Source organism: Humulus lupulus, chromosome 9 (genome assembly GCF_963169125.1).
Source record: "Humulus lupulus chromosome 9, drHumLupu1.1, whole genome shotgun sequence".
In the NCBI taxonomy this organism is placed as follows: domain Eukaryota; kingdom Viridiplantae; phylum Streptophyta; class Magnoliopsida; order Rosales; family Cannabaceae; genus Humulus; species Humulus lupulus.
Window position 1 is genome coordinate 37,491,032 of NC_084801.1, and position 72,089 is coordinate 37,563,120.

General features: G+C 41.0%; 1 protein-coding gene across 1 annotated transcript; it reads left to right on the forward strand.

Annotated features, from left to right (window-relative positions):
• Nucleotides 1-14,301: 14,301 nt before the first annotated feature.
• LOC133801077 (wall-associated receptor kinase 2-like) lies at nucleotides 14,302-53,419 on the forward strand. Its single transcript, XM_062239216.1, has 3 exons — nucleotides 14,302-15,251; nucleotides 16,049-16,228; nucleotides 52,068-53,419. Exons 1-3 carry the CDS (start codon nucleotides 14,648-14,650, stop codon nucleotides 53,204-53,206), a joined length of 1,923 nt encoding a protein of 640 aa, XP_062095200.1. The 5' UTR covers nucleotides 14,302-14,647; the 3' UTR covers nucleotides 53,207-53,419.
• The last annotated feature ends 18,670 nt before the right edge of the window (nucleotides 53,420-72,089 follow it).

Sequence of the window (72,089 nt, forward strand, 5' to 3'; positions counted from 1 at the left end):
TAAAATGTTTGAAAAATTGAAAACTTAATCTGCATGTTTTCTGATCTGTTATGAGGGCACTGAATGCCAAATATATTTTTGTTCACTTATTTATGCAGGTTATGATTTTTGAGTTTTATTCAAATGCAGCTGTTATGCTGCCCAATTTTCTAAAATATAAAGGGAATATGTTTCTTTCTTTTCATGTTTACTTGCATTTGGTTATATCGATGAGAGCCATAGTGATCATGATTTGTGCATGTTGTTGTTTCACGACCTAGTCTCTGTGTCATCAGAGGTAGATCAGGTGTCCACTCACCTGTAGGTGTAAAGACCTAGCATCTGTATACATGAAAGTGTTCTGAGCCTCCCCTTGTGGTGGTTATCAGGTCTGGCTACCCAGTTTAGGATGTCGTTTTTTTTATGGTGGGTAATACGAACTAGAAATCTAGTGGACAGTGTGATGTGCACTTTTAGCTATGCTCTTATGATTATTTGTGGTTTCTCTCTATTTTGGTTTATACATGATGATGTATGTTTTCTTTTCAATAGCTAACCATGCAGGGGTTTTATTAAACTTTTGGGTCCTATGTTGTTGACCCTGATTTTGTCCAACTGACACGGAGTCAAATTTGCTTGATGTGGAAAAACACGTTGGAAAGAATGTGATGACGAAATGATAAAGAACACAAAGGTTTATAGTGGTTCGGCCCCAGAATCTGGTAATAACCTACGTCCACTTGAATTGTTATTGATATAGGACTCAAAGGAGTGATCAAAGAACTAGGGTTCAATGAGTTTCAACAACCTCTGAGGAATAATACAATGTATCTAATAGGATAACTCTAATCTCTAGTGATCTGAAAGCAAGAAAGAAGAAGAAGATCCCTTTCCCTTGAGCCCTCATTCTCTATTTATAGGCTCAAGGAGGATTTACATTAATTTGTTATAGATATTATTTCCTAAATAATTGGATACTCAGGAAATCATGGGAGATAATCTCGGATACTATCATAACTGCTTAAGATCTTTTCCGCGTATATCATTCGTACGACCAGGATGGTCGTATGAAGAGATCGAACGTCGTGATACTAGATGTCTTTCTGGTTGATAGTCGAGCACGAATTCTGCCAGATGTTAGCCACGTGTACTAAATGTTTGCCATGTCATCCATGCTTGTTTTTTGGATAACATTTGCCCCCCAAGTTTGTTTAATGCGACCAGCAATAAAGAAACTTTAGGGAAGCAACCGTTCATATCCCCACGATGCCTGTCAAAATCCCCGTGCGTTTTTTAAATCGTGACATAATTATGTCTAATCAAGCCCTTTCAGTTTTCAAGAAACAAATTGACGGCTTATACACTTCCCCACGTTTCGAGAATTAAAAAATAATGATTGTTACTTTTTAGCCATACCCCGGTCTCCATAAATACCTCCTTTTTCTTCTCAAAAAGGTTTTTCTTATCGTCTTTGTTAAGAACTTCAAGAACTTTGCATTCAGAGCTTCGAAACCAGACAGTCGCCTAGCTGAGGATTTTCCTGACTCGAACTTTTTTCATTCTCTTTCGAACTTCCATCTTCGCTCAAGTAATCACTGTCTTTCTAAATTTTTCATTATGCCATGCACGCCGTTTCTATGCTCTGTGATTTCTGTGTTCTCGGATAGGGTTTCATGAGGATTTTTTCTTTTTCATAAACCTTCCATTGCTAAGTAATAGGGTGTCTTTATGCTTTGTATAGGTTAGGACTTAGTTTGATAGTAAGGATCATAGGCTTAGGGCGCAAGATCGACGTAAAAATTCAATCTTTAAGCGAGGTGAAAAACTGGGTATTTTCCCGCCCTTTAGGAGTCGAAACAGTTCTTTTTCAGAAAGCAATTTTTTTCTCCCTTCCTGATCTGTTTTTTAAACTGTTAATGCCGAACTTAGCGTAGGAGTAGGATGCTGCTGGTTTTTTAGACGCGAGCAACGTTATCCCAATCTTCCACACTACTTCGCAAATTGTGTCTTATCTCCTCCATTGTCTGTTTTCAGTTCTTATGCAAGACCCTTGGGGGGGAGAAAGACCTATCGAAGATGACCTCTTGGCCCAACTCCTAAAAGGCGAAGAGAACCCATCTACTTTGATACCAGAGATCCCCTTTTCTCGCCCTAGCTCAAATCGTCCTCCAGTCCCCAACCAAAGAATGGCTCGAACCAAAACAAAAGCTCGAAAAAGGAATAACCCTAACTCTTCAAGCCAGCCTTCTACTGATGCCCCCTCGACCAGTGGTTGAGGCGAATTTGCTCCAGAGACCAATGTCCAAAGGCGTGCCCGCCCCTGCCATGTTGACCAGCCAGACGTGGCGTGGCACGTCGTTCCTCAAAGTACTGTGACACTGCGGATGATTGCCAACTATTTAAGCAGATACAATCTGACGGGTGTGACCTTAGTCAAACCATCTATCGACCAGCGCGCCAACCTGCCAAGCGGGGCCTACAGCTCCTGGTCGAGGTTCCACATTGAGGCAGGTGCCACCCTGCCTCTCCACTCATTTTTTCAGGGGGTGGCTAATTACTTCAGAGTAGCCCCCTTTCAAATCACCCCGAACGGATATAGAATGCTGGCCGCACTCTATATCCTTTATAAGCTAAAAAAATGGCCAGTACCTTCCCCCCACGAGGTCAATTTTCTTTTTGACCTTAAGTCCAACCCCAACCAAGATGGTACGAGGTTTTTTCACTTCTGCCATCAAGAATCTGGACGCACTTTTTTGTCTGACACCACCCATATTTCTAATGTGGGGAAGTATCACCACGAATACTTCCTCACTCCTGACCTTACTGCGGACAACTTGGCTTTCACCCGAGGAGGTAAATTTTTTTTTTACGCGAGTAGCTTCTTTACTTAGTGTCTTTCTGTCATAATATCTTGCCATCCGTCATGTTCCAGGCCTGTGGCTACGTCCAATCCCTACTCCAGGAATGGAGTCAAGGGCAACACTCTTAGCCAGCATGCCAATGTTGATAAGAGTGTAAAAAACTTAGTTAACGAGGCCAACCTTAGACTGGTCAGCCTTTGGGGCTCTCAATCTGCGACGAACGAACCTTCGGTGGGCGATGCCCAAGCCAACGTGGTACACGAACAGGAACCCGAGCAGCAACCTCAGGCGCCTCCTCGGAGGCGGCCAACTGGGGTTACGATCAGGGAACCTGCCGTCCCCCCCCCGAGCAGAGGAACCTTCAGTCCCCAAGGGCAAGGGAAAACAAAAGGCTGTCGAGCCTACCAAACTTTCTGACGATTCTTCGGATGCAAACAGTACACTAATCTTGCTTTTAAATAATTTTCTAATTCCCTCTCATCTATTTGATGGGGACGGAAACTTTAGGAATGCTCCCTCTTTAAACTCAGATTTCTTCCAGGAACTAGGTAGTTCAGTAAATATTGCTACGACCAGTAGTTGTAGCTCGGGTACTTTGCTCGTAATCCTTTTACTTTTATCTCTGTTCCCCCTACGACCACTTAATCTCACTACTCGAATTGTTTCCCTTTGTGCAGGTATGGACTCTGGAGACGTCTTTGCTCATTACGAGGCCGCCGCTGCCTCTTCTGTCCCAAAGAAGGATAGCAAGAGAGCTCGAGGGGAAAGCAGCAAGACCCCCTCGAAGAAGGCTTGAACAGAAGATACTCCAACCGCTATCCCTTCTAAGGAAAACATGACACCTCCACCCCCCACCGAACAGTCTATGCCCACGCATGTGAATCCACAGCCCTCCTCTAGGGCCGCTGATAAGGAGACTTTGGACAACCTGTCCGAAGGCTCCCTGTCCAGCCTCATGGTCGGGTCGGCTAGGGAGAGAATATACAAGCACACGAAGCACAGACGCAGCCAGGCCGCCATCAATGAAACTACCTCAATGGAGGTCGACCAAATCATCAACAGAGGGTTGAATGAGATAGTCAGCGTAAGTCATCTTCCTCTACTTCATCATTTATGTTTGACTTCTTTTCCTTACTTTCTCATTTTTTGTCTTCAGGGTCTGCTGTCTTTAACTGCTAGCTGGCGCCGTGTTGGGGCGTTGGTTTCCCGGGGACAGAACTTCGACCCCCGGCTTGCTCAGGCTAAGCATGCACTTGAGGTTGAGAAAAACAAGCTGCTCGAGGAGAATAAGGAGCTGTCCAAGCTGAATGAACAACTGTGCGAGGACCAAGCCACTTTCACCCAGGAGCTTCAGGATAGCCAAGGGGCCTTGAAGAGAGCCAACGAGGAGCGGCATAAATGGAGGGAAATTTCTGTACTTAATACCCAAGAGTGTAAACAGCTCAAACTTGATCTGACCGCCAGCAGGGATGAGGCGAAGAAGCTTGAAGAGCGGTTGCGGGAGCTCGAGGGGCGAGTGCAGGAGGTTGAGGAGGAAGGGGTCGCAAACTTGAAGAAGTACAAGGAGGCCACCCTCCTCTGCTTTTACGACTTCTGGAAGCACAACCGGGAGGTCAACTTCAACTATCTTTCCGAGCGGTTGAAGAGAACTTTGATGGCGCAGTGCGCCACCTGGTTGGAGGCAGAGGAGAAGGCTAAGGCTAAGGCTCCTGTTGCCAATGCTGAAGCTGGTCCTCCTGCCGACCAGGGCACTCCCCCAAATCCTCAAGACCCTCCTGCCCAGTAAATTTTTTTATTTCATTTTACTTTTATGGCCCATGGGTTTGTTTGTAAAAACAATTTATTTTTATTGCTGCAAGGGCAGCTTTTTTACTTATAACTGAACAATTGCATCCGAGCAATAATGCTCGCAGTGTAAAAGCTTTTTACTTTTAATAGAACAATTACATTCGAGCAATACTGCTCGCGGTGTAAAAGATTGCTTTTTTGATATTATAATGTTTCTTTTATTATAATATATGTTCGCATGACCAAACTTAGCATAGTACTTTGGTTTGATTTATCAAAACATAAAATTTGAAAAATACTCTAAGTACTGTAGCATGCTTTCACTCATTTTTTTCATGTGTTTACATACTCTTTGGTATGCTTTGCTATCGATGTACCTTATGGGCCCCCCAAGTGATCGAGGAGCCTTAGGTCCTTGATCACTTGCCTTGACCACGACCTGTGCGAACACTACTGCTTGATAGTAAACATAACACAATACAGCAAAAAAACACACGTAATGAACAAATACATGTAAAAATAAATTTACAAAGGTTGGCAAGAATGACTGGCTGCGCACAGTCCCTTATAATCTCGTATTAAAAATGGACTAAACATGTCTTTACGAGTGATCTTAGAAAGATCTTACACTTATAAGCGATTAGCCATACAATGTGGCTAACCCTTTTTCTAAACTTGTAAAAAGTAAAAATTAATACAAGCCAGTCCTTTAAAAAGGACTGTTTATTGGTAGTACTTGCGCAGGTGTTCACTGTTCCAATAGTGTGGAACGAGATCTCCATTTAAGCGTGCAAGTTTGTAGGTGCCCGGATGAAGGACTTCTTCAATCTGGTAAGGTCCTTCCAGTTTGGTCTTAGTACTCCAGCAGTGGGGTCGCGGGTATTTAAGAAAACTCGTCGTAGCACCAGGTCACCGACGTTGAATTTCCTTTCTTTCACTTTTGAGTTAAAATACTGGACGACCTTTTGCTGGTACATAGGGACTCGGAGTTGGGCTCGTTCTCGTATTTCCTCAATTGAGTCTAGGGACTCCATCATTAGTTAGCCATTCTGGCACTGGTCGTATGTAATGCGTCGATGTGAGGGGGGAACTAATTCGACAGGTAACATGGCTTCATATCCGTAGGCTAAGGAAAACGGGGTATGACCTGTCGCTGTTCGATGAGAAGTTCTATACAACCAGAGGACTTCAGGCAGCTGTTCTGGCCATGCTCCTTTAGCGTCTTCAAGCCTTTTCTTCAGGGTGTCCTTAAGCGTTTTATTCACTGCTTCGACCTGCTCGTTTGCTTATGGATGCACGACTGAAGAAAAGCTTTTGATAATCCCGTGCCTTTCGCAGAAGTCTGTGAATAAGTCACTGTCAAATTGGGTGCCGTTGTCTGAGACGATTTTTTGAGGCAAACCATATCGGCAAACAATGTTCTTGGTGACAAAATCAAGAACTTTCTTGGTCGTTATGGTAGCGAGTGGTTCAGCTTCAGCCCATTTGGTGAAGTAGTCGACTGCTACAACTGCGTACTTCATTCCGCCTTTTCCCGTTGGCAGGGACCCAATCAAGTCTATTCCCCATACTGGAAAAGGCCAAGGACTCTGCAACTGTTTTAATTCGTTTGGAGCTGCGTGTGGGATTTTTGAAAATCTCTGACACTTATCGCACTTTCGCACAAACTCCATTGAATCTTCGTTCATAGTTTGCCAGAAATAGCCCTGCCTTAGGATCTTTTTTGCCAGACTTTGCCCCCCAGCGTGATCCCCGCAGAAGCCTTCATGTACTTCTCTCATTAGCTCCTTAGCTTTCTCTGGTGTAATGCATCTGAGCAGTGGCATGGAATATCCCCTTCGGTATAGAACACCATCGACCAGTATATACCTAGTAGCTTGCCTTTGAAGAGTTCTGGCCTTGTTTCTATCTGCTGGTAGTACACCATTTGTCAGATACTCCAAGTAAGGCGCCATCCATGTATCTTCCATTCGGATTTCCATACTGGTTTCATTTGCTCGTATGCTTGGCTTGCTCAATCTTTCTACTGGCACAATATTCAAAGTGTCAGCATCTTTCAAGCTCGCGAGTTCGGCTAAGGCATCCGCGTTCGAATTCTGATCCCGCGGTATTTGCTGGAGGGTAAACTTCTGAAATTGGGCCAACAAGTCTTTAGTTTTGTTCAAGTAGGCCACCATCTTTAGGCCTTGTGCTTGATATTCCCCTAAAACTTGATTCACTACCAGCTGTGAATCACTGTAAATATCCAGCACCTTTATACTCATGTCTTTTGCCATTCTTAATCCAGCGAGGACTGCTTCGTATTCAACTTCATTATTTGATGTGGTGAAGTCGAACCTAATGGCGCAGTGAAATCGATGCCCTTCTGGCGTTATCAAGATCACTCCGGCTCCCGCATGAGATTCGTTTGATGACTCATCTGTGAGTAACTTCCACGAAGGAGCTTCATCTTGGGGCTCAGGCACACTAGGCTTTTCGCAATGCTCGCTGTCTGGGAGTTCGGTGAATTCTGCAATAAGATCAGCCAAGACTTGTCCCTTTACTGCTGCTCACGGTGAATATGTGATATCGAACTGCCCCAGTTCGACTGCCCATTTTAATAAACGCCCAGCCGCCTCTGGTTTTTGGAGGACTTGCCGAAGGGACTGGTCAGTTAAGACTGTAATGGGATGGGCTTGGAAGTAAGGACGTAGCCTTCTTAAGGCCAAGATTAAACAGTATGCTGACCTCTCGATGGGAGGATACCTCAGTTCTGCTCCGATTAGCCTCTTGCTTACATAGTAAATCGCTTTTTGTACGCCTTCTTCCTCTCGTACTAGTACCGCACTAGCAGTAACTTCAGTGATCGCCAGGTAAAAGAACAAAGTTTCTCCTTCGATAGGTTTTGATAAAATAGGAGGCTGTGCCATATGGGCTTTCAAGGCCTGAAAAGCTTACTCGCAGTCTCCTGTCCATTTAAATTTCTTGTTGCCCCTACGTAGATTGAAGAAAGGGACGCACTTATCCGTTGACTTTGAAATAATTCTACTCAGGGCTGTAATCCTCCCAGTTAAAATTTGTACATCTTTGAACTTCTCTGGAAATTTCATGTCGATCAGGGCTTTTATCTTGTCGGGGTTGGCCTCGATTCCTCTTGAATCAACAATGAACCCCAAAAACTTGCCTGATCCAACTCCGAAGGAACATTTGAGAGGATTTAGTTTCATCTGGTACTTGTTCAATACATTGAAACACTCTTGCAAATCCTTCACATGTCCTTCTGCCTTTTTCGACTTTACCAGCATGTCGTCCATGTATACCTCCATGTGTACTCCGATCAATTATTTAAACATATGGTTAACTAACCGCTGGTAAGTCGCACCTGCGTTTTTCAGTCCGAAGGGCATTACTTTATAACAGTATAATCCCATATCAGTCCGAAAGCTGGTGTGATCCTCGTCAGGGGGATGCATGCTGATCTGATTGTAGCCAGAGTATGCATCCATGAAAGAGAGGATCTCGTGTCCTGCAGTAGCATCGACCAACTGGTCGATCCTTGGGAGCAAGAAGCAATCCTTCAGGCAGGCTTTATTGAGATCTGTAAAATCCACACAGGTTCGCCATTTTCCGTTAGGCTTGGGAACCAGTACTAGATTAGAGACCCACGATGGATAAAACACCACCCTGATGAACCCATTCTCCTTTAATCTCTCAACTTCTTCTTTTAAGGCTCTCGGCCGATCCTTATCGAGCAGCCTTCTTTTCTGTTGCACGGGTGGAAAACTCTTGTCTATGTCCAGGACATGGCTGATAACTGTAGGATCTTTCCCAGCCATGTCTTTGTGTGACCAGGCAAAGACTTCCTGGTTTTTCAGCAAAAACTCCATCAGTGCATGCTTCATAGTTGGTTCTAAGTTTTTTCCGACCTTCACGACTCTGGTCAGATCTTTCTCGTCAAGTTGGACCTCTTCCAGGTCCTCGACGGGTCCAACGTTTTCTTCAAAATCCCCAAAGCGAGGATCTAAATCTCTATCCTCACTTTGGGCAACACCCTATTTGGTGACTTCATCACCGGATTGGGCTTGTGTATCAATTACTATCTATAACCTATCTGGGGGAGTGCTCTTTGACGTTCCCTTCCTCGCCTTCGTGACTGAGGCGTTGTAGCACTCCCTAGCTTCTCACTGGTTTCCCAACACGCATCCTACCCCTGCGTCTGTCGAGAATTTCATGGATAAGTGCCACATAGAGGTGACGACCCGTAGATCAACCAGTATAAGTCTCCCAATGATGGCATTGTACGCCGAAGGACAATCGACTACTATGAAAGTAGGGAGTAATGTCCTGGTAGCAGGCGCTGTACTTGCTGTCACTGGTAGTCTGATTGACCCTGCGGGGGCGAGTCCCTCACCAGAGAAGCCGTATATTGTTTGGTTGCAGGGCTCCAGGTCCTTAACGGACAACTTCATGCGTTCCAGCGAAGACTTATACAAGATGTTCACCGAACTTCCTGTATCAACTAGCACTCTCTTCACCATCATGTTGGCCATCTGAATATCCACGACCAGCGGATTGGAATGTGGGAACCGGACATGTTGGGCATCGTTATCAGAGAAGGTTATTTCGCCCTCTTCTGACCGAGCCTTTTTTGGCACGCGGTCATCCACAGTCATCATCTCGATGTCCTGGTCGTGGCGCAGAGTCTGAGCATATCGTTCTCTGGCCTTTCCGCTATTTCCCGCGAGGTGCGGGCCTCCACAGATGGTTAACAATGTGCCAGTCACGGGGTTAGGCTGCAAAGGTGGCGAGCGTTGGCGTGTGGGCGCTTGCTCGTTGCCACCTGGAGCTTCTCGTTGGGAATTTCCCGAGGCCCATATATATCTTCTTAAGTGTCCTTGTATAATAAGGAACTCGATCTCATCCTTCAGCTAGTTGCATTCGTTGGTATCATGTTCATAGCCGTTATGATAACGACAGAACTTGGTAGTGTCTCTTCTCGAAATATCTTTTCGAATGGGAGCGGGTTTTTTGTAAGGCACACTGGAACTCGTGGCCTGAGAAACCTCTCCTCGAGACTCAACTAGGGAAGTATAGTTAGTGAACCGAGGTTCATAATAGTTACCCTTGGATCGTTTATTGTCAGAGGTGGAAGGCTCATTGTGTGGCCGTTTCCCCCCATTCTTGCCATTGCCATTGCCGTTCTCGTTGCCATTGGGCTTGGACCCATTGGCGGCTTTGGCGGGCTCAGCAGTCCCCTTGTCCTTGCCTGGGGGCTTTCCTTCGTTGGCGATGGCGTCTTCGAGCTTAATGTAGCGATCAGCCCGATCTAAGAATTCCTGGGTAGTTGTAACCCCATATTTTCGGAGGCTTTCCCAGAGAGGCGTGCGGCGTTTAACCCCTGCAGTTATGGCCATCATTTTGCCTTCGTCTCCCACTATTTTTACTCCAGCAACTGCTCGCATAAAGCGCTGGACGTAGTCCTTCAGTGGTTCTCCATCTTGCTGGCGTATCTCAACCAGCTGGTTTTCCTCAGTCGGGTGCACACGACCCGCGTAGAACTGTCCGTAAAACTCCTTTATGAACATTTCCCAGGAAACTATACTTGCACGAGGGAATTTAAAAAACCACTCCTGTGCGGCATCAGAAAGTGTTGCAGGGAAGATCCTGCACCGAGCGTCTTCGAACACTTTTTGAATGTCCATTTGTATCTCAAACTTGTTGGCGTGAGATACCGGGTCACCATACCCATCAATGTTTGGAAGCGTAGGCATTTTAAACTTGCTAGGAGTTTCTGCCATAGCTATCCTCTGGATGAAAGGAGTGCCTTTCCTCCTATCGTGGTCAATGTAAGACGTTCTTCCCTCGACCAGCTACTGTACTGCCTGGTTGGGGGCATCTATCTGGGCCTGCACAGCGCCAGGGATCGCCGTGGCCTCTGGTGCTGAGGGGACGTACTCGCCGTGCCGCTTGCGGCGATCGTTGAGTACATCTCTTAAGTCCTCATCTCTCCTCCGCTGCTCGCTAGCTCCGAGCCGGTTGAAGACACTATTCTGTCTGGGCTGCCCCCCAGCGTCCCGTCTGTCAGGTTGGTCATCCTGAGGTGGCTGGCTCCTGCCTCCACCTCTTTCTTCATTCCTCTGACCGGCATTCCCTCTGCCTGAGTCGGCCTCATTATAACCATGGCCATCTCTGAATCTTGATTGGCTATGGTGGGATCGACTGTTCCCTCGATTGCCTTCCTGGGCTGGAACCTCCCGAGCATTAGAGGGTGGTCTGCGTTGGTCATTAGGTCCCCATGCATTATCATGTTGTGGGGGGCCTCGGACCACAGAGCCTAACTCTGAGTTCCTCCTGTTACCAGGAGGATGCTGTCCTCTGCTCGGAAGATTAGGCTCGTCTCCCCTATGGCGTCTAGGACTGCGAGGCTGCTGCCCGGTCCTATTCTGCCTCTGCTGCGGGGGATTGCCGCGACCAGTTTGGGATGGAGGCTGTGCTTCAGGGTCCCTTAGCGGGACATCATCTTGAGGTGCCGGTGGCTGCTCGGGCCTTTGTGGGCTCGAGGGTTGGATAGGCGGGCTAGGATTGGGACCCCTCTGGGGTGACCCATCCGTGGGTTGATCAGGCTGCGAGGCAGGTGCAGCCTGATTCCTAGCCAATTGTAAGGCTTCCTCGAGGGCTGCCATGGCCTCCCTCTAGCGACGGTCCATCTCCGCCTGCCTTTCACTCAGCTCCAGGCGCTGCCGCTCAATTTTCTTGTTGCTGCCGTGCCATGATTTCAGCAGCACTTTCTTGGCCGGCCCTCAGATTGGCCAGCTCCCCCTGCAATACCCTAGGGTACTTTTCAGTGTCGCGTCATCCATTTCTTCCTCATCAAATTCCAAATGTGGCTCATCCTCAGCCACGTTGGGAGGAGGAGGAGGCGGGTTAGATGGTGCAGCGCCGGCCGCCTGTCCAGTTTTCCTGGTAGTTTTTGCCATTGGTCTTCTCAACGATGCTGTATCAAGCTCTCAATGAAAGCACCAGAATGTTGACCCTGATTTTGGCCAACTGACACGGAGTCAAATTTGCTTGATGTGGAAAAACACGTTGGAAAGAATGTGATGACGAAATGATAAAGAACACAAGGGTTTATAGTGGTTCGGCCCCAGAATCTGGTAATAACCTACGTCCACTTGAATTGTTATTGATATAGGACTCAAAGGAGTGATCAAAGAACTAGGTTTCAATGAGTTTCAACAACCTCTGAGGAATGATACAATGTATCTAATAGGATAACTCTAATCTCTAGTGATCTGAAAGCAAGAAAGAAGAAGAAGATCCCTTTCCCTTGAGCCCTCATTCTCTATTTATAGGCTCAAGGAGGATTTGCATTAATTTGTTACATATATTATTTCCTAAATAATCGGATACTCAGGAAATCATGGGAGATAATCTCGGATACTATCATAACTGCTTAAGATCTTTTCCGCGTATATCATTCGTACGACCAGGATGGTCGTATGAAGAGATCGAACGTCGTGATACTAGATGTCTTTCTGGTCGATAGTCGAGCACGAATTATGCCAAATGTTAGCCACGTGTACTAAATGTTTGCCATGTCATCCATGCTTGTTTTTTGGATAACATATGTTATTAGTCATTTTCCTACTGGCTTTCTAAGCTCACCCCCTAAATCTCTCCCATTCCAGGAGCCTAGTGACGCGAATGTGGATAAGGTGAATTATTGGTGAACCCAATGTGTTTGGTGCCATAGTCCTATCTTTTAAACATTATGTATGTATTTAATTTGGAACCTAATGGTCTGTATATCTAAATTAGCTATGTAATAGTTAGGAATGAGTAATGGTGGATGCTAAGTATTATTTTGGGGGTGTTTTATGCCTTATTAAATTTAACAATTTGGTGACTACATAACTGTGGGGATATTATTGTTCTATGTATAATGATAAATGATCATACTTTTATCACTAATGTTTTTATATATAATTATAAGAGTTATTCCACTGTTTTGACTTATAATTATAGTACTATCTAGTATAAACTAAATGATCATTTATAAAGACAACTTTCCACCGAGGGTCAAAGTTTGACCTTTAACCACCCAAGTTATGGATATTACAAATCTGCCACAGCCTAGGGCTCGGGTCGTGACAGAGATAGACAGTTAGAGCAAGTTTATTTTGTATTCCTCTGTTTATGCTAAATGATGGTTTATGAATTTGGATAAAGAAAATGGTGATAATTTGTTGTAGTTTAGAATATTTGATGAAAAGTAGTAGTGGCTAGAGTAAGTATGATGAGTTAGAATATTGTAGTTAAAGTTGTTGAATGAACAAGTGAAGAAATTTGAGTTTGTGTTTTAGAGAGTAGAGTATAGTAGAAAATAATAAAGCTTTATTGATGTTCGGCTGTTTGTAGTTAGATCATTTTGCTACCCATGAAGGGGTACTTATAGTGGCTAGCTCACTTTAAATTTGTGGCTAGAATTACTTGATCTAGATCATTCTTTTACTAGAAGGAATATTAACCACACAAATTTACTTGTTTATCAAGCATAAATAGAAAATTCTAGACTTAAGTTTTCTAGAAATGCTTATAGAAAATTCTAGAGTAAGCTTATTCTACAAATATTTAGAAAGTTCTAGAGTAAAATATTCTAAAAATGTGTAGCATATTCTAGAGTATTCAAAAAACGTGTAACAACTTCTAATACTAAATATTCTTTCTTAGAATGCCTTTCTTAAATGGGCGTTTGCAAAACAAGACTTGTTTGACATTGTTTTCTGTTTTTAGAAATGAGAAGATAATTTTTTTTTTTTTGTAGTTTTCAAAAAACAACAGGTGTTTGGTTAATGTTTTCTAAAAATAAGTTTTAAGTTTTATTTATAAAAAATATTAAATAAAAAATTAATAAATATATTTACAAAGAGAAAAATCTTTTAAAAGTTTGTCATAAATAATGAGATAAAGTAATGTGAGAAAAAATAATGAAAAATAAGGAGAGAGAAAATAAGAAGAGAAATTTTGTGGAAGAAAAATTGAGAAGAGAGAAATTGATGCAAAAAAAAATGAGAGAGAAAATGGTGAGATAAAAAAAATAAGACGAGTGTAAATGAGCATATAGGAAGTGATGAGAGAGAAAATAATAAGATAACAAGAGATGAGAGAAATTTTTTTGAGATAATAAAAGATGAGAGAGAAAATAAAGAGATCAAAAGTGATGAGAGAGAAGATAATGTTAGAGAAAGTAATGAGATAAAAAATGAGTAGAGATAAATTAATGAGAGAAAAAGTAATATGAGATAATAATAATTAAAAAAGTTACGTTACAAAAATATTAACAAAAAAATTTGAAAATAACTAAAATCAATTTTAGGTTGTTGTCAAATTTTTTTGATTTTTGTAATTTTGTTTTTAAAAATTATTTTTGGAAAACAATGTTAATTTTCTAGGTATGGAGCGAAACATAGTCCTAGTCTCATTTCTTTCGTTTTCATTTTTTATTACCTCTAACCTAAAGAAAAGGCTTAAATTATATACGTGGAGTAGAATGGCTTAGGTTATATATTTGAAGTAGAATAATAGTCAATGATAAAGACTGATTAGCGAACTAGAATAGACCAGGTGAATTAGAATAATAAAAATTGACTTCGACTTTTCGTTCCCCTCTATTCCAAAAATTTATCATGCTATATACCTTTTCTTGTTCTCACCTAGCCCAAAGCGGAGTAGAGACAATTCTATTAACATTTATTTTCATTCAGTCTTTTGTTTTGAGATAATTTATGGGGTTAAGAAAGATGTTAACCCAATTCGCAATGAAGATAGCTATTGCCATCATCATCATAGCGTTTTGCAGCAATAGCCAAACTCCTAGCAGCTGCCTTGACCGGTGTGGTGATGTTGAAATACCGTTCCCGTTCGGCAGTGGCGAAAATTGTTACTTGGAACCCAAGTATTTGATCACATGCAACGGTTCCACAGCACACCTCACTGGCTCCTCTATCATCGTCAAAAACATATCCCTTTGAGATGGTGAGATGGGTATTATGCAGTTCGTGGCCAGAGATTGTTACAGTGAGAAAGGGGTGCCAGAGCTCATCAACCCTTCTAACTCCCTCTGGTTGTCCGATTTCACTATCTCTGCCACCAAAAACAAGTTCATCGCATTAGGTTGCGACACTTACGCCACCATCGTCGCCTACCGCGGCAACAGAAAGTACACAACTGGCTGCATATCGTCGTGTGACCAAATCGACGAGAACCAGTTGCGCAAGTCTTGCACGGGCGTGGTCGGGTGTTGTGAAACCCCCATAACAAGTGGACTAAAAAACTTCACTGTTTGGTTGTCTAGTTTCTACAATCATTCTTATGTTTGGGATTTCAATCCATGTAGCTACGCCTTTGTGGTGGATGAATCCAAGTTCAATTTTTCAAGTTTCCAAGAATTGAGGACTACTGAACGGCTTCCTTTGGTTCTTGATTGGTCCATTGGCGTTGCTCCTTGCCGTGAAGCTGAGAAGCTAGAGAATTACACTTGCAAAGGGAATAGCAAGTGTGTCAACTCAAATAATGGGATTGGCTATCTTTGCCAGTGCTTGGAAGGTTACCATGGAAATCCTTACCTCCCAGATGGTTGCCAAGGTATAAATCACAATTCAAAGCTACTTACTGTTCACACACGCACGCACGCATACATTCTTTCTCTTTCCCCTATCTCTTTATATTTATAGAAAAATCTTCTTCTATGTTCAAAAAAATGATAAAAAATAAAAATAGACTTTCAAAAAATACCTTAATCAACATATGTAAGGATCTAAAATTGCATAAAAGAAAAACTTAAGAAACTTAGGACTTCGATTTAAAGTTTGATTAGAATTTAAGGTTTACTATAGTGTCTTAGTAAAGTAATTATTTCAAGATGAGTAGAGCGTGCTTATTTAAAATTTTATATCATATTAGGATTTGGCTGTATTTATTAAAAGATAAGATATAATTGCCAGGATTTCTTTATAAAAGAGATCTTAAATATTACATTTAACATTTTGGATTATTTTTGTCGTTTTCTCGTTTGATTAAATTTAGATATATAAGTAGTTTTGTAAAAAATTTAAGATGGATGGTTGGATTTAAATAAAATATAAAAGAAAGTTATTTTATTTTGAGAATTTTTTTATCAGATATATTATGAGAAAAATGAATTAAGCTTATTAACTTATATTAATTTAAAAAATAATAAAACTCCCTCCTCTTCCCATTTAAGTTAGTTTTTTTTATTGAAATTTGAGTTAATTTCTTAAAACTACCAAAATGATCTATTTAGCTCCGAAATAAATCTGTTTGCTTTCTTATCTTATATAAATATAAAAAAAAATATATAATGACGTTAATTGAAGAAAAAATTGTTTCGATCATTTTTTTTATCAAAACTATATATTCAGATATTGACGAATGCAAGAGTATGATAAATCCCTGTAACAATGGAGAATGTCGAAATGTACGTGGAAGTTGGATATGCGAATGTCCGAAAGGGTTTTTGCTTAATGCTACTAGGACGGGTTGCGACGAAGACTTCGAACAATCTCACAACAAGAGGACTCTAATTCTATATGCTGCACTTGGTATGTATAAATATTATCATTCATTTTCATTACTCGATTTTACTTTCAATCATCACAAGGCCTTGTTTTGGGAATTGAAATAAGGGGTCAATTATTTTTTTGGGTTACTTGGAGCCCACGAGGCCTCAATTATGCCACCCACCCCCTCCAACTTAAAAAGCGACATTAGCCCATTTCCCTATCAGCCACACCTAGAACTGTAAATGTGGGCCGGCCCACATTTTCGTGCCTCCGATAAATTCGTGCCAGGCCGGGGCTGACCCATTTTTGAAAGAGTAGGCCCAGCACGGCCTATTTCGTGTCGTGCCGTGCTCGTGCCGTGTCGGGCCGGCCCACTTTCTATATTCGGGCCCAAATTTGGGCCCACTTTTTTTTGCTAAAAAATGTGAGGATGGAGAATTGAACCCTTCACCTCCTCTTTAACCATCAATAGACTTACCACCAAACCAAATACATTTCTTTGTTTAAATTATAATTTTAGATATTTTTATATACTTTTTAACAATATTTTACACAAAATTATATCAAAGATAATTATTAGAATTTTAATACCTACTAATAAATGCTAAAAATTTAACTAAGAAATCTTAAAATAAATTAATATAATTATAAAAATATAAAATTGAGAAAAATAAGACATATTATCATTTTAATTTATTAATTATTGACAAATAAAAATTTATTATGATTATTAATGTCAAAATATCGGGTTTTTTATCGTGTCGTGCTTTCGGGCTAGTTTGTTCGTGCTTTCGTGTCGTGCCTTTGGGCTTGTCGTGCCGTGCCTGGCCCAAGCCCATATTTTTTCGTGCTGTACCTGGCCCAAGCCCATATTTTTTCGTGCCGTGTCGTGCTCGTGCCTCTCGGGCTCGTGCCGGTTTCGTGCCGTGCTCAAAAGCCCGGCCCGTATTTACAGCTCTAGCCACACCCACATGGATTTCTGGAGAGGTCACATAGGACATGGGTCTTATGATGCACTCGCCCATGGCCCAACTGGGCCTTATGCACTCTAGGCTGATGTTTTCCAAATAGATTTTTACATGAGCAATGGGAAAATATTTCATTTAGTTAAAATATAACAATTTTTTGCTTAACGTATGGAAAAATAAAATAAACATACTTTAAAAATATGAGACAATTTTACAATTTAATATGGAATTTTATGCAACTTTGGGGCTAGCTCATATAAAAAAAAATGAAATTTTATAAAATATTAATATGTTTATATAGATGATCAATTTAGGTATCTTTCAAACAAATAATTCTTCATGAGTAATGATATGTGCACACCAAGCATTACATATGGTGACGTGATTGTTTTTTCAACCAAATATATTTATTTAAAATGAGACATATTATTTATTACCAATCCTATTTATTTAAGATGTGCACATATTATTACTCATTTGTCATTGTAGTTCATCCAAAGACCTCCCCATTTTTAACAAAAAGATTCCAAAGTCAAAAGCAATCCCTCACAACTGTCGACCTCTCCACCGTCATCCCAAATCTAATTTCAAAACACCCTAACCTTAGAAATTGCGAACTCCATGGCTAGCAAAGCCTGGAGTTTGCGAACTCCTTTGCTTCACTCGCCAAACGAGAAAGTTACCGACTCTACTAGTCACGGTAGGATCTGCAATTTCATAATCTAGATGCATGCTTCCTATAATAGTAAACAAAACTCTTTACAGGAAAACTATGAATATGAAAATTATGAATAGATTACTTACGAGATCTGCAGCAGAACAATGAACTCCCCCATTTCTATTCTCTAACCTTTTGTCCAATAAATTGCCAGGTATTGTGAAGAAGAGAAACCATTGCCTTCACAGTCTTTCTTGTCTATCTTTGATCAAGCCTAAACTATTATGGGATGACTCTCAACTCATGAGATATAATACAAGGGGAAGAGAGAGAGAGATTGTTGGGCGAGCAAGAATAGGATAGAGCGTCTAGGGTTTCCTTTTGATTCACTTACCAAAATAAAGCAATTAACTGCTTCAATTGCTTAACCCTTGCCATCACACTCTATGTATAGGCAAACCCTAGGGAACTAACTGAATCACTTATCCACAGTTAAATTAATATAGTAATTATTAAATAAAAGCAATCCCTAGCCGTCCTATCTGTAATGCCCTACCACCTTAGAGCCGTTACTAAGTGAGTTTAAAATGCGCATTCAACTTGCTAACCAAGAATTTAGCTCAAAAGTGTAACTAAACTGTATTAAAATCACACAATTTGAAAATGTAATCATTCATTGAAAATTATAAGTGTTTTACATTAGGGATCCCAAAAAGAAAATACTATTTACAAATATTTACAACTAAAAGTGTGTTTAAAGTCGACTAAACGACAAAAATGAGATTTAGTACAAAGCCACTCCCCAAAATACCCCTGGCCGTGGCAGCCAGGCAGACCAGACATGTACGCGTCGCCTCACGCTCTCCGTACTCAAGGTTGGCCAATTTTCCCCTTGCCCCTACCTGCACCACAGAGCACCCATGAGCCGAAGCCCAGCAAGAAAACCCCATACAAATAGATAACATATGCATATAAATCACTCAGCATATACACATGCCATCAATAGGCTATAAACATATGGCCAAGCCGTCCTAGGTGTTTCACCAGGCCCTGGGTTCGCGGTCCACACCGTAAGGATATCCTAGGTATCCTTTAGGGTCTTACCCTGGCAACTCGCACTCCGTGTGCTAAACGCTGCTCCCGGCCCATTGCTACTCTCGGCCTTTGCCGTTCTCGCCCTTGCCGTTCTCGGCCTTTACCATTCTCGGCTCTTGCCGATCATTCACATATTTGCATACATAGCATAATTGATCAAACACTTAAACATGCATTAACATAATCAATGGGATGTGCCTGCACATAATCATATAGGGCCATGCCCTGCAACACAACTATGGGGCCTCGCCCTGCTCTATGGGTACAACGGTTTTCTTACCTGTGTCCCGAGCTTCTGGAGCACCGAAATCACGAACACGGTCCTCTAACCCGAGCCTCGCCGAAAACCTAGTCACAACACATACATAACACAATAATTACTGACCAATTATAACCATCTCCCGGAACCAATCCCGTGCTCTCAGGACCTCCCGGTTCCCCACACAAGGTAACAGAAGCGTCCCCCGAGCCCCCTGGGCAAAAGCCTAAAAACTGAAAATTTCCCCTGCCTAGAAATGGCCTAGCGCCGCGACACTAACCCATAAGGGCCACGACGCCCTGAATGGTGCCCTTCCCCTGATGCATCCTAGCACCGCGGCACGGAAGAACAAGGCCGCGATGCCCATACGCGAACCCAGAAATCCGGGTTTTTCCCAGCATTTTTCCCGAGCCAAATAACTCCCAAATCAATACCAAAGCATACCTAAGTCTCAAATTCAATCCAAAACCCCATATAGACAATCTAACAACTCAGAAACATCAACAACAAGTCTAGCACACATTCAAACCCATGATTCATAAATTGGTTTAAAACTTTATAAAACTTAAACCATAACAGAGCTTAACCTCATAAATGCATGGAATTCTTACCTCAATTAAGAATTCGACCTTGAGCTTCCTCCAATTCCAACTCCAAGCTAAGCCCCTTTTGATTACCAAGTTGAATTCTCACACTAACCAGCCACAAATCCAGCTTTCAGCTTCCATTCTCAAACTCTCAAAGTCAAGCTTGGAAACTTAAAGAAAACAGAGATGAATTTCTTACCTCTGAGCTCAACACACCCTTGAGCTAACTCCCCTAGTCACAGCAGCCAAAATCCTTCAACTTCCTAGTCCAAAATCCTCAAGACTCAGCAAGCTCTCAATCATCAAGGAGAGGGGAAGAGGAAACCGCATGGGAGAGAGGGAGAGCTGAGAAGTTCTGTTCTTTTTTCTTTCCTTTTCCTTTCTAAAACGTTCTAAAATTTCCCAGTTCTTATCTCATCATAACCAGCTGCCAAAAAGACCCAATCGCCCCTTAAGTTACCCTAAGTCCTCATATGCCACCAAGGGCGATTTAGTCTTTTAACACATCCCGCTAAATCCTCAAGTATGCCTAAACATCCTCGTTTTAATCCCAACATGTCTAAACTATTACTATCACTAACTGCTACTCAATAATTCCCAAACACTTTATAATATTCCCAAAATACCCTCCTCCTGAGCCGGGTATTTGACCCCGTTGTGACTTCCTAGCTAAACAACTCCCTAGGACCGTCTTGGAACGTGCATCACAAATATATCACCATTATATCACAATTATCACATATATCACATTTATGCCCTCAACGGGCTAAAATTACAAATATACCCCTAACAACCAAACGGGGCCCACATGCATATTTAATCGCCTAAACATGCACTTCTAATCCCATATTCATTAAATTCACATATATTAATACAATATAACAATTATTGCCCTCCTGGCATGCTAATCAAGGCCTCAAGACTTATTAGCAAATTTGGGTCACTACAACTATCCCCTCCTTACAGAAATTTCATCCTCGAAATTACCTGAACAACTCGGGATACTGCTCCCGCATATCTGATTCAAGTTCCCATGTCGCATCTTCAACTTTGCTGTTCCTCCACAACATTTTCACCAAGGCGATGGTCTTGCTCCGCAAAACTTTATCCTTCCGGTCAAGAATCTGAACCGGCTTCTCCTCATAAGATAAATCTTGGTCCAGCTCCAAATTCTCATAACTCAATACATGCGTCGAATCTGATACATACTTCCGAAGCATGGATACGTGAAAGACATCATGAACCCTTGATAAGGATGGAGGCATCACCAATCTGTAGGCTACCTCTCCAACCCGTTCCAGAATCTCGAAGGGCCCAACAAACCTAGGGCTCAGCTTGCCCCGAACACCAAACCGTCTCACTCCCCTCAAAGGTGAAATCCTAAGAAACACATGGTAACCAACCTGAAATTCCACGCTCATGCGTTTCAGGTTTGAGTAACTCTTTTGGCGACTCTGGGAGGCGAGCACTTGAGCTCTAATCTTTTCTATCGCCTCCTTGGTCCTCTGGACCATCTCAGGACCCAAATAACTCATCTCTCCCGTCTCATCCCAATGGATAGGTGACCTGCACTTCCTTCCATAAAGCATCTCATACGAAGCCACTCCGATAGTTGCCTGATAACTGTTGTTGTATGAAAACTCGATCAAAGGGAGATACTTACTCCAAGATCCCCCAAAATCTAGTACACAGGCTCGTAGCATGTCCTCCAATATTTGAATCGTCCTCTCAGGCTGTCCATCTGTCTGAGGATGATAAGCGGTACTAAACCGTAACTGCGTGCCCATAGCCTTCTGTAGACTCTCCCAAAACTTGAAGGTGAAGGTGGGGTCCCTGTCGGATACTATCGACCTCGGAGCCCCATGAAGTCGAACAATTTCCTTCATATATAACTCAGCATACTGCTCCACAGTATAAGTCGTCCTAACCGGTAGAAAGTGGGCGGACTTGGTATACCTATCCACAATCACCCACACCGTGTCATGCTGTCCCACGGTCTTCAGCAAACCAACCACGAAGTCCATGGTAATGTCCTCCCACTTCCACTGTGGAATCCTTAGAGGCTGCAGCAACCCTGCTGGCCTCTGATGTTCAGCCTTGACCTGCTAACACGTTAAGCACTTGGCCACATAATCCACCACATCCCTCTTCATGCCCGACCACCAATATAAAGCTCTCAGATCTTGGTACATCTTCATCGTACACGGATGCATGGAATAGGTGGTATGCGATTTATCTAAAATTTCCCGTTGGATATCAGAATCCATCGGAATACAAATATGACCCTTGTACTTCAGTAACCTCATCTCTGTGATAGAAAAGTTCTTAGCCGCTCCGACTAAGACATTCTCTCCGTGACCTCTCAACTGGGAATCTTTCCCTTGTGCCTCCTTGATCCTCTCAAGGAGTGTAGACTGAAGAGTGATGTTGGCTAATCGACCAACCACCAGCTCTATACCAGCTTGGGTCATCTCGTCCGCTAACTTATCAGATATCTGACTCGAACTGAACAACTATCCTGGGTCTTTTTGACTCAATGCATCAGCAACTACATTAGCCTTCCTAGGATGGTATAGGATATCACAGTCATAATCCTTAACCAACTCCAGCCACCGTCTCTGGCGCATATTCAGATCCTTCCAAGTAAAGAAGTACTTCAAAATTTTATGGTCGGTGTATATCTCGCACTTCTCACCATATAAATAACGTCTCCAAATATTAAATGCGAATACCACCGCTGCCAACTCCAAATCATGTGTGGGATATATTTGCTCATACTCCTTTAACTGTCTCGATGCATAGGCTATCACCTTACCAGCTTGCATCAGCACACACCCCAAACCCTGTCTGGAAGCATCACAATAGACCACGAACTTCTCATTATTTGTCGGCAAACTCAACACTGGCGTGGTGATCATTCGTTGCTTCAACTCTTTAAAACTGTTCTCACATCTATCTGTCCAAACATACTTTTTCTTCTTCTTTGTCAATTCTGTCAATGGCGTACCTATCTTGGAGAACCCTTCAACAAACCGCCGATAATACCCCGCCAATCCCAGGAAACTCCTCACTTTAGGAGCACTGCTCGGTCTAGGCCAATCTCTCACTACCTCAATCTTACTTGGATCAACTAGAATCCCTTCCTTACTAACGATATGGCCCAGAAACGTAACTTGTGGTAACCAGAACTCGCACTTGCTGAACTTAGCATATAACCTATGCTCCCTTAACCGCTGCAATACCAGACGTAGATGTTGCTCATGCTCTGCCTTTGACTGAGAGTACACCAGAATGTCATCGATGAACACAATCACAAACTTGTCCAAATAGTCCTTGAAAACCCTATTCATCATATCCATAAAAGTTGCTGGAGCATTGGTTAATCCAAAGGACATAACCAGGAATTCATAGTGTCCATACCTCATGCGGAAAGAAGTCTTTGGTATGTCCACTTCTTTGATCCTTAACTGATGTTAACCTGACTGGAGATTAATCTTGGAAAACACCGTACTTCCCTGTAGCTGATCAAATAAGTTGTCGATCCTAGGCAGTGGATACTTGTTCTTAATAGTTAACTTGTCCAGCTCCCTGTAATCAATACACATCCTAAGAGATCCATCCTTCTTCTTGACGAACAACACTGGAGCACCCCATGGCGAGTAACTCGGTCTGATGAACCCCAAGTCCAATAACTCCTGTAACTGAATCTTCAACTCTTTCAACTCTGCCGGAGCCATTCTGTAAGGTGTCCTAGATACTGGCTCCGCCCCTAGTTCCAATTCGATAACAAACTCAACCTCCCGCTGCGGCGGCAACCCTGGCAGATCTACTGGGAATAAATCTGGAAACTCACATACCAATATGGTCTCTACCGGTCCAACCGACACAACCTTGGAGGTATCCACAACACTTGCTAGGAATCCTATGCAACCTTCCTGCATCAGGTCTCTAGCCTTCAGCGCTGAAATCATAGGTACCCGCGGTCCACTAGCTGTTCCCACAAATATAAAGGGCTCCCCTTCTGGTTCAAAAGTCACCATCCTGCGCTTGTAGTCAATCGTCGCCCCATACTTTGATAACCAATCCATCCCTAGGATCATATTAAAGTCATCCATCGCAAGCTCCATCAGATCAACAGACGATTCCCTACCATCTACCTCTACTGGTAAAGCTCTAATCCATCTCCTAGAGACTACCAGTTCCTCAGTTGGAAACAAAGTCTGAAAACCCATAGCATAAAAAGCACTAGGTCTACACAGTTGATCTATCACTCTAGCATCACAAATGAATGGGTAGCTCCCGAATAAATCATGCAGTATACAAAGAACCAGCACTAGAAATCTGACCTTTCACAACTGAGGGGCTAGCCTCTGCCTCAGTCTGAGTCAAAGTAAACACTCTGGCAGGAGCGAGACTGTCACCCTGCTTCGGCTCCTCCTTCCTGACTTGTGGGCAGTCCTTCTTTAAATGATTGGCACTCCCACAGACAAAGCAGGCTCTGATCCTGCACTCACCCTGGTGTCATCGTCTGCACCGAGGACACACTAGAAAGCTCCTCCAGTTGTCACTTCCGCCTTGACGACCACTAAAAGCACCCCGTGCCCTCCTATCAGAACTGAGAGGAACAAAGGAATCTGGAGCCTTCCTTTTCTGCTCACTGGGTCCATTACCCCGACTGGATCCAATAAAAGGAGGCGCCGTCCTCCTGGCATTGTGCCTAACAGCGCTCTCTCTCCAAATTTGGTCCTCGCCCCCCTCAGTTGTAAGGGCCTTATCCACAACCTGAGCATAGGTGGTAGTCCCTGGATCCAAAGTAATCTTTACATCACGGGTGATCATAACGTTCTACCCCCGTACAAATCTATCTCTCCTTGTCGCGTCAGTCAGCACTAAATCTGGCGCAAACTTTGCCAATCGGTCAAATTTCAGAGCATACTCTGTCATGGTCAACCGGTTCTGAGTCAGGTTGATGAACTCGTCAACCTTTGCAGCTCGGACTGCTACACTGTAATATTTCTCGTTGAAGATGCTCTTGAATTCTTCCCAGGACATGACTGCCACATTCTTTCTCTGAACCACTACATGCCACCAGATATGGGCATCCTCTCTAAACATGTAACTGGCATAGGAAACTCTCTCGTTCCCCTCAACCCTCATGAAATCCAGGATAGAGGAAACCATATTCATCCACTGCTCTGCCCGCAGTGGGTCTGATCCACCCTCGAAGGTGGAAGGATCCTGCTTCCTGAACCTTTCATACAAAGGTTCTCACCTGTTCTCCATTACAGGTTGAACCGGCACTGGCGCAACCATTTGCTGAACTGGAAACCTAGTGATCTGTGGAGGGGCTTGTTGCCTCAACTGTCAGAGCTCTTCTTCTGTTCGTTGCAGCCTTGCTTCCATTTCGGCAAACATCTGTTGCCAATTCTGTGGGGTAGGTGGAGGGTCCTGACCCTGGTTATCATCCTCGGCCCGACTGCCGCGAAGTCTAGATGATTGACAAGGCATCTCAACAAATATGCCTGCAATCAAAGACGTTGCCCATCAGGCATGACAACAACATCCAAAACCACCTCCCAATCACATCAGTCAACCATGAGCAACAATCCACATAACACGTAGATAACATATCACACACAACATGCCATGCCCTGACGTCTTGCATACATCAACTCATTCATCATGCTCTATATGAAATAAACAGGCAAACGGGGCACTTAAGCATATACTCAAACATATAAGTCAATTATTACCAACCAATCCTGAGTCGAGCTTGTCACTAACAGCGAGCGTACATGTTTGGTCAATCTCCAGGAACCATAAACCTTGGCTCACTCTGATACCAAGTTGTAACGCCCTACCACCTTAGAGCCGTTACTAAGTGAGTTTAAAATGTGCATTCAACTTGCTAACCAAGAATTTATCTCAAAAGTGTAACTAAACTGTATTAAAATCACACAATTTGAAAATGTAATCATTCATTGAAAATTATAAGTGTTTTACATTAGGGATCCCAAAAAGAAAATACTGTTTACAAATATTTACAACTCAAAATGTGTTTAAAGTCGACTTAACGACGAAATGAGATTTAGTACAAAGCAACTCCCAAAAATACCCCTGGCCGTGGTGGCTAGGCAGACCAGACATGTACGCGTCGCCTCACGCTCTTCGTACTCAAGGTTGGCCAATTTTCCCCTTGCCCTACCTGCACCACAGAGCACCCGTGAGCCGAATCCCAGCAAGAAAACCCCATACAAATAGATAACATATGCATATAAATCACTCAACATATACACAGGCCATCAATAGGCTATACACATACGGCCATGCCGTCCCAGGTGCTTTACCAGGCCCTGGGTTCGCGGTCCACACTGTAAGGATATCCTAGGTATCCTTTAGGGTCTTACCCTGGCAACTCGCACTCCATGTGCTAAACGTTGATCCCGGCTCCTTGCCGCTCTCGGCTTTCGCTGTTCTGAGCCCTTGCCGTTCTCGGCCTTCACCGTTCCCGGCTCTTGCCCATCATTCACATAATTGCATACATAGCATAATTAATCAAACACTTAAACATGCATTAACATAATCAATGGGTTGTGCCTACACATAATCATATAGGGCCATGCCCTGCAACACAACTATGGGGCCTCACCCTGCTCTATGGGTACAATGGTTTTCTTACCTGTGTCCCGAGCTTCTGGAGCACCGAAATCACGAGCACAGTCCTCTAACCCGAGCCTCACCGAAAACCTAGCCACAACACATACATAACACAATAATTACTAACCAATTATAACCATCTCCCGGAACCAATCCCGTGCTCTCGGGACCTCCCGATTCCCCACACAAGGTAACAGAAGCGTCCCCCGAGCCCCTTGGACAAAATCCTAAAAACTGAAAATTTCCCCTGCCCAGAAATGGCCTAGCGCCACGACACTAACCCATAAGGGCCATGGCGCCCTGAATGGTGCCCTTCCCCTGATGCATCCTAGCGCCGCGATACAGAAGAACAGGGCCGCGACGCCCATACGCGAACCCAGAAATCTGGGTTTTTTCCCAGCATTTTTCCCGAGCCAAAACACTCCCAAATCAATACCAAAGCATACCTAAGTCTCAAATTCAATCCAAAACCCCATATTGACCATCTAACAACTCTAAAACATCAACAACAAGCCTAGACACACATTGAAACCCATGATTCAAAAATTGGTTTAAAACTTTATAAAACTTAAACCATAAAGCTTAACCTCTGAAATGCATGGAATTCTTACCTCAATTAAGAATTTGACCTTGAGTGTAACGCCCTGGTTACCCTAGAACAGTTACGGTGAACGGTGAGTCAGAAATTTGACCCGCTACCCGAGTCCTTTGGTTAAAAACCTGCATCTAAGTGTTATTAACAGGTTAAGGTGAAAAACCAATAAAAAGGAAAGGATATATTTTATTAAATACATAAAACTGTTCATGGGCCCATCAAAACGTTTACAAGTTATTTACAACTCAAAATGGTCACTACTATTTCAAATTTACAAACCCGCCGACCTAAGCGGAAAAAATAGGGTAAACCCCCTAGTTCCTCTGAGAACTCCTTGGCCGTGGTGGTCAAGGGGCCGCATATGTACACATCACCACCTAAGCTCTCCACTCAAGGCTGGGTGAGCTTTTTTTTCCCTTTACCTGCACCACATAGCACCCATGAGCCAAGGCCCAACAAGAAAACACAGTATAGCATATAAACTTAATCAAATGATTATTATTATAATCACACAGGCTTATAGCTCTTAAACAGATGAGTGAATTTCACTTGAGGTTTTGGTAAACCATAATGAGTGACTGACAAGCAAGTCACTAATTTAAGCAGACGAGTGACTGCTGGGTAAGTCACTAACTTAAATAGATGAGTGACTGCTGGGTAAGTCACTAGCTTAAACAGAAGAGTGACTGATAGGTAAATCTCTAACTTAACAGATGAGTGACTGATGGGTAAGTCACACAAGTGCTTTTAGTTTTCATCGAACTTGAGGTCAGTCCGGCATTAACACTCATCTGAGTCATTTAATGAAGATGTCGATTAGATCTAATCTTTATTGGCTTGCGTTGAATATGCTAAGGCCGTCTTGACTTATAAGTCAGCGCTGTGTGACTAGTGCCCAGTACCACTGCCGAACTTGACTAATAAGTCCCAGCTTCACAGTTGATAATGACACCTTTGCCAAATCTGACTAATTAGTCAGTACCGTGCACAAATGAGCAAGATTTGTTAAGTATTCAACAATCAATTCATGTCCACATTTACACAATCAACATGCCTCAAGAATAACCATGCATGTCACATATGGGGTGCAGTTTTCTTACCTCTGATTCGAGCGAGAAATAGAACAAGAACGACCCTTGAGAACGATCAGGCTTTTAGTGCTTTAGCGGTCACCTAGTCATAACCAAATATGGGACACCATCAATAAAATGATAAACAAGGGTTCCCAAACCAAGATCTAGTCTCCGAAACATCAATCCCCACTAATCTGGGTAGTAGGAACAATCCCGAGGCCCAAAACCAAGTTCCCGGGGCCAAAACACTCAAACGGGCTCAAACCTGTCCAAGGGCTGCGACCCTAACACAATGGGCTGCGAACCCCAGCCACTCCAGGAGCAAGGGCTGCGACGCCCAACAAAGGCAAAATTTCTCCACCTGCTTCTTCGAGCTAGGGCCGCGACACCCAAGAACAGGGCCGCGACCCCCAACCCAGAGCCATCCCCAAACATGTTTTTCATCATTCCAAACCCTCCAAAAACATACCTAAACACTTCCAAATCATCAAATCAAAGTTCCCAAGCTTCCCAATGATCCAAAACCATCAAATCCCAAGGCTCAAACGAACCAACAACTCAACGATTCACGAAAGCCAATTCGAAGCTTAGAAACTCTAAAAACTCAAAACTTAAAGCTTAGATTACCTTTGATTGGGTTGTTTCTCGTCAAATCCTTCGGTCAAGAAGCTTCTAATCTTTCCTAGGATCGCTATGCCTCAATCCTCGCTTGATTCCGACTCCTAGAACTCGAGATTTCTTCAAAAATGCTTCGAACGGTAAAAATGAACTAACGGGAAAGAACGAGAGGTTTTCTAACGTACGTTATATCTGACAACCTACTTCAAGCTTAAGTAACCTCAAATAAAACCTAGTGCTCGGGGTCTCGAAAACACCCCTGGGGACATTGTAGTCAAAACTTCCAGAATTTCCTCCTGATCTCAATAACTCCCAATTTATCATCAAATAACATTCTCATAACTCAATATCCCAATAAAAGACCCTCGTTATGACAAAACTGCTAATCCATAATATAAGAACATCTCATGCCGAATAGCTCGAATATATCTCCATAATAATGGAATCTGATTCACAAATCACAATATGCACAAAAATACACAAATATGCCCTCAACGGGCCAAATTACTAAAACATCATAATATTCAAATGTGGACCCACATGCATGCATATAACATCATATTATAATATAATTCACATAAACATGAATATTATCATTTAATGACATAATTAAATAGTTATGGCCCTCCCGGCCTACTAATCCAGCCATTAAACCACATTAGGGATTTTGGGGCATTACATTGAGCTTCCTCCAATTCCAACTTCAAGTTAAGCCCCTTCTGATTACCAAGCTGAATTCTCACACTAACCAGCCACAAATCCAGCTTTCAGCTTCCATTCTCAACTCTCAAAGTCAAGCTTGGAAACTTAAAGAAAACAAAGATGAATTTCTTACCTCTGAGCTCAACACACCCTTGAGCTAACTTTCCTAGTCACAGCAGCCAAAATCCTTCAACTTCCTAGTCCAAAATCCTCAATACTCAGCAAGCTCTCAATCATCAAGGAGAGGGGAAGAGGAAACCGCATGGGAGAGAGGGAGAGCTGAGAAGTTCTGTTCTTTTTTCTTTCCTTTTCCTTTCTAAGGCGTTCTAAAATTTCCCAGTCCTTATTTCATCATAGCCAGCTGCCAAAAAGACCCAATTGCCCCTTAAGTTACCCTAAGTCCTCATATGCCACCAAGGGCGATTTAGTCTTTTAACACATCCCTCTAAATCCTCGAGTATGCCTAAAAATCCTCGTTTTAATCCCGACATGTCTAAACTATTACTATCATTAACTGCTACTCAATAATTCCTGAACACTTTATAATATTCCCAAAATACCCCTAAGCTCCTCCCGAGCCGAGTATTTGACTCCGTTGTGACTTCCTAGCTAAACAACTCCCTGGGACCGTCTCGGAATGTGCATCACAAATATATCACCATTATATCACAATTATCACATATATCGCATTTATGCCCTCAACAGGCTAAGATTACAAATATGCCCCTAACAACCAAACGGGGCCCACATGCATATTTAATCGCCTAAACATGCACTTCTAATCACATATTCATTAAATTCACATATATTAATACAATATAACAAGTATTGCCCTCCTGGCACGCTAATCAATGCCCCAACCCTTATTAGCAAATTTGGGTCGCTACACTACCTATAATGGAGGCTAGATCAGTACTTTTCCAAATTTAAATTTTCAATTATTCAAATATTTAAGTTCAAATGTTTATTTAATTAATTAAATCATTATTCAAATTAACTATTTATGATTTGACCATTGATTTAATATTATTTATTTATATTAACATCAATTTGTCAATATTAATATCTGCCCTAAAGAATAGAAAATCTCTCTTTTACCAAAATTCTTAAATCATGTAAATATCAATAAATTTACCTAGTCAACTTGATATTCATAATTGATTATTAAATCAATTGTTTGAGATTATTAGACTTGATTTAATCAGAGATGATGTGGAGACCATTGATCCATGAATACAAGCCACAATAAGTTCTCTAGAGTATATTTATTAAATAAATCATCTCACAATTTATTAATTCCGAATGACACCACAATAAACGCATAATTGAACTCTTGATTCATAGAACGTATTTCCCATAATGCATATACCCTATCCATTGTTATAATCATTACCATCTATCAATCCTCTATCGATGACTTACTAATGAGCAATGTAAATTTACCGTTTTACCCTTCATTTGTTTTATTATCAACTCTAACTAAGTCCATTGTAAATGATAAATTTATGAACTTAATCACAGATATGAGTGCTAAATCATTTAGCCATTTGGACTAAGCTATTAAGTAAATTATCTTTTCCCTCCTTACACAGAAGCTTATAGATTTCATATTTGTGATGGATACTCTCATTCAATTATTCTATTGAATCTCCAAGATATAAGTATAGGCTATGTCGTAGGGACAAGCTTAACGAACAATTCAAAAGACTCGGATAATATAATTAGTAGAAATGTAATCACTTAGAATTTAGATCGACTTGACCCATGATCAATGCTGTGATACTCATTAGATTCGATAATAATAATACTTATTAATTATCTATCAGTAATCAATGTCGGCCCTAATTCGTTGTAACAAGATACATCCAATCTTATTTACTTGGTCATGGTCTTGGATAAGACATTACACCATTGTATAAATAGATCATATCGTTGATTACCAAATCAATAAAATCATGCACACTAATTTGATCATTTCATTTTTTAAATCTTTTTAAACATCAAAAATATTATTAAAAAGATACTAAAAACTATAATATTTAACTGAATAAAATTTGTAATATTTTTTTAGAGTAAAAATATAGATTTATATTAAGTAATACAATATTTAAAAATAATTTTTATTTTACTTATAAAATTTTCATATATTGATAATATCAAAGTCAATTATTTTTAGTTTAAAATATATGGTAGTTAACTTTTCATATACATACATTTATCGTAAATAAATAAGTTAAAATTTTTCAATAAATAGGCCTAAATATATAGTACATTAGAAAAAAAAAAATCTAAAACTACGCTAAAAAAATATTCAATGCAATAATTTTTCCCAAAAAAGAGGTCTTTATATTTATTTCTAATAATGTCCTTAAAATATATAAAAACTTGAATAGCAACTATAACTATAAGGTTTTTTTTTTTTTTTTTTTAAGGAAAAACTTGGCCTCGCTAAAACATTTCAAGAGCAAAACCCAGCGTGAAAAATCTTAGGAAAGGAAAAATAGTGCCAAGGAGATATCATTGATAGCAGGCATTACCTGAATAATACTATCAATACAATGGGGATGGTCACACCACCATACATGATGAGAGTCTAAAGAAAGTGCCAATTTTGCTAAAGAGTGAGCTACTCCATTGACACGTCTGGGACAATGACAAAAAGTAATGTCGTAAAATTCATTTCAAATTATAATGATATCTCTAACAATGCAACATAAATAGGAGTTGTAAGATCGCTTGTATTGGATTGCTTGAACAACATGAAGATAGTTCCACAATGACATTCATATAATTCAAACTTCTACATAATTGAAGGCTCTTCAAAACTGCCAAAGCTTTAGCAATTGGAGGGCTGTAAGAGGTGTGAGTCCAAGTAGCTGAGAAAATAGAGGTATTAAGGTGGTCTCTCAGGGCCATTCTAAAACCAACCTTCCCCACATTATTGTTTATCGCAACATATGTATTAAGTTTAAGCTTAGTGGCAGGCGGGGGGCTCCAGCTCTGGGTGATTTGGTTACTATAGGGAGATAGCATGGCCTGAGCAGAGTTAGCATTAGTATATCTTTGGAGGAAATCAAGAGCCCATGAAATTATCATCACTTCTTGTAGCAGTTTGTCCTCATTAACAAATTTATTTCAGCGAAATCCTCCAAATGATGGTCGTCACTTTCTCAAACTCCCCTTTAGAGATACAGGTCGACAGGCCAACAAGGAAACCATAGAAATCAATATAGTGTTTATGAGGAAAACTGACCATAGTGTTGACTTCCTTTATGATGGTTTGCAATGTCGAGCAGTCCCAAAGGGCATGGAGAGTGGTCTTTGGGCCTTTCAAGCATAAATGACATATATCTTCCAAATGCATCCCATGGTGTTGAAGATTGGACATGGAAGGTATCCAATTGTGGGACAATTTCCAAAGATAAAGTTTGAATTTTGGATGGAGGCAAAGGGACCAAAGTTTTTTCAACCAAGATGAAGGGCCATTAGAAGTTTCCGCTTGTCCCAAACATTTATCCATGACTGCAAACCAATATCTGCTACGAATTGAATAACACCTTGAGTCCTCATGAAGCCAAACTAGACAATCCTTGTCATTGGGTGGACCCCGAGGAATAGTTAGAATGGCCTCCGCCTCTTCTTTAATGAAAGATTGAGTAATTAGAGGAACATTCCAATCGCCCATTGGAAGCATGAGTGATTCTACTGTAGATGAAGGTGGTAGGACTCTTGGGGAGATGGCATAGTATTGCAATATCCTCCCCACTTCCAACTTGCCATCTAGAACCACTTTTAAACATGTCTCGACCGCAAATGATATTTCTCCAAATGTAAGATGAACTGTTATGGTTCTTAGCATTGAAGAAGTTATTGATGGGGTGGTGGAGACCTTTCATAACTTGAGCCACAAGAGAATCTGGATAAGAATAAAGATGCTAAGCTTGTTTCACAAGGAGGGCTTGGTTGAATAAAGAAAGCCCTCAAAACCCAAGACAATCTATATTTTTGTGCCAACACATTTTCTCCCAAGTACACCAATGCATTTTCCTTTTAGTGGCATCACCTCCCCACAAAAATCTAGCACATAACATGTGAATTTCCTTTATGAGAGAGGAAGAGAGCATGAATAAGTTCATGAAGTATGTTGAAATTGACTGGATAACTACCTTCAAAAGAATCTCTTCCCCCCCACAGAGAAGAATTTACCTTTCCAACTGAAGAGCTTTTACCATATACGGTCTTGTAAAGAATGAAAGAGACATTTCTTCATTTTTCCTGGAAAACAAAGGAAGCCCCATATATTTTTCGTGACGCTCGACCACATTTACTTCTAAAATAGAGGCCAAAGATGCTCTATCTGCCACTGAAATTTAAGAGCTAAAGCAAATTGCTGATTTTGAAAAATTCACCAATTGACATGAAGTTGCATTGTACTGGTTGAGGATATCTTTAAATCGGCCACAGGCAGTAGCAGATGCTTTAAAGAAAAATAGACTGTCATTAACAAAAAATAAATGAGAAATGGGCAGGCCTAATCTACCACATTGAATACCTGGTAGTAGCCCTGCATCACAATCACGTCTAACAAGGGCCGAGAAGCCTTCAGCACACAAAAGAAACAACAAAGGGGAGAGAGGATCTCCTTGTCTAAGGCCACGCACCAGAAAAATATTTCCCACAATTTCACCATTTAAAATGATAGAGTAATTAATAGAAGAGATACAAGCATATACTTTGTGAATCCACGATTCATGAAACCCCAATTGCTTCATTACATCACAAATAAATGACCATTCTACACTATCATAGGCCTTAGACATATCAAGTTGTAACGCTATAGCCCCTTGTTTACCTGATCAACATTGTTTTAAGGCATTGGCGCACTCAAAGCCAATCATAGCATTATCTGTGATGAGACGCCCTGGGAGGAAAGCACTTTGTTCTTCAGATATGACATTGCCAAGGATCTCCCTCATTCGATTAGTCATAGCTTTTGCAATGATTTTGTAGATAACATTACAAATGCTTATAGGCCAAAAATCTGTTGCACTAGATGGGTTATCAACTTTAGGAATGAGAGCAATTAGTGTTGAGTTAATTCTTTTGAGACAACTGTCACCATTGAGGAAGGAAAGACGGACCCCACAAACATCCATGCCCACTACATCCCATAATTTTTGAAAGAATCCCACATTCAAGTCATCTCTGCCAGGACTAGTATTAGGACTCATTTGAAATATGGCATGTTTAACTTCCTCTTGAGTGAAAGGTCCAGTAAGCTACTCATTCATAGAAGGCGAAACCCAATTAGGAATGGTATTAAGGACTCGGTCTGAAGAGTTATTGGATGATATACTAGAGGAAAACAATACCTTGAAATAGTCTTGTAGGATGGTTGAAACGATTTCTTAACCCTTGAGTTAGACACCAAAAGCATCCTTTAGGCTACCAATGAAATTTTTCATTATGTGACTCGAAGCACTCTGGTGGAAGAAAGTTATATTTCTATCGCCGAGTTTAAGCCAATTGTGTTTGGACCTTGAAGCCCAGTATTTTTCCTGCTTGTACAATAGAACATCAAGGTCGTGTTCCACTTTGTTATATTCTTCCCAGCATACACTATTGAGATTAGAATCCATGAAATGGAGCTACTTCTTTTTTTCCTGAATTTGAGCATGGTGACGTCTATATTAGGTTTTGTTCCAAGAAGCAAGAGCTGCAGTCACGTCTCCAATACTATTCTCAATAGATGTCAGAGAACCATGTGAATCACCATTCCATTCTCGAGCTATTAAGGAGCGAAAATCTTCTTCATCGACCCAAGCCATTTAAAAGTGAAATCGACGTTTACCGATAGAGGGAGGCAGTGGCATTGGTGAGGAGTTGTTATAAATTTGGACATTCAAGGTGAAAAACCTAAGTTTTAGCCTATCTTTCCAGTTTTACAATATTCATCTAGGTTGTATCTTGAAATATACTTGAACATTAACAACACAATCATAAGAGTTGACACACAAAATTACAAGCTTCGTCTGCACTGAAAACTCATTCAAGTCGACTAGTGCTTAGGTTCCCTGAACCAGGGTAATAACTCTCACTATATTCAAAAGTAATTTTACATAAACCAGTTCAAGAATCAATATGTAAAACTGTACAATCTATCTCAAAATACAGTGAAACTTTTTACCCTAAACAACCAAATCCCTTGGTTATAAATGCAAGATCCCCTTGCTTCAATGTTGAACTCCCTTCAACAATATCACAAATCCGAAAACCTTCGGATCTATAGCATCAAGACCCAGCTGAACTCCTTCAGCAATCACGGCTTGATTCCAGAGCTTGCACAGAAACCTTCAACCATCTTCAATGGAGTTTCTTGCCAACACCTGCAAAAATCAATAGAAGAAAAAAAAAACAGAGCAAAAACACTCAATCGAATCTATCGAATGAAGAGAGTTGGTTATAACTAATAAACCAGACCAATATATATCCTTGACTGCAGTTAGGTATAATCCCGAACCAACTAACAGCTGTAACTCACTAATAGCCTTGCTTTACACACATGCTGACGTGGACTCTAACTAAAAACGAATAAACTCTAGACATAACAAAAGTCCATTCCAGACGCGACTGGACCTAATTTGTCATACACAAAATATTGGTCCTTACAATCTCCCCCTTGACAAATTATGGTCAATGACAAGAAAGAAATAGTGTAAATCAAAAGATTAACTATGTAATCAATAATAGTCTGGTCAAACAGTAAAAGAGTCTTAAACAGCCAAAATACGAACAAAATATAAAAGAGTATGTGAAATCAGTAAATAGAGTTTTAAGCGATCAAAATAACAAAGAGTAACACATGATCAAAGTGACAAAAGAAGTAATAGAAGTTCATCTCCCTCTTCATTGAGCATAATCTTTCAGCACAATCAATTGATAGCGGTAGCAGATTGCTCCCCCTGGAGAGGTGCAGTCGAATCAGGAGCATGAGGAAGGGCATCAGGAAGCGTAGGTGGAACGGATGTGTCTAACGTTGTGTCAGCAGGAGGAACTATAGATGAGACTGGGGGCACATGAGATGCAACTGGAGCAGGAGTAGTGGACTCCCCCTAAATAGGAACAGAAGACTCAGGAGGCACAGAAGATTCACCAAAGGAGTCCCGATGAAACGCTGGAGAAGAAACATGTATCGATGGTGATAACTGAGAGCCATACTCAGACTGAACAACCAGAGCCTTGACCACTTGAACAAGCTTGTACATCGATGCTTCAAAGGCCATTTTCCACTTCTGAGCTTTCTTGTAACGTTTAGTGAATGCCTTGAACTCAGTATATAACTGGACTTGCCAACTAGAATCAGACATACCATTAAACATAGGATCTTTGAGCTTAGACGGCTGCGAAGAAGAAGGAACAGTGGAGGAGACCTTCTTGTTGAGAGTTGCCAGAAAACCTTTACACAAAATAGGATTGGGAACCTGGAAGTCATGAGTGGTCAACGCTGGTTTGGCAGGCTGAATAATCTGCTGAATCAGGCTTGGAAATGGCAACTTGTTACGAGTACCAGTAGAGGAGGCGACATCAACAATTCGATCATAAATGAGAGTAGCCAAATCAATAGACACGCCAGTACCCACAGCATATAAAAACTTCCCAATCTCAAGTGTAATAGATGAGAGGTGAGAATTGGGAAACCAATTATACAAGGCCACACGATGAAGAACCCGATAGAAAGGAGTCAACTTAGTCACAGGAATCTCATGATTCCCCCAAACATAATCAGGCTGGCCAGTTAAAACATGACCCATGGTAGATTGATCTGGACGGTAGGACTTATTATATTCAGGTTTAAGAACTTTTGGAACCTTGAGTGCACGAGATATAGTGGATGGTGCAAATTTTATACGACTACCCCTTACAAAAGCAGTAAGACAATCCTCATTTTTCCCATTGATAACAGACCTATCTAAATTAGCATAAAATTCCCTAATGATAATGGGATGAGGAGACACCAATTTGGACACGGTATTAACCCAATGCCTAGATTGTAAAAGTTCAACTAACTCAGGAAAATCCTCCAAAACAACAGTATATTCAGGCCACAAGTCGCGCATAGCAAACCATCTCTGATAATGCGAGGCCTTGGTAGCATCAACAAAGTATTGAATAGATGATGGATAAAAAAAAAACACAGAATCCTTAGAACTAAAGGTAAGCTTGGAATTTTTAGGAGAGGGTGCAAACGGAGTGTCCTTGGGCTTACATTTTGGAGCCGATGGTTTGTTGAGAGGTGAGGACTCATGCATTTTATCTTTTCCTTTGGACTGCACATGAACATGGGGTTTGGGGGTGGGTGTGGGATGAGGTGTGGGTTGGGGTTGGGGGGCGGGATTGGGTTGGGGTTGGGGTCGGGGTCGGGGTGTGGGTTGGGGTTGGGGTGCGGGTTTGGGTGGGGGTGTGAGTTTGGGGTTGGGTTTGGAGGCAGACCGAGTCTTGGGGGTCTTGGTTAAGGACGGCTTAACAGGCGACGTTGGAGGAGGAATAGATGGTGTGTTTGGGTTCGGCAATGGAGAGGATGCAACAGGGGAAGACGCAGACACAACAGAGGAACGAGTAACACGTTTAGGTGACTTACCAACAGAACAAGGCGGACAGGCATGGATTACATTGTCTGAGGGACTGACGGGAGGAACAGACGCAGTCACCACCTTGGGAAGGGACGGCAACGGAGAAGATGGAGATGACTCCGCGACGGTAGGCAGAACCGGAACAATGGCCATAGCCACACTAGGATCAAGAGCAGGGGACACAACTCGACTGGGGTGATGTGGCGATTGCAGATGGCACAGATGCATCCACAGAAGATGGGACAGCCACCTTCGGAGAAGGAGAGACTGGCACATCGGCGACATCAGAAGATTGGAGACGGGAACGAAGTCGATTGGCTCTTTGCTTCATAATGCTGAACTCCTTTAGGGTTTCTGCAATTGGACCACTGTAAACACAACTCACACAAGCTCAAGTGATGTTATATTTATAGAAAGACTTTATGAATGCCCCTACAAGAAATTGAACGTGCACAAAGAATGACAAAGCCCATTAAAAAATAACCCACACTAATATATGAAAGACCAAACCAGACATTTTTTTTTTTTTTAAATAAAAACAAGAATAGAATAGAATCCAAACAGCCAACGTTTAAAAAAAAACTTGAATGGCAGTAGAGATTTAGGAACAACTACTCTGAGAAGCTCAACATGGATTAAAATATCTGATCAAAATATACACATCATGCTTACAAAAAAAAAATGAGAAAAGTTTGTGATATATACACTCGGAAGAAACACTGTCTGAGTAAACACACAAAGTTTTTCTTAACAAGAGTTTTGAGCCATTATTTTCATTTGTGTGTGCAAAAAGACCTCATGTGGACCAATAAGCAGTAAATGGTCCACTCACTCCTCATAAAAAACTTTTTTTTGTTTTTGTATTTTTACTTGATATATCCTCTTTTGACAACAAACAGTCTGAGTTTTCCAAGTTCCCAGCACTGGCTTTCACTCATCATCAGAGATGTAGCCGTCTCCTTTCTATTTATTTTGCTCATCAAATACCAAGAGGAGGAGCAAACTCCTCAGGGCATATGATGGTACAAAGGAAGCTCTTCCCATTGCATCCAATAATGGTAGCCTTTTGAGCTGGAGAAAATAAGGGCTCAATTCTAAATCTTGGAAAAAATAGTGTGATTAAGAAGCAGTGACCAAGAAACAAGTAATTCACACAAACTTAGGGAAAATAAAATTTGGTAAAGCATGAAAAAAAATGTGACCAGACGAAACACCGAACCTCTCAGATGGTGCAGAGACCAATGCTGGTTCGGAGATGAGCATAAATTTGAGCATCAAGAGCTTTTGTAAACAAATATGCTAACTGGGCATTAGTGGAAACATGAGAAATTGTTAGCAATTTAGACTCAACCATGTTTCTAATGAAATGATAACGTATGTCAATGTGTTTGGTCCTTGAATGTTGAACTGGGTTTTTCGAAATGTTAATGGCGCATGTGCTATCACAAAAGAGGGTCAATGACTTTTGGGGATAGCCATAATCAGTGAGCATCTTATTGAGCCAGATGAGCTAAGTACAACAGCTGCCAGCCGCAATGTACTCTGCTTTAGCAGTGGAGAGTGAAATAGAATGTTGTTTCTGTTGGTTTTTATTGATCAAATAAGAGATTATGCGCAGTGGAACAACAATCAAATTGTCAGATTAATCCCATAAGATTTCTAGATCTACTTCTTCACACTCATATATATATTTAATCAAGGACAAGAATAGAAACATTACCTCAGGTCCTTCCTTGTTGCTATCTTTTCGTATGGCTGAATCATTGAGATCTCACACCAAGATCTTCCAAAATGTTCTCAGTCACTCAAAGAACGAGTGTGGGCTCGCTATACAAATAATAGGCAATAACTATTTATCAGATATTCTCAACACATGAGATCTGATAAAGTTTGGACCTAGGTTTTGTGAAGAACAATGACCTTTGTTTTTGTCACTGATCTTTTTCTCTGAGAGAATCCTAGATATTTTTCTATCCCTGAAAACTTACGTTCTGTGAAAATTGATATCTAATATATTAAAATATTTGTTATTTTAAACAAATTCAAAATAACTGATAAGTTATCAGATTTTTGTTTAAATAATAGTATTTAAATCAAATCAAAATATCTTATTATTTATTTAATATTTAAATAACTAAAATTGTGGAATCAAGAGACCAAGTCTATCTCTTATGCGTGTAGCACAATGCCTGTGCACTGTGCCACACGTGTACCACATGCATGTGCAAGCATGTGATTTTTCCCAATTTTATTATTATTTAAATACCAAAAATCCCAAAAATAAATTAATTCAAAATTAATTATATTTTTGTTAAATCAAATAATTAATTAATTAATTACACATAATTAAACAATAATTATGTTTGATACATAGAAAAATATTTTACTTATCACATAAGTCATTTTTGCCCATTTTTGTATTTGCCTTTGACAGTGATTGTTTGAGCCATTCTGGGGACCATGGACCTATAACATTAAGCTCCAATAAATTGAAACTAAATAATTAAACTCTTTCATTATAATAGTTAATTTATTAATTCTGATATTACTCCACTATAAATTCAGAACTGCACTCTTTATGTTATAGATATACTTTTACAGAAATCTTTTTCTTAAGTCGTCCATTGATATAACCATCTTACAATAGTTCAACCCTCTAATTAATTAGTTCATAAATTAGAATGGAAGAATTACCATTTAACCTTTCTAATTTACTTCTTATTCCTTAAGTACCATTAATTCACTAGTGAATAATTAATCTATAATCTAATTATAGATTTGAGCTCAAAATCATTCAGTTCCAGAATTAATCCTTAAGGGAACTAATATACGATCCGTTAGGAAATATTAGATTCTGTATTGTTGATACATGTTCCCAGCCATCCATGATATTAAATCTCCAAAACAAAAGTCATTAGCCTCATTCCTTGAAGAGATCTTAACGAGTGAATCAAAAGATTTAATAAATATGAACAGGAGTTCATGAATACTCAGGATTTAGGTTGATCTATAAATGATCATCAGTTATGATATGAATTACCAGTCTTTATTGTTAAATGGTTTTTGGATAAAGACTTTAATTCACATCGCTCCATGTAATATATAATCATATTATATAAAGCACCTTTATCGAGATGTCTTTCCACATCAATAATCCGAATCTAGATTATTTGTATCATTATGATACTCAGTAAACCGTACTTACAACTCCAATTAAAGAATTCCATAACTTTAATTTGTTGTTGTTGACTATTTTTATTCATTCATGTGATCTTAATTCTCTCGTACTAATACAAGATCACGCCCTCAATAATGAATATGGAATTTTTATGATATTTGCAAAATTATTCAAACAATAATTTAACAATCTAAATATGACAATAATAATAAACCATTGTATTTATTTATTCACAGAAAAAACAAATGTCTTTACATGCTTTTAGGACACACTCCTTACAGTTTCTTACTAAACCAAGAGACCAAGTTGTTCCCTATATAGAAACAACCCCCATAAGTACTTTTCCTATCATCTATAGATCCTGCCCAATCAGAATTACTATACCCTACCAAGGACATATTTGTATCACATGAATACCATAAACCAAATTCGATAGTCCCTGCAAGATATTTAAAAATACGTTTGACAGCAGTAAGATGAGATTGTTTAGGATTGGCTTGATAACGGGCACATAGACCAACACTAAAGGAAATGTCAGGACGACTAGCTATGAGATACAACAGGCTTCCTATCATGCTACAGTACATGGTTGGATCTACCGGGTCCCCAAATTCATCTTTATTCAGTTTAGAGGTGGTGCCTATAGGAGTGCGTGCATGTTTGACCTGAGTGAAACCAAACTTTTCGAAAATGGACTTGGTATACTTAGGCTGAGAAATAAACATTCCCTGATCTGATTGCTTAATCTGAAGTCCTAGAAAATAAGATAGATCTCTTATTAGACTCATCTCAAACTCACTTTGCATAAGTTCCACAAACCTAGTAACCTCACTCTCACAAGTTGACCCAAAAATTATGTCATCCACATATATCTGTGCAACAAATATTCCATCAGTTAGATACCTGATAAAGATAGTATTATCTGCACTACCACGGGTGAATCCATTTGACAGAAGGTAGGCAGTAAGTCTGTCATACCATGCGCGGGGAGCTTGCTTTAACCCAAATAGGGCCTTTTTCAATTGGAAAACATGGTTAGGGAACTGAGGGTCCTCAAAACCTTGAGGTTGTTTCACATAAACTTCCTCTTGGAGAATACCATTCAAAAATGCACTTTTTACATCCATTTGATGTAATTTGATTCTCAGATGGCATGCGATTGCAAGAAGTAACCGAATAGATTCCAACCTTGCAACGGGGGCAAAGGTTTCTTCAAAGTCCACTCCTTCCACCTGATTGTAACCTTGTGCAACTAACCTTGCCTTATTCCTTATGACAGTGCCAAACGCATCTGGTTTATTCTTGAAAATCCATTTAGTTCCAACAACATTAGCTCCTTCAGGTAGGGGTACTAAGATCCACACATCATTTCGTTTGAATTGGAACATCTCATCTTGCATAGCAGCAAGCCATAACTCATCTAAAAGAGCATCCTTGACACTTTTTGGCTCAATCTGAGATAAGTAACAGGCGAAGGCAATCAGATTTTGTAATTTTCTTCTGGTGACCATGGTAGCATTTGGATTTCCAATAACAATATCAGGGGGATGAGCCTTCTGAATCCAGGAAGGGGGTCCATTTTTATAAAGCTTTGCATGTTGAGACCCCTTTTGCAGAGCACTGGTAGCTTCCTCATCACACTGTGAGCTGCTATGACCGACTTCTTGTTCCTCTGACACGGTTGGTTCAGTATGAAGTTGTTAGGAGTGTGTCCTAAAAGCATGTAAAGACATTTGTTTTTTCTGTGAATAAATAAATACGATGGTTTATTATTATTGTCATATTTAGATTGTTAAATTATTGTTTGAATAATTTTGTAAATATCAGAAAAATTCCATATTCATTATTGAGGATGTGATCTTGTATTAGTACGAGAGAATTAAGATCACATGAATGAATAAAAATAGTCAACAACAACAAATTAAAGTTATGGAATTCTTTAATTGGAGTTGTAAGTACGGTTTACTGAGTATCATAATGATACAAATAATCTAGATTCAGATTATTGATGTGGAAAGACATCTCAGTAAAGGTGCTTTATATAATATGATTATATATGACATGGATCGATGTGAATTAAAGTCTTTATCCAAAAATCATTTGACAATAAAGACTTGTAATTCATATCATAACCGATGATCATTTATAGATCAACCTAAATCCTAAGTGTTCATGAACTCCTGTTCATGTTTATTAAATCTTTTGATTCATTCGTTAAGGTCTCTTCAAAGAATGAGGCTAATGACTTTTGTTTTGGAGATTTAATATCATGGATGGCTGAGAACATGTATCAACAATACATAATCTAATCTTTCCTAACAGATCGTATATTAGTTCCCTTAAGGGTTAATTCTGGAACTGAATGATTTTTGAGCTCAAATCTATAATTAGATTATAGATTAATTATTCACTAGTGAATTAATGGTACTTAAGGAATAAGAAGTAAATTAGAAAGGTAAAATGGTAATTCTTCCATTCTAATTTATGAACTAATTAATTAGAGGGTTGAACTATTGTAAGATGGTTATATCAATGGACGACTTAAGAAAAAGATTTCTGTAAAAGTATATCTATAACATAAAGAGTGCAATTCTGAATTTATAGTGGAGTAATATCATAATTAATAAATTAACTATTATAATTAAAGAATTTAATTATTTAGTTTCAATTTATTGGAGCTTAATGTTATAGGTCCATGGTCTCCGAAATGACTCAAACAAACACTGACAAAGGTAAATACAAAAATGGGCAAAATGGACTTATGTGATAAGTAAAATATTTTTCTATGTATCAAACATAATTATTGCTTAATTATCTGTAATTAATTAATTAAGAATTAATTAATTATTTGATTTAACAAAAATATAATTAATTTTGAATTAATTTATTTTTGGAATTTTTGGTATTTAAATAATAATAAAAATTAGGAAAAATCACACGCCATCATAGGCATGTGGTACACATGCGGCACAGTGCACAGGCACTGTGCTACACGCATAAGAGAGTGTACTCAGTCTCTTGATTCTACAATTTTAGTTATTTAAATATTAAATAAATAATGAGATATTTTAATATGATTAAAATATTATTATTTAAACAAAAATCTGATAACTGATCAGTTATTTTAAATTTGTTTAAAATAACAAATATTTTAATATATAGGATATATTAAATATATGATATCAGTTTTTCAGAGAACGTAACTTTTCAGGGATAGAAAAATATCTAGGAATCTCTCTCAGAGAAAGAGAACAGTGACATAAACAAAAGTCATTGTTCTTCACAAAACCTAGGTCCAAAACTTTATCATATCTCATGTGTTGAGAACATCTGATAAATAATTTATTGCCTATTATTTGTATAGCGAGCCCACACTCGTTCTTTGTGTGCCTGAGAACATTTTGGAAGATCTTGGTGTGAGATCTCGAGGATTTAGCCATACGAAAAGATAGCAGCAAGGAAAGACCTGAGATAATTTTTCTATTCATGTCCTTGATTCAATATATATATGCATGTGAAGAAGTAGATCTAGAAATCTTTTGGGATTAAACTGACAATTTGATTGTTGTTTCGCTGTATATAATCTCTGATTTGATCAATAAAAACCAACAGAAGTGACCTAGACGGAGTGTCAGGAACCATTTGGTTTTGTCTAGCTGTGACTGGAACAGGTGTAGTTAATACTGGAGCTTCATCATCTGCCATTGGTTCTTCAGAGTTTTCCAAGTCATCAAATCAAACATTGATGGACTCAACCACTGAACAAGTTCTTTTGTTGAACACACGATAGACACGACTGTTAAGCGAATACCCAAGAAACACTCCTTCATCACTCCTTGGATAAAATTTTCCTAAATGTTCTCGATCATTTAGGACATAGCACACACATCCAAAAATGTGCATATGACTGACATTAGGAGTCCTTCCTTTCCAAAGCTCATAGGCAATCTGTGTCGTGCTAGTTCTCAGATGAACCCGATTGCAGATATAACAGGCTATATTAATTGCTTCAGCCCAAAAATGCTTAGAAATGTCCTTAGCATGCATCATTACCCTAGCCATTTCTTGTAAGGTCCTGTTCTTCCTTTCAACAACCCCATTCTATTGAGGTGTTTTTGGAGCTGAAAACTCATGTTTTATTCCTAACTGATCGCAGAAATCGGAGAACACAGTGTTTTCAAACTCTTTTCCATGGCCACTTCGAAGTCGATAGACTTTCCCAATCTTAGATTCCTTTTCATTTTTGAGTCTGAGAACTAAGGCTGAAAAGAGTCCAAAAGTGTCTGACTTTTCTTTGAGGAAATCTACCCAAGAGTACCTAGAGTAATCGTCAACAAGAACCATGACAAATCGTTTACCACTTAGACTTTCATTCTGCATGGGTCCCATTAAATCCACATGAATCAACTCCAGCACACGGGAGGTGAGAAGCATGTTTACAGGAGGATGTGAGGCTTTTGTATGTTTTCCCAGTTGGCAAGGCCCACACAACCTATCTCTAGTGACTTTCATCTCTGGTATCCCTTGAACAGCTTGTAGTTTCACAATTCTCTTCAAGTCTCTAAAGTTCAAGTGCCCCAGTCTATAGTGCCACAGGTCTGGCTTATCAAAAAAGGATCTATTGCACAAGACTTGATTGCTTAGCGCATAGCAGTTGTCGCTGGTTCTATTACCTGTCAAGACTGAGCACCCATTAGTTGCAACAAGACAATGGGTTTTAGAGAAACTTACAGTGTAGTCATTGTCACAGAGTTGGCTGATGCTAATAAGATTTGCCTTGAGACCTTTAACGTACAACACCTTAGTCAATGGAGCTACTCCATTTAGCACCAGATCACCTTTTCCAAAGATCTGACCCTTGTTCCCATCATTGAAGGTCACAACTCCCTCCTTTCCTTCTTTATAGTTTACCAGCACATTTCTGTTGCCGGTCATATGTCGGGAACATCCACTGTCGAAGTACCATTGATCTTCGTGAAAAGCTGAAAGAGAGGTGTGGGCAACTAATGCAACATTCGTGTTAAGATCAGATTTTGGTTTCCACTCACTAGATGACAACTTTCCAGTAAATCGATTTAGTTGTTGAAAGTTATTTGGAAGATCGATCATAGCTTTCAAATACGCCTGCAACTTGTAGCATCTGGGTCTAATATGTCCTCTTCTGTTACAAAAATGAAAAATGGGAACAAATCTCTCCTTTTGAACCTGACCATCCAGGATAGTCTTCCTTCCTTCGAATCTCAACTTGATGGGTCCAGATGAGACATTGATCCGTTTAGTGGAATCTGGAAAACCAAGACTGAAAGTATTGTGCATTGAGTCATCATGAGTCTTATCTTCCTTGTTCTTGGACGAAGAGGGATCATTAATTCCCAAAATTTCCCCTTTCTTGTAAAGCATTTTGTACCCAATGGATGTTCGATCTCCATATGGTTTTTGTAATTGCAAGGTGTGGTTAATTGCAGCAGTTCCTAGAGGGATAAACTCAAGAGATTGTCTAGCCCTTATTAAATCTGCAGTCAGTTTGTAAATCTCACTGTCCTTCTCATCAAGCTGTTTTGTGAGCTTTTTAACAGTGTCCTCCAACCCATCCTTCTCAAATTCAAGTTGTTGTTTGGCACTAGTGAGACCTTTGATTTGTTTAGCCATATACTCCCATTGAGCGAACATCTCCTCATATGCATGCTGTCTCCCATCACTGTCCTCATCTGTTGAGCTTGAGTTTCCATCTTCCTCTGAACACATTAATTGATGACTCTTTGCCACAAAAGCCACCACCTATTTCTCTTCATTAGACCTGTCACTTGAGGTGGAGCTCTTTTCTTCATCACTATCACTCCATGTAGCTGCTAAGGCTTTCTTCTTCTTAAGAGTGTTGGCACACTCAGCTTGAATATGTCCAAAACCGTCACATTCTCAGCACTGTATTCCCATGTTTTTCTTGTCACCAAACTGCTGGGTTTGCTTATTGTTTCCACCAAAGTTTCTTCTGGGACCATTCTCTTTTCCTCCTCGAAAGTTTTTCTTGTAATTCCTTTTCAAGAATTTAGCATAATTCTTGGTCAGCAACGCAAAAGTCTCATCAGTGAAACCCTCAGATGCATCTGAGATCAACTTCTTTTCCTCCTTATGCACAAATGCAAGACTATTATCAGCTTTTTCTATTTCGGGATCTTTCTGCTTCTTGCCTTTCTTCCACCGGGTGAGACTTATTTCATAGTTCTGCAATGACCCAATTAACTCATCAAGATCAAGTTCCTCGACATTTCTCATTTCTTCTATAGAGGTAACTTTTGACATGAACTTTCGAGGCAGAACTCCAAGCACCTTGCGAACCAGTTTTCTGTTTGAGTAAGTCTTTCCAAGTGCATAAGATTCATTCGAGATATCGCACAATTTGGCATGGAACTTCGCTACAGTTTCTTCCTCCTCCATAGACAGATTTTCAAATGCTTTTGCCAAAGCCCTCAGTCTGGACTTCTTTACAGCATCAGTTCCTTCATTTTTTATTCTCAGTTTCTCCCAAGCTTCTTTGGCAATTTCACAGTTGGCTATGACTTTCAGCTGATTTGTAGAAACTGCATTAAAGAGAGCATGCATAGCCTTTGAATTAAAATTGGCCCATTCCATCTCTTCTGTAGTCAATCGACTCATTTTTTTAGGCTTAACAACCTCATCCTCAACAACAGTTGAACACTTCCATCCATCTTCAACAGCCATCCACACCCGTTCATCAACAGCTCTCAAGAATGCACGCATTTTTGTCTTCCAGTAAGGATAATTTGCCCCTTCAAGCATTGGGGGTCGAGTATGGAACCTCCTTCTCTGAACATCTCCATTCTGTACAAACAATTAAACAAAAACAAAAGACAATATATTCCCAGAGTCGGAACTCAGAGAGGGTCAGTGTCAACTGGAGAACCCAGAAAAACAAGAATTGCGAATTACACGAAGACAAATCAACAATCAATTTCAGTACACAAAAGATAGGAGGATCGAAAGAAAAACAATTAGATCAACCTGGCTCTGATACCAATTGAAAAACCTAAGTTTTTGCCTATCTTTCCAGTTTTACAATGACACACAAAATTACAAGCTTCGTCTGCACTGAAAACTCATTCCAGCCGACTAGTGCTTGGGTTCCCTGAACCAGGATAATAACTCTCACTATATTCAAAAGTAATTTTACATAAACCAGTTCAAGAATCAATATGTAAAACTGTACAATCTATCTCAAAATAAAGTGAAGCTTTTTACCCTAAACAACCAAATCCCTTGGTTATAAATGCAAGATCCCCTTGCTTCAATGTTGAACTCCCTTCAACAATACCACAAATCCGAAAACCTTCGAATCTATAGCATCAAGACCCAGCTGAACTCCTTCAGCAATCACGGCTTGATTCCAGAGCTTGCACAGAAACCTTCAACCATCTTCAATGGAGTTTCTTGCCAACACCTGCAAAAATCAATAGAAAAAAAAAAACAGAGCAAAAACACCCAATCGAATCTATCGAACGAAGAGAGTTGGTTATAACTAATTAACGAGACCAAAATATATCATTGGCTGCAATTAGGTATAATCCCGAACCAACTAACAGCTGTAACTCACTAACAACCTTGCTTTACACACATGCTGACGTGGACTCTAACTAAAAACGAATAAACTCTAGACATAACAAAAGTCCATTCGAGACGCGACTGGACCTAATTTGTCATACACAAAATATTGGTCCTTACACAAGGGTTTATGATCACTGCCCAATAATCAAGATGATGAATAGAATATCTCAGAAATAGATGCAACCACTCATTGTTACTAAGCATGGGATCAAGGTGGCATTGGGTGAAGGATGGAGGTGATTGCTGATTACACCATGTGAATTTGGCTCCCAAGAACCCCATGTCAACCACTCCACAATCCTCAAGAGTTCTTTTAAAATTATTCATGAGGTAATTCGGTCTAGGACCTCCTCCATATTTTTTGGAATTGAAAATCATCCCATTCAAATCAACCCCACAAAGCCATGGACCCGATTGGAAGTGGGCAACCCCGTGATAGAGTTTCCAGGATTCATATCTTAAATTAGCATCGGGTTGACCATAGAAGCCTGTGAAACTCCAAGGTTGAGAACCTTCCGATGAAACCATTACGTCAATATGAGAAAATGTGAAAGAAACAAGGTCCACTTCAATTGAGTCTTTTCACTACGACCCCTTTTATGTACAACAAAATTTACTAGTGAAACTGAGACGGACCCGGAGCAGCTCAAGTTGTATGTGGTTACTAAGAGTCTCGGACAGAAAAATGAGGTCTGGTTGAAGAGCCCGAATATGGGTGTTAAGGGCATTGAACTTTCGGTCACTACCCATTCCCCGAACATTCTAGAGTAAGAGATTCATTGTAACCGGCAGCCCTGCTTTGCAGGCCCTGCTGATGATACCGGGATATGGGTTTCATCACCAACCCGGAGAGGTAAAGAAACTAGAACCAAAGCGTTCAAAACAAAGCCCTCAACGATGAAGGAATCTCATGGTGAGGGTCCATATGTTCCGCTAGTTTTTTGTTGGAAGAATCTGAAGCAATAGGTGAAGAACGAACGTTCTTTTTAGGATGGAGAATTTTTGAAGAACCAGTACATTTGGGTATCTTGCTATTGCTACCATTTGTGGCTCAGGAAAGTGAGGAAGGAAGAAAACGGGTTCTTAGGTTCTTGGGAGCATTTATGGCAGATATAGGAGCATCAGTTGAGTTAAAGTAGGAGACCCCAACATAGCAGAAATATTAGTTGTCATTGTATCATTCACATGCACATGATCGGGCGTCCCCATGCAAACATATGCGTGAGTTGGGTCATTCAAATCCGAACCCGACTCACTTGTGTCAAAAAGCTCATTACTTAAAATTCTATTTTTTTTATTACGTGGCAACATTTATTAATGACATTTGGATTGGGAAAATATTCAATCAGGATAAATAACATTTTTCTTACCGTAAATTATAAATGATGTGGCATTGCTTGTATCATTTCCTTCATTTTCATTGACCTTTTCCTTATTGTTTCCTAGAGCACTCCCATCCTTAATGCATAGTGTATGCCTAAATTTTCATATTCTTCCAAATTCATGCTTGAATTAATGGGTCTACTTAGAGGAATTTCGGGAGTAAAGGTTGAATCCTTTTTTATTAAGAGTCATTATGTCCTTTTTTCCACTACAGAACAAAGGCATATTGATCTTAGGATCGCTAGTTGCCATATTTGATTGAGAGACAAAGTTGACTATTGGATTGACAACTGGGATATGGCTCTTGCCTTTTTGTTCATTGCTTTCAATAGACTTTTTGGCAGCCAAATTAGTTTTTAGAACTAATACTCTTTCCTTTTATGTTGTTTCTTTCCATAATGGTACCACTCGGATTGGCCATCTTCTTATCCCATGTCGGCATTGGAAAAGATGAAGAAGAGCTTCTCCACCCCCCTTAAACATTGATAAACGAGGCACTGATTTATTGTCCATGGTTGAGTTGTGTCGTGTACGTTTATTAGATATGGCGGGTCTCAAAACTAGCACCTTGCAAATCCATTCACCATACTTTAATTTAATGACACCCTTCACGTTTATAACTTTTTCTGGGCAGTCATGTATAGGATGACCTAAAGTCCCACTGTTGAAACAAAGCACAGGGAACCTTTCAAATTTCAGCGGAATAGGCGAAGCACTTCACCATCCATAATCTTGGCTTTAATGAATCTAGGTAGAGGTTTGTCCACTCGAATTAACACCTTCACTCTTACAAATTTTCCAAGCCAGTCTCCATATTTGTTAGCATCAACCTCCAATACCTCTCCAATCAGGCTACCAAAGTATGATCCTTTGACTTTGGACAAAAAAAAAATTGGAAGGTTGTGGAGTTGGATCCAAAAGGCATATTTAACAAAAATTAGTTTAGAAAAGTCATCAGCCCCCTTCGGGTCCTTAAGCACCATCAAACTATTCTCAAATATCTATGTTCCCTCACCGAGGATGCGGCGCCAGTCCAAATCCAAGACATAACGGAACAGAAAAACATTGTTTCCCATGGATTCCATTTCAAACTTCCCACGTAGCTTCCATACTAGGCGAACAAAATCAATAAGGGGTTCCCTGGGAACCACCTTAGTCGTGAGAATACGTCCCTCAATGGTTTTGGCCACATTTGCCAAACCTTCTTCCACTTGATCCTCATCAAACTCTACGATGATGATATCATCATCATTAATCTCTAAGGATTCGTACAAAGCAGATACCTTACCTGAATCCATGTATAAATGGGCGTATCGACCTGCTATACAACTTTCAAAACTCTACCTTGTGACTCTTATGAGAGAAAGGAAGAGAGAAAAATAGCTTCATCTTTACACTAGTTTTTGTTATAGCTATAAGGTTACTTTGTTTCTTTAACACAAAAGAGCTTGGAAGAGATAGAATAGTTTGAGAAAGATTCAACTTTTTTAGAACATCTATTCTATGAATTTAAAACATTATACAAAGGTCCTTCACAACCTTTATTTTATGTTTCAAGTATTCATAGTGCTTTAATAATAATGTTTTTTCAAATTTATATTGATATAATTTTATTTTTTGTAATAGCACCATATTTGACAAAAGCAGGAGCACATGTATAGTAAGGACTTAAGCACGATACATATTGGGCATGACAACCAATTATTATCTCTAATTGATAATCCTAGAAGCACACTTTATACAATTTATGTACAAATTTCATGTTATTATTATTTTCAAACAAGAAATTATATTGAAGAGATAAGTTTTAACATTCTTGAATATTTAGTTATGGTGTTCGAAAATATGCATGCAGGTACAACAGTTGGGCTCTTAGTTTTGTTGACAGCAATTTTCTTAGTATGGTGGAAAGTGAAGAAAAGAGAATTGACAAATCTCAGAGAGAAGTTTTTTAGAAAAAATGGTGGGTTGATACTACAACAACAATTATCTGCTCAACTAAATCAAGAAGAATCTCAATCAACAAAAGTCTTTTCTGAGGAAGAACTTCAAAGGGCCACAAATAATTTTCATGAGGATAGAATTGTTGGAAAAGGAGGATATGGAATAGTTTACAAAGGGATATTGCCAAATAACAAAGTGGTTGCCATAAAGAAGTCCAAGCTTGGTGTTCAAACTGAAACTGAGCAATTTATTAATGAGGTGACAGTTCTTTTGCAAATCAGCCATAGAAATGTGGTTCGGCTATTAGGTTGTTGTTTGGAGACAGAAACACCTTTGCTTGTTTATGATTTTGTGGGTAATGGGACTTTGTCCCATCATATTCACGAGAAATGTCATGAGTCTCCACTTTCATGGGACCTGCGAATTAAGATCGCTGAAGAAATAGCCAGAGTACTTGCATACTTGCACTCTGAATGTTCTACACCAATTATACATAGGGATGTTAAGACAACAAATATACTATTAGATGAAAATTACATAGCAAAAGTATCTGATTTTGGAGCTTCTAGACTTATTCCTTTAAACAAAAGTGAGCTTACAACCTTGGTGCAAGGTACACTGGGATACTTGGATCCAGAATACTTTCAAACAGGCCAATTGACTGATAAAAGTGATGTTTATAGTTTTGGAGTTGTTTTAGCTGAGCTACTTACTGGCAAAAAAGCAGTATCTTTTGCTAGAGTTGAGAATGAAAGAAACCTAGCAATGCTCTTTCTAAATTCAATGCAAGAGGATTTTTTGCTTGAGATTCTTGACAAAAATATTGTTAAGGAAGGGAGGATTGAAATAATAAAGGAAGTTGCCAAACTTGCATCAATGTGTTTAAGAGTGAAAGGGCAAGAAAGACCTACCATGAAAGAAGTGGCTTTGGAGCTAGAGGGATTGAGAATCATGGAAAAGCACCCGTGGAGAGAAGCTCATAATTTGTGTCAAGAAGAGAGTGAGTACTTGCTTGGAGCCACAACGACAATAAATACTTTCGAAATTTAATTTGGTGGTCAAATTGGTTCTAATAGTACAACAAGTACTAGATGTAACAACTCCACAAGTCAGATTTTGATTCCATACAATGATGGACGTTAGTTGATAATATCCTTTGTATTGTCAGCTAGTTAGTTTTACGCCCTAAATTTTTATGCTTAGTTAAAAGGAAAAATATATACAAAATAAGAGCTTGTAGGAATCCTGAAAAAGTTCTAATCAGTATGAATATTTTTTATTTTCTATACACAAATAAATTGTATGCTTATTATATATATATATATATGACGGTGTATATTATATTTATAGAAGACTTTTAACAAATTTTTAAAAAATTCTTAATAATTTATAACGTGAAAATCAAAAATCAAACAGTCTAGTTTACTCGCAAATAGAAAGCAAAACAGACACACGTGCATTAAGCTATTTGAATTCTGATTTTAGTAATATAAATTTTTTAAATTTTTTTAAAAGTTGGTGAAATATTCTATATAATATCATATATAAAATAATTGGAGTTACAACCAATCCATTTGTTAGAAACAAAAACAATTCCTCCCCATAAAAATAGGCCCTATTTTTGTTTTGTTTTGTACGCGAGACTTTTCCATTTCCTCGCAAATCCCAACAACATTCTTATACTTGTTTTTATTTAATTTTATTTTCTGAGATTTTATATGTTGGATAATTTATTATAGATATGTATATATGTTTATGGGACTTTGTTCTTTTCTTTTGTGGTACTTGACTCGTAGAAGCCTCGTTAGCAGAAAAAGAAGAAGGGAAAAATTCATAAAAGCCTATAATATAATTTAGTAACGCTTTTCATATACAACACGTTAGCTTTTTTTATACTTAATAATCGATATATTATTGTGTGTGCCTCTTAGGTTATTACATTTTTATCATTCTAATCTTCGATTTTCACTTATTTTATAAATAAATAATAAAACAAGAACTAAAGATAATTTAATCAAATAACATAAAAGAAATTACAAAATATAATGAACTACATAGGATTTAAAACATTATTATTTTTTGTATTTTTATATTTAATTATTTAGTTGTATTAAGTTTGATTGGAAGATTAAAAATAAAAAATTATAGATACATATATGTATACAAGTTTGTTTTAAAAAAAAATATTAATGGAGGTTTGAATTCTAAACAAGTAACGAGAACATACCACTTTGAAGTTATAGATTTTTGTTTAAGAATATTTATTTTCTGTATTATTACTTTGTTCAATATTCACACTATGTGGCAGTATGTGCAATATTTTTCTCTAGCTATTATTTGACAATTTTAAAATTATTATAATTATTAGAAGTGTTCTAAATTATTATTTTAATAATTTCTACTTAAAATGAAAACATGTATAATAACAATTACCTCGAACAAATGATATAAAATTTACTAAACTATTTTAATTATTTGACAATATTATGTATATATATATATATATATTCAAATGTTGTTATCAATTGTAATGCTAAAATGGTAAACTATAAATATATATGATTATATGACTGGAAGCAAAATTAGATTAAGCCAATATATATAAGTAAATAATATAAAATTATAAGTTACAAAATACAATTACATTTCTAATTTTTGGTTCGTCAACTAATCATTATGTTAAAATTGAACTACTTTATTAAGTCTCTATAATTTCGTCATTTACATAAAATTTAAGTGTTTTTTTTATGTGTTTCTTGTTCAAATATATTAAATATATTTAATAATATATTATTTTTACCTACAGTAACTACACAAGAGCATTAATTTTATATAATGCAAATTCCAAATAACGGTAGAGATCATTTTCTTTGTGGTATTTGTCAACTTAATTAATTAATTTACAAGTTTTAATAAGTTTGACAACAATTTGTTTTTAATGAATTATAAGAATTAAAGTTTTTTTTTTTCAGTGCATAAATATATAAGTATATATACATGTACGCCCTAATTATTCACGGGCTATTAGTGAGCTAAGAAATGACATAATTATATCAACCACGTGGATGCCACGTACCCGGAGCTGCTGTTGCCAGGTCCTACCTCTCCAGCTCGAGGTAACCAAAGGCTTAATGAGATTACTAAGGAGTCGGGTCAGAAGTATGGACACCACGGGCTAAGAATACATTAAGCTCGAGGTACGAGCTTGAGTTGGCACCTCTGACCCCTTATCAAGTCAACCACGCAATGTAAATGTGCATATATCAGACATCACGTGTCTGATATATCCCTGAATTCTCGGACACGCAGTATAAACGTGCGTGTTCAGGCACCCACGACTGGGTTGGGTCGTGCGGCCCATTATCCTCCTTACCTATTGATTAAACCACACTTCATTGTCAGGTTTTATGAATTAATCATGAATGTCACAGAAGTAACATGATGGGTAAGAAGGTCAAGGGATGAGCCCCCTTGCCAACCCCCAGGTGCCCTCTCCCTATAAATATGGAGACCCTGGGAATTGCAAAGGGTTGTATTCTATTGTGTAAAGAAATACACTGTAAAGAATATCATAGAGATAGCAATAATATTGGCTGGTGGACTAGAAGGATTTTAACCTTTGAACCACCTAAAAAAAAGTATTCTTGTTACCATTTTACTTTAAGATCATTCATCTATTACGGTTCATTATTTAGCACTTATCCCACTCTTTATTCTATTAATTATCTGTTGCCGAAGAACCGCGTCAACAGTTTGGTGCTTTCATTGAGAGATGTTAGATTGGTGCTATCGCAAATACCCAACTATGGTAGTCACTCGCTCAAGACATGGCAACGAGGCGGACCAACGTGATGGGCAGGAGGCCCATCATGCCGCCATTTCCGATGATCAGAACCCTGAGGTTAAGCAGCGGCCGGGCAAGCAGCCAATAGGCCAAGATGACACTGGAAGTTCGGCTCCCCGGCCACCTAATCCGAACCCAGATTTTTATACGGCGGTGGCAATGGAGAACGCACAGCTGAGGAGCCAGCTGGCGAAAGCTAACCAGCAAATTCAAGAGGTTTTGGCCCGACTACCCCCTCTTACAACCGACGCTAACGTCGGAAAGAAGCAAGGCGAGACTCATAAGTCCCGCCGGGGTAATCGGTCCAGGCCTAGCCAGTCGGTCAGACCCCCGGCATCAAACTCTACTCCCACATCGCACCACCGGGAGACCACTTTTGAAGAACTACCCAGGGCCGAGCAACAGTACAGCCGATCGGTCTGGACCTCAATTCCCATCTCACTTCCGCCCTCGAGTGCGCCCAGGAAGGCTCGAGGGAGCTCGCGAAGGAGATTCGGGGAGGGCTCACAACGACAACCCGTCCTGGCCAACTGTCCTGCACCCCGCTTAGATCGCCGAGCACAGGACCCGGAGGATGGCAGAGCGGAGCGGCCCCGACCTAGCCTGATCCACCCTGACGGGACTAGGATCGCATCTCCGGTCAAGCATCCTCCTTCATCAATAAGATACCCATCTCCTCCCCGACCAGTCCGAGACATTCCGGCTCATGGGAGCAGTAGGAGAAATCCTCCTTCCGTTAGACCCTCCCATCGTAGCCGGGCGCCCAGAGAAGTCCCAGATCCTCATCCCCAGAGGCAGGCTCCAAGCTTCTCAAATGGGAGCTATTGGACCAGAAGCCGTCGAAGTGACCTCTCCGGCGGAGACCTGCGCCAACGCTTGAGCTCGGCGCAAAGTCCTCAGGCCTCCCCGAGGGGCGACCTCCGAGATCGTCTAAACTCTCAAAGGGGAGACCCGATGGGAAACGGCAGCCGTGCTCACCAAAGGGAAGACCTGTCCGAAGTACGCGACAGCGGGAACGTCCCATATAACCTATCTCAAGAAAGGAGGGAAAATAACCCACCAAATACGTACAATGGATCTGGAGCTGTTGAACAACCCCGGAACAACCAAGGGAATCAGGACAAAACCCTTGAGCATCTGGCTTAGATGGAGGAGCTGATGAGGAAGCTCCTATCAGAAAAAGAAAAAGATGAATATGATTCAGGGGACAAACTTGAGCTCTTCGCCCCCAGCATAGCAGCAACGACATATCCACCTAGTTTCCGTATGCCGCACTTGTCCAAATTTAACGGAGACGGGGATCTGTCAGATCATCTGGGTATGTTCAATACCTTGATGATGGCCCACAACATTGGCCCCGAGTTGAGGTGCTTAATATTTCCCTCCACCTTGACTGGGCCGGCCAGGAAATGGTTCAAGTAGAGTAAGAAGCAGTCAATCAGCTCGTGGAAAACTTTCTCTACTGACTTCAAGAGGGCATTCCAAGCTTCCCAGGCTGCCCGCATCAAGGCCGACACCCTGGCAAACATAAGGCAACAACCCGACGAGCCTCTGAAGGCTTACTTGAGCAGATTCGCGAACGTCGCTGCTCGGGCTAGAGACGCAGATGACAGCTCCAAGCACATGGCTTTGAGAACTGGGATCCTCGTCGGAGGGGGACTCTGGAAAGAGATACAAAGGAAGGGAGTCAACACCGTAAATGAATTCATAAATAGGGCCCAGGGTTGGATCAATCTGGAGGAGGCGCAAGCCTCAGCCACACGAACCAGCCAGGCCCCTGAACAGCCCGATGGAGTGGGAACAGAGATCGTGACAGCGACCCAGACCGTTACCCAGAATAACCAGTTTGGTGGAGGCAAGAGAAAGGGGAGCAGCGAGGGCAACCAGCACGGCCCAAAGAAGAACAAGTCTGTAGAAAAATTTAAGCCGGTCTACGCGACTTATACGGAGCTCACCCACTCTAGGGAGAACATCTTCCTAGCAAATTCTGCTCGCCTTCCCTGGAAGAAGCCGGAACCGTTAAAGCACCAGAAGGGTAAGCGAGACCCTTCCAAGTTTTGTCGGTTCCACAACGACATTGGCCACAATACCGATGATTGTAGACACTTGAAGGATGAGATCGAAACTCTCATCAGAGTCGGACCCTTGGCCCAATATGCGCGGAATAGAGTTCCCGCAGGACATCCAGCTCCGGAAGTCCCGGTCAGTCAGTCCAGGTCTCGGGTAGATCAGGACATCCCTCCTCCCGTGATAGGAGGATAGATCTCCACGATCTCTGGAGGTCCCCATTTGGCTGGTGCGAGCAGAGGTGCCCAAAAGAGATACATCAACGAACTTAAGGCTCATAATGGAGTCAAGTTCGTCCCTGAGCAGTATCTACCAAAGCAGCAGCGATTGGAGAGGCAACCAATTATATTTACTGAAGAAGATGCCAGCCACGTCCAGTTCCCTCATAACGACCCTCTGGTTGTAGCCGTGCAACTCGCGAATCGGAGGGTTAGAAGAGTGCTGGTCGATAATGGGAGCTCGGTAAACCTACTATTCCGGTCCACGCTGGAAAAGATGGGTTTGTCTGTCACCGAGATGAAAGCCACCTCCATCATGCTTTACGGATTCTCTGGAGAAGGATCGGCGGCAATAGGAACGATCGGGCTGGTGATCACCTTGGGAGAGGGACCTCAGACAGTCTCGAAACTCCTCGAGTTTGTGGTCATCGATTGTCCCGCCGCATACAATGCCATTTTGGGTCGACCTACACTAATAGCGTTTGAAGCCGTTACCTCCATCCTCCACCTCGCGCTGAAATTCCCCTCTTCCACGGGGATATGCATGGTCCGTGGCGATCAACTCGCTGCCAGGGAATGCTACAACATTTCTATGAAGGGAAAATTAAAACGTGGGCAGTTAACGATGACCGTCCAAGGTGGAAATGAGGAATCTCGAGAACCTTTGCCTAATCCTGAGATTGAAAAACCTCAGAGTGCCGATGGGGAAAATATCATCTTAAGTGATGATATTGACCCCAGAATAGGCGAGGATAAATCCGAGCTCCAAGATATCGAAGAGCTCGAGGAGATAACTATCGATCCACAGAATCCCTCATGGACGGTAAAGCTCGAGAAAAATCTATGTGGCGAGAGGAAGGTAGAGCTGATTAACTTCCTGCAGGAGAACCTGGACGTTTTCGCATGGTCTCATGAGGACACGGTGGGGGTCAGTCCGAGCGTAATCATGCACACCCTACATTTGGATAAAAGCGTGCCTGCGAAATCCCAAAAACAGAGGCGCCTAGGAACAACCCGAGCTGAAGCCCTAGAAGAGGAAGTAGCCCGGCTCAAAAAGTGCGGCTTTGTCCGAGGAGCTAAGTTCCCGGTCTGGGTCGCCAATCCTGTGTTGGTCCCAAAGCCCAACGGGAAATGGCGGACCTGCATCAAATTCTCCGATCTGAACAAAGCTTGCCCCAAAGACTATTTCCCCTTGCCGAGGATTGACCAATTGGTAGACGCCACAGCGGGACATGAGCTCATGTCCTTTATGGATGCGTACTCGGGCTATAATCAGATCGCCATGAATCTAACGGACGAGGAGCACACTAGCTTCATGACGCCGACTAATGTTTACTGTTACAAGGTCATACCCTTCGGGTTGAAGAACGCCGGAGCTACGTACTAGAGGTTGGTAAATAGGATGTTTGCCAACCAGATCGGGAAGAACATGGAAGTGTATGTTGACGACATGCTGGTTAAGTCAAAAATTGCCGATAACCATGTTTCCGACCTGGAGGAATGCTTCAAGATACTGAGAGAATACGACATGAGGCTTAACCCGCAGAAGTCCACTTTCGGGGTCGCATCTGGAAAATTCCTGGGTTTCATTGTCAACACCAGAGGAATCGAGGAAAACCCCGATAAGATCAGGTCGTTGTTTGAGCTGCCCTCACCTTGGTCACGAAAGGACATTCAAGGCCTGACAGGAAGGGTGGCAGCCCTTAATCGGTTTATTTCTAAATCTACCGACAAGTGTCTACCATTCTACAACCTGCTCCGGGGGAATAAAAAGTTCGAATGGACCAAGGAGTGCGAACGTGCCTTCCTCGACCTGAAAGCATATTTAGCCGAACCACCCGTATTGTCCAAACCAATGGCAGGAGAGCCTCTTTTCCTTTACCTAGATGTCACAGAAGACGCAGCTAGTGTCGTATTTGTCCGAGAAGAAGACCGGTCTCAAAAGCCAGTCTATTACATCAGCAAGAGGCTTCTCGGGGCTGAGTCCCGGTATCCGTTGATGGAGAAGATGGCTTTCTGTCTCATTACGGCCTCCCGAAAGCTCAGGCCGTATTTCTAGTCCCACTCAATACATGTCATAACCGATCAACCTTTAAGGCAGGTTTTGCAAAAACCTGAAGCATCGGGACGTCTGTTAAAGTGGGCTATTGAGCTCAGCCAATTCGAGATTTTGTACACTCCACGAACTGCAATAAAAAGCCAGGCCTTGGCTGATTTTGGGGCAAAAAGCACAGGATTCCGAGAACATCCTATGGAAGATTCACCCCAGGCCTCCTTAGTCCAGGCCTCATGGAAGGTCTTCGTAGATGGCTCATCTAACGAGAATGGCTCCGGGGCTGGAATCATTTTGATATCCCCAGAGGAACATAGATTCCACTCGGCATTGAGATTCAGATTCAAGGCATCCAACAACGAGGCTGAATACAAAGCTTTAATGGCCGGGCTAAGGGTGGTCCAGGAGCTGAAGGCTAGCTCCGTTCAGTGTTACAAGCTCGTGGTAAACTAGGTGCTAGGTGAATACCAAGCACAGGGAACCAAGATGGCTGCTTACCTGGCCAAGGTAAAAGTTGAGCTATTTGCATTTGAACGGGGCTCAATCGAACAGATACCTCGGGAGCAGAATGCCAACGCAGACGCCCTCGCAAAGCTCGCTACCTCCGGGGAGACGGATACTTTGGGGTTAGTACCGGTAGATTTATTGGAGAAACCAAGGATAGAAGAAGTCGAGATGGAGGTCGAGATGATCGACGCCAGACCGACTTGGATGACCCCCATCCTCGATTATCTCACAACAGGAAAGTTACCCGAAGAGCGTAACGACGCAAGGCGGGTACTTTACCAGGCTCCAAGGTATACAGTGGTAGATGGGATGTTATACCGGCGTGGGCACTTTCTACCCCTCCTACGATGTGTTCTTCCAGGCGAAGCGAAGACAATTTTGCAAGAAGTGCACGAGGGTTTTTGCGAAGATCACACTGGGGGGAAAAGCTTGGCCCTGAAGATCTTAAGGCAAGGATATTACTGGCCCACTATGTCAAAGGACTCGATCTCTTACGTCAAGAAATGTGACAAGTGCCAGCGATTCGCCACAGTTGCTCAAGCTCCCCCAGTCGAGCTAAAGATGATCTCATCCTCGTGGCCATTCGCGGTCTGGGGAATCGATCTGGTTGGCGCCCTCCCTACTGGAAAAGGAGGAGTCCGTTATGCGGTGGTGGCTATCGACTACTTCACCAAGTGGGCAGAAGCAGAGCCCTTGGCAACAATCACTTCAAAAAGAGTCCTCAACTTCGTGGTCAAAAGCATTATCTGCCGATTCGGGCTTCCAAAGAAGATCATATCGGATAATGGAATGTAGTTTGACATCGACCTCTTTACCGAATTCTGTGAGAGGCACAACATTGTAAAAAGCTTCTCCTCCGTGGTCTATCCCCAGGAAAATGGGCAGGTTGAGGCCGTCAATAAGACGCTAAAGGTGAGCCTTAAGAAAAGACTGGACGAAGCCAAAGGAGTCTGGCCAGAACAGCTCCCCCAGGTACTGTGGGCATACCAGACCTCGCATCGAACGCCGACAGGTCATACTCCTTTCTCCCTAGCTTTCGGGAGCGAGGCAGTCCTTCCTGCCGAAGTAAAGGTAGCCTCGCATAGATTCCAGGCATTTGACCAGGACCGCAATCACGAATTACTCTGCGCGTCCCTTGACCTGATTGATGAAAGACGAGAAGATTCACAGCTCCAGCTTGCGCATTATCAGCAAAAGATCACTCGTTATTTCAACTCAAAGGTCAGAAAACGTGCCTTTAGCATTGGCGACCTGATCCTCAGAAGAGTCTTCTTAGCCAGTAAAGATCCCAAAGACGGAGCATTGGGACCGAACTGGGAAGGGCCATATCAAATAACCGAGGTCATAAAGGAAGGAACCTACAAGTTAGCTCGGCTTAATGGAGAAGCAGTCCCACGAACTTGGAACGCCATCCATTTGAAGAAATATTATCAGTGACACCTTTGTAAGGCTTAATCAGAAAGGCCATCTTTTTTTTATTAAGTAATGAGAATTAATTTTTTTTTTCATTATTGTGTATATTTGTGGATGTAATCTCAAGTAACCACGAAAGACCCATTCCTAATTACTTGGGGGGCATATGGTGCCTGGATATAACCAGGTCATCTTAAAGACTTAGAAGTTAATTCAAATAGATTGATCAATGTTTTTCTTAAAAATCACGAGATATTGATAAAGGATTAACGCGAACTAAGTCGTATCCTGGATATAACCAGGTCCTGAAACTTAGAAGTTAATTCAAATTGATTGATCGATGTTTTTCTTAAAAAGCATGAGATATTAATAAAGAATTAACGCGAACTAAGTTTTCAAATTAACGTCCTAAAACTTAGAAGTTAATTCAAATTGATTGATCGATATTTTTCTTAAAAAGCACGAGATATTAATATTGAATTAACGCGAACTAAGTTTTCAAATTAACGTCCTAGATGTAACCAGGTCCTAAAACTTAGAAGTTAATTCAAATTGATTGATTGATGTTTTTCTTAAAAAGCACGATATATTAATAAATGATTAACACGAACTAAGTTTTCAAATTAACGTCCTGGATGTAACCAGGTCCTAAAACTTAGAAGTTAATTCAAATTGATTGATTGGTGTTTTTCTTAAAAAGCACAAGATATTAATAAAGAATTAACACGAACTAAGTTTTTAAATTAACGTCCTGGATGCAACCAGGACTTAACTCTTAGAAGTTGGTTCAAGTGGGTTAACAGATGTCTTTTTTAGAAAAGCGTAAGATGTCAATCACAACACCAACAGAAACTAAGATTATTACCAAAATGCATAGAAGAGAAATGAGATAGAGGCAAAAGGATGTAAATCAATTAAAAATAAAGTTGAAAAAACCAATTGTCTCGAGGTTAAAAAACCTCATAATATAAAGTTACAATAAAAATGTGTAAACGAAAAAGAAAAGAAGAAAGTTCCTAGGCCCCGCCGGGTCGCTCTGTTGAAGTCACCACCTCGCCTTCCTGCTCGGTTGCGGTCGGAGTCTCCCCGGTCTCGGAGGGCGCCTCTTGTTGGAGGAAAGATTTGAACTTCCCGAGGAAGGACTCCCACTCTTCTGTCCCTAAAAAGGAAAAGTCACCATCGGGGTTGAAGGCCCAGCAATTGTACAACATGCTCTCCATGGAGGTGGTGGAGGTCGCCTTCTCCGCTGCAAGCGCAGCCTTCTCAGCCGCGAGCGCAGCCTTCTCCGCTACAAGGGCGACCTTAGCTTCTTCAAGTTCCACCCTCGTAGCACCCAGGGCGACCTTGGTGGACTCGGCCTCCAGCAGCTTAGGTCGAAATGCGTCCAGCTCAGCCCGCACGGTTGCTAGGGCGTCCTTGGCTTCCTGTTCCTATTTTTGGGCAGTCACAAGGGAGGCCAGGGCAATCTGATGCTCGCCCCTCATCTCCTCGAGCCTGGCCCTAGATCGGGATATGCTCCGATGAAGAGCCAAAGCACCCTGCAAGACCAAAAGATAATAAGGCAACTGCCTTAGAAAAAAAAACATATGATGCATACATACAAGGAGTACCAGTGGCAAGGTCAACTTACCGTGAGAGTCATCCCCAGTGATGAATCCATCACGTTCTCAGGGCTCCTTGTATCGATCTCCTGCAGATCCCTCGATGAGGCATTGTAATAGTGGTCCATGGTGTAGCTCGTAGTCTCGTAGACTGTCCCTCGAAAGACATCGGGGATCTTCTCCAAGGCCCGGGGGTTCACCGGGACACGCACCTCGGGGGGTGTAGTTGGCAAGACCCCAGCGGCTGCCTCCTTTTCCCGAGCAAGGACGGGAGGTGGAGGTGGAGGTGGAGCCATCTCCTTTGCGGCAGGAGGGGGTGGAGGCACCTTTTCAATGGCAGAAGGGCCTGGATTTTTTCCCTTGGCCGGGGACTTAGAGGATGTCCCAACAGCCTGCTTCGTTAACCGAAGCCTCTTCACCAAAGGCCCTGAGGGAGGATTTCCCCCCTGGTACATGGTCCGCAAGCTGTCATCCCCGGCCTGTGACATCTCTGTTGAAACAAAGACAAAGCATTAATATACATGTAAAAATGTCTGTGCAAAACAACAAAAATAAGAGGGAAAATAGAGCTCAAGTATGTATTGAAAGGGGTCCCACCATCCGAGCTAGAGGAGGAATCTATGGTCACGACCTCCGGCCCCGGAGCTTCAGCAAGGGAGTCTAAGATAACGACTTCGCGGGCTAGAAGAGGCTCTGGGTCCGAATTTGCCTCGGGATTGGACTCTTCTACATATTGCCTAAGACCCGGAGCTACTACACCCTCCAGGAGGGAGGGCCACGACCTAAGATTGGTCCCATACTCCTCAAAGAAGGCCAACCTAAAGGCTAGGGTGTTGTCTACTACTACCATTCCCCTAGGGCAACCCATTTCATTACGCAGCACGAGCTGGTCAACACACTGGAGTAAAGTAATGTTGCATTCTAGGTCTGTTCGGTGGCAGTGGATGATTTGGTCGGGATTAAACCTAGCAAGCCTTAAGTCTGCAGTGGCCCTATCTAAATCCCTAAACAGATAAGGATTACCTTGGCTGGAGGGGCCGGCTGCTGCCCCAGATTGGGCCCTCTCCATGTTTGCTTCCTGGGCGACCTCCAAAGCCCACTTCCGCGGCACGAGGGGCACCTCGTCCTCCTCCTCGGGGATGGGCGCCATCTCGCGAGCAGGAGGGGGACCCTGCGGTCTCCTCAAGGCCAAAGTCTGGCTCTGAGAGATTAGCTTGCATGCCAGTATCGTCTCGTCGAACACGAGCTGGCGATAATCCTTTTCGCTTGGGGGCAGCCCCGACAATGTCTCATATTGACCCCCAAGGATCACAGACTTGTCCGTCCTCGCGAAAATGGCTGCATGATTGTTTCTAAGTCAGGAACGAATAAAAGAGGCTAATCAACAAATTAACTTACGAGCTGAGAGTAGAAGGTACTTACGAGGACGGTTGAAATAGTGGTGTTCGCAGTTGCGAAACCCATTGGACATGAAGAACTGGTCTTTAAAGTCATTGGGGTGGCTGGGCAGCTCGATGACCGCAACCGAATTTGGAAAACGGGTCAGATAGTGAACTCGTCGCCTCGCCCCCGCTGCTCCGGGCTGGCCTTGAGGTCGAAAAAGTAGAGAATGTCCGCCGGCGTGGGGACCTCCCATTCCTACTTTACAAATAAGTATTTCAGCCCCGCTAACAAACGATATGAGTTAGGGGGGAGCTGGAAAAGAGCCAGCTTCACGTAATTTAGAAAATCCGTGAAGTACTGGTCCAGCGGAAGGAAGGCCCCAGCCTTGAGGTGGTCGTCACTCCAAGCAATGTACTCCTCATCGAGTGGCGTGCAGCTCCGCTCGCCTTCGAGGGGAGGTCAGGCATCTAGGGCGCCCCTCCCTATTTCAATGTTATGGGAAAGGAAGATTTTATTCACTTTCCCCTGGGTGGTGACCTTCGAGGCGATCCTCTCGGCCTCAAAGAAAGCATCGGGCCCCACCTCAAGCTCCTGCTCCACGGCTGGACCGAAGGTGGGGATCGGGGACTCTATGACCACCTCCTTTCCCTTTTTGGCTTGCTTCGAAGACGAGCTGCCAGCACTCTTCTTGGATGCGGTATTCTTTGGTCCCATCTGGTCGCCTAACGAACAAAAGAAGAAAATTTAGAAAGGGCGACCTAAGCATAAGAAAGAATCTAGCGCGAAGTGTTTCCTTTACACGGGCTGAGGTAATCTCAGCCCATGGAGAGTGAGACCACGCAGTTTTGTGAACACGCACCTGTGCTCCCAACGGGTTCCCGATTACTCGGAATCCGTGTGTAGGGAGGGTCAGAGTAAAAGTTTGCCTTGGAAGGATAGTTTCAGTTAGAAAACAGTGCAAAACCGCCTGTGAAGCGTGTCCCCTAAGCTACCCGGTTTTGCACCCTGAAAACTGGTTATTTGAAACAGGCATACAAAAATTGTACCCAACAAATCTCCCCAGAAAGTGTACCCTATGAGTCATGCTCCTAAATGGTATTTTCTACGGTCGATGCCCCTAGGATAAAAACCTACGCGTATCGTACCAAAAAAAAACCAGCAAAATACTGCATGCTATTACAGAGACAATTTACCTAAGCAACAGTGAAGGAAAAAATTTAAAACATGCACAAACGGAGGACTTACAGAAGTATTTTGCTGTGGTGAGACTGAAAGGGTCGTCCGGGTTGGAATCCTGCTGGGATTGCTGGTACCAGAGTCTCGAAGGAGTTCTCGTGCCTGAATTTCTGGAACGCTGGGAACAGTAACCGAAAGAAAGAGAGGGTTTTTGAGACTGAGAAGAAAGAAGAAGATGAGAAAATGAGAAAATTTTCAAATGAACGGGTAGCCCATGCGAAAGATGGCCACCCCTTTTATATATGTAAAAGGCCAAAGGAGGAGGGCCGTTGGATCGCCTTGATGTACGATACGAGGATCACTACTCGAAAGGAGAAACGACGACCGAATATAGGCTAGGCCATTTAATGCGGTTCTCGGAAGACGTACTGTCCCCAACCACGATGCTCCACGTATTCGATACCAGCATAATGGGCGGAATGTGAAGAGTCTGCAAAGAGGCCTAAAAAGCCCCCACTGTGGCCCCAGGTGACGTCATATGCCACGAGCAGGGGCTTGGGGGGAAAATGTACGCCCTAATTATCCACGGGCTATTAGCGAGCTGAGAAATGGCATAATTATATCAGCCACGTGGATGCCATGTACCCGGAGCTGTTGTTGCCAGGTCCTCCAGCTCGCGGTAACCAAAGGCTTAATGAGATTACTAAGGAGTCAGGTCTCTAGTATGGACACCACGGGCTAAGAATACATCAAGCTCGAGGTACGAGCTTGAGTTGGCACCTTTGACCCCTTATAAATTCAACCACGCAATGTAAATGTGCATATATCATACATCACGTGTCTGATATATCCCTGAATTCTCGGACACGCAGCATAAATGTGCGTGTTCAGGCACCCACGACTGGGTTGGACCGTGCGGCCCATTATCCTCCTTACCTATTGATTAGACCACACTTCATTGTCAGGTTTTAGGAATTAATCATGAATGTCATAGAAGTGACATGATGGGTAAGAAGGTCATGGGATGACCCCCCTTGCCAACCCCCAGGTGCCCTCTCCCTATAAATATGGAGACCCTGGGAATTGCAAAGGGTTGGATTCTATTGTGTAAAGAAATACCCTGTAAAGAATATCAGAGAGATAGCAATAATATTGGCTCGTGGACTAGAAGGATTTTAACCTTTGAACCACCTAAAAAAAAAGTATTCGTGTTACCATTTTACTTTAAGATCATTCATCTATTACGGTTCATTATTTAGCACTAATCCCACTCTTTATTCTATTAATTATCTGTTGCCGAAGAACCGCGTCAACAAGACATATGAAAATTGCTATCTTAATGATTGATTTATATTACTTAATTCATTCTACATAGATACATACATATAAGCACTTCTAGCGACCCTCACTTGGTTTTGAAGGACTTAGTCCTTTAGTGGTTGTGAGTCATCCGATGTGGTGTTTTTTTTTTGGATTGAACAACTAGATTTGAGTTAAAGCATTGATTGGTGCAAAAATACCCAAATACTCCTATTGTTATCCTTTTAACTGGCAACCGTTTCTCTTAAACCTCTCCCGGGTTCCTTCATTTTTTTTTTAATTAAAAAAACTTATGAAAACTGAGTAAGTTTCATTGACCCTGATTCATAAGAGACAATTTATGAAGGGGGATTTCTTGAGGAGTAGTTGGAGTGGCTTTGCGGTTTTTGGTTGAAGCTCGGGTACGTATTTTGCTCAGTCGATAGTGTAACGACCCAAATTTCCTAATAATGCTTAAGGCCTTGATTAGGGGGCCAAGATGACAAATTTTGAAATTATGTGATTATGTGATATTTATGTGTATCATTATGTGAATATGTGAGTTATGTCATAATATGACTTGATATGCATGTTTAGGTGTATTAAATATGCATGCGGGCCCATTTTTGTTAAATTTGGAAATTTTCATATTTTGGCCATTTTGGGTATATTTGGCATAATTGTGGTATATGTATGGTGCTTCATTATTATTTGGTTATACTAGGGTTACTCAGCACGAGACGATCCTAGGAAGCAAGCTAGCGGAAAAGTCACAACAGGATTTATACTTGACTGGGAGTGAGTCAAGGGGTATTTAGCACATTACTAGGATATTAGGTAATGAGAATAAATATTTGATGATAAATTGGGAGTTAGTGAGATCAGTGGGAAATTCTGTGAATTTTGACTATTTTACCCCGGGGGCGTTTTCGATACCCCGAGCATTAGGATTTGCTTGAGGTTACTTAGGCTTGAAGTAACCTATTAAGAATAATAAAAGAACATTCAAAACGTTCTATCTCCCTCCCGTTCCATTTTCGACACCCGATCACATTTTCGAAGGAAACTTGAGTTTTAGGACTCGAATTCAAGCAAGGATCGAGGCATAGCGATTCTAGGAAAGATTAGAAGCTTATTAGCCGGAGGATTTGGTGAGAAATGACATAATCAGAGGTAATTTAAGCTTTGAATTTCTGATTTTCTGTTTCCTAGAATTTCTTAAGTTTTGAACTTTGATTTTTCGTTTTGAGGAGTTTTTGGATGAATTGAAACTTGGGTTTTGGTAGTTTTGGGCCATTGTGATGATTGGGAACTTTGTTTATGAGATTTGGGTATGTTTTGATAGGTTTTTGGAAGGATTTGAAATGGAAAAATAAGAGTTTCATGGCTGTGTTCGTGGTTGGGCCACGACCCTTTTATTGTGTGCCGCGGCACAGCCGCTGCCCCTTTTTGTCAGGCCGCGACCCAAAAGATCAGAAATGGCCAAATTAGGTTTTTAGTAATGGGAACTTAAACCTAAGGGCTCGGAATCGATCTTACTACCCAGTTGAGTAGGATTCAACATCTCGGAGGCTAGGACTTGGTCTGGAAGTATTTATCTACTCATTTTTTACGAGATGCTATATTATGGTTGTGACTAGGTTATCATTAGGGGCTTGGAAATAGGATCGTGCTTGAGGGTCGTTTATTGGTAACCTGTGCTTGGACCAAAGGTAAGAAAACTGCACCCAGTATGTGATGCATGTGATACATAAGATACATCTGATTAGGGCATGGCATGAATGTTGAATATGAGATTGATCAAAGCTTGAGTCTCTGTAAATTTGCATGATCATAATTATGCTAGTGATTGTTGAGTAAGCATGCTGAATGCCCTGTATTTGGATATTTGACATATGATATATGCCTGGTTGCATTGCTTACTTGTGAGTGGAATTGAACTATGAGTCGGGAAACAACAATGGTGTCAGTATTGACTGTGAAGCTGTAACTTATTAGTCAAGTTTGGCAGTAGTACTGAGCACTGGTCATATGGTATTGGATTATGAGTCAAGAACAATATTATCGTGTTTAATGCAAGCCGAAAAGATTAGATCTAATCGGCATAAGCATTATCATCATAAGCATGAAATTCTTGATCGACCCTAAGTTCGATGAAAACAAAAGTGCTTGTCTAGTCTAAAGGCTAGTTACATAGAGCAAGGGCTATAAGCTCAGGTGACTGAAACGTCACATTGCTAGGAGGGCATGGGACCTCAGAGATAGACTCATTAGTCATCTACATAGAGACAGACTCATTAGTCATCTACATAGAGACAGACTCATTAGTCATCTATACAAAGTGTGACTCATTAGTCACCTATACAGAGTGTGACTCATTAGTCACCTACATTGAGATAGACTTGTTAGTCATCTATACAGAGTGTGACTCATTAGTCACCTATACAGAGTGTGACTCATTAGTCACCCACACAAAGATAGACTCATTAGTCATCTATATAGAGTGTGACTCATTAGTCACCTATACAGGGTGTGACTCATTAGTCATCTATTTAGGGAGCATATCCCCAGAGATTGACTCATTAGTCATCTATCCAAGAAGTAGGTCCCTAGAGATTGACTCATTAGTCATCTATTCAGACGCAGGACCCCATAATCATTTATTTGGACTTGCTTGCATGCATGAATAGGGCTATTATTGCTAGGCATGCTATTATGATTCAGTGACATGTTATTACCTGTTCATAAGCATATTGAGTTTTCTTGCTAAGCCTCGACTCATGGGTGCTATGTGGTGCAGGTAAATGCAAAAGAAAGCTGGACCATCCTTGAGTTGGAGAGCTTAGGTGACGATGTGTACATATGTGGCTGCTAGACCGCCACAGCCGAGGGTTTAAAAGAGGAACTAGAGTTAAACCCTATTTTGTCACTTAGGTCGGCTGGTTGTAAATCTTTTGTTGTAATTAATCGTTAAAATGTATTTTGGGATCCTAATGTATACAGTAAACGTTTTAGTGAAACGTTGTACCTTTGACCAAATGTTTTTAACCCTAAACCGTTAATCGCACTTAGTTACACGATTATGACAAAATGGCTCGGTTAGTGAGTTTCGCACTACGTAATGGTCCCTGGGTAGTAGGGCATTACAGATAGTTTCGTGGTCAATGTCTTTCGGGGGGCTTTGTTTTAGTGTTTAGCTTCGTGGAGTTCTTCCATTCATGGTTTGTCATTGCATTTTTTAGCATGTGTAATTTTAGTTGGACATTAGCGATTTCTTGGTTATAGCTTTTGCCATGTATTTTGAATAAGTAATTTCTATGCCAATGTAGAAAATATCAAAGTTAGGGACTTTACATTTCGGCTGTTGCATTTTTAAATTTTATTTTTTGTGAAAATTTCCAATTTAGCTATGTAAGAAATTCCATTGGCATTACTGAAATGGATGGAATTTTCTCTCTTATTTAAAGTTGAAAATTGATTTGGCCAATATGAGAAGGGTAAGATGGTTCCAAGAAAGAACGATAGAGGGGGAGGGGCGAGTTGATTTTAAACTGATAATTAAGAATGAATTATAATAGAGATTTTTTTTCTGTAATAACCATAAAGAAATAAAAAATAACAATTTTACTGCACCACATAATTTTTTACGTTTGTACGGATCAAAAGTTCAAAATTACACAAATACTACTTCCCCTTTCTCTCTCTCTCTCTCTTGCAGGAAACAACCCAACCCTATACAAGCCATTACCCACAGTGACTTCCCGCTGAAAAAACATCGAACTCCACCTCAAACAATAGCAAAACTGCATCCAAAACCTCTCTCACGAAATCCACGATGATTTCGATTCCAAACAACTGTCAAAATTTCCCTGAAACAACAGCAAAACTACAAAGGATTTCGATCTGAAACAACACCCAACTACAGAAGATCTAGATCTAAAAACAACACCACAACAATGATAGATCTCGATCTGAAAACAAAACCATTTCTACAACCTGAACCTGATCTGAGAAACCAACAACAACAATGGCGTACTGTTTGATTTTTGGGCAGAAACGTTTACAACAAAAAGACAACAACAACTATGTTGAAAATGGCTAGACACATTCAATTTCCGAAAAAATCAAGACAATTATAAGGTAAGCAACCAAAAAACCCAATAAAAAGTTGGAAAAATTAATTCATCAAAACTTCATGAATAATCTCATAATCCGTGCTTCAATTTTGTAGAAAAATTTAGATCAAGGAAGAAATCGTTGGAAAATATTTTCTTTAACATTTAATCTCAATAAAACATTACAATCAGGTATGTATTTTCATATAGAATCTATTCATTATTCATCCAATAATGAATTTAAACTTTATTTATTA

Excerpts from the sequence above, each read along its gene's own strand:
- LOC133801077 (XM_062239216.1), top strand. The coding sequence starts at position 14,648 with ATGGGTATTATGCAGTTCGTGGCCAGAGATTGTTACAGTGAGAAAGGG. Across the intron at positions 15,252-16,048 it reads CCTCCCAGATGGTTGCCAAG|ATATTGACGAATGCAAGAGT; the intron begins GTATAAATCACA and ends CTATATATTCAG. Across the intron at positions 16,229-52,067 it reads AATTCTATATGCTGCACTTG|GTACAACAGTTGGGCTCTTA; the intron begins GTATGTATAAAT and ends ATATGCATGCAG.